The sequence below is a fragment of the Protomyctophum parallelum genome, assembly GCF_964188405.1.
Source record: "Protomyctophum parallelum genome assembly, chromosome: 4".
NCBI lineage: Eukaryota > Metazoa > Chordata > Actinopteri > Myctophiformes > Myctophidae > Protomyctophum > Protomyctophum parallelum.
In genome coordinates, this window is record NC_139700.1 from 27,804,857 (window position 1) to 27,876,945 (window position 72,089).

At 43.7% G+C, this 72,089-nt stretch overlaps 3 protein-coding genes across 7 annotated transcripts; 1 reads left to right on the plus strand and 2 right to left on the minus strand.

Moving 5' to 3' along the window:
- The first annotated feature begins 5,115 nt into the window (after nt 1–5,115).
- pdcd2l (programmed cell death 2-like) lies at nt 5,116–7,993 on the plus strand. 2 transcript variants are annotated; one of them, XM_083763555.1, is made up of 5 exons: nt 5,116–5,707; nt 6,184–6,300; nt 6,472–6,624; nt 7,046–7,199; nt 7,293–7,993. In XM_083763555.1, exons 1-5 carry the CDS (start codon nt 5,293–5,295, stop codon nt 7,639–7,641), a joined length of 1,188 nt encoding a protein of 395 aa, XP_083619681.1. In that variant the 5' UTR covers nt 5,116–5,292; the 3' UTR covers nt 7,642–7,993. The 2 variants fall into 2 exon arrangements, with proteins under 2 accessions (XP_083619681.1, XP_083619682.1); XM_083763556.1 differs by having other exon boundaries at nt 6,187–6,300; nt 7,293–7,991.
- Nucleotides 7,994–9,413: 1,420 nt separating this feature from the next.
- LOC310857718 (nuclear factor of activated T-cells, cytoplasmic 3-like) lies at nt 9,414–36,781 on the minus strand. Of its 4 annotated transcripts, XR_014569172.1 has the most exons (16): nt 36,315–36,781; nt 31,455–31,680; nt 30,458–30,692; nt 30,054–30,163; nt 29,517–29,620; nt 27,964–28,294; nt 27,525–27,687; nt 26,848–27,047; nt 25,602–25,774; nt 24,929–25,069; nt 23,997–24,052; nt 22,447–22,801; nt 20,882–21,246; nt 18,797–19,010; nt 10,999–13,436; nt 9,414–10,556 (listed from the first exon to the last, which is right to left on the minus strand). XR_014569172.1 is itself a non-coding variant. In XM_083763551.1 (15 exons), exons 1-15 carry the CDS (start codon nt 36,424–36,426, stop codon nt 13,303–13,305), a joined length of 2,901 nt encoding a protein of 966 aa, XP_083619677.1. In that variant the 5' UTR covers nt 36,427–36,781; the 3' UTR covers nt 9,414–13,302. The 4 variants fall into 4 exon arrangements, 3 of the variants coding, with proteins under 3 accessions (XP_083619677.1, XP_083619676.1, XP_083619675.1); XM_083763551.1 differs by having other exon boundaries at nt 9,414–13,436; nt 30,054–30,145; XM_083763550.1 differs by having other exon boundaries at nt 9,414–13,436; nt 27,964–28,282.
- Nucleotides 36,782–36,998: 217 nt separating this feature from the next.
- Nucleotides 36,999–52,027, minus strand: dus2 (dihydrouridine synthase 2). Its single transcript, XM_083763005.1, has 16 exons — nt 51,931–52,027; nt 50,177–50,320; nt 49,650–49,695; nt 49,452–49,543; nt 49,314–49,357; nt 47,602–47,662; nt 47,323–47,370; nt 46,675–46,740; nt 46,489–46,559; nt 46,004–46,090; nt 45,390–45,558; nt 43,877–43,998; nt 41,312–41,452; nt 40,921–41,008; nt 39,231–39,304; nt 36,999–38,062 (listed from the first exon to the last, which is right to left on the minus strand). The coding sequence occupies exons 1-16, from the start codon at nt 51,934–51,936 to the stop codon at nt 37,774–37,776; spliced, it is 1,548 nt and encodes a 515-aa protein (XP_083619131.1). The 5' UTR covers nt 51,937–52,027; the 3' UTR covers nt 36,999–37,773.
- Nucleotides 52,028–72,089: the final 20,062 nt, after the last annotated feature.

Sequence of the window (72,089 nt, forward strand, 5' to 3'; positions counted from 1 at the left end):
TTTGTTCTTATGTTTCAGGTGTTGATCACCTGAGAGCTATTACCATGTCAGCACAATATCTGCAGTTTCTGTTCAGTAATGTGTGGCTTTTGTTGTGTCAGCTGTTGATCACTTGTCAGCAAACATTTACATCTGCATTACATATGCCGGCCTACTTTCAGCAAATCAAACTCAGACAATCAACTCAGTTTTGTGTTTTTATTGAAGTGAAAAATAATGACACTCAATGCTTCATGCATGCATAATCAATTAAAAAGTAAGGAAAAAAACCCAAACCGAAAAGGTTCAGCTCAAAACATACAAAAATATGTTTTACTTCATGCCTGAAATACTCAAAAAATAATGACACTCAATGCTTCATGCATGCATATTGCATAATCAATTAAAAAGTAAGGGAAAAAACCCAAACAGAAAAAGTTCAGCTCAAAAAATACAAATAATTGTTTTACTTCATGCCTGACACCTGGGTTATTTTTGCTTTAACCAACTTGTCAACATCAGGGACCAGCTTCTGAGTAGTTGAAACTTTCATAATGTCATTTAGATGTCTGTCAACTGTGAGCGCAGTTTGGATTTATTGATATTCATCACAGAGAAAGCCTGCTCACAGAGATATGTTGTGCCAAACATACTGAGGATCTTTGAGGCAAACATTTGAAATGCAGGATATTGCGGTCCCAGTTTTGTATAGAACTCCTCCACAGTGCTATTCCTAAATTCTATTTTCAATGTTTCATCATGCTGCATATCAATTTATTCCATCTGGAGTTGACCATTCTGGTCCATCTCAATAACTGATTCAACATCGGTCTCAAATGGGTATCTGAATACAGAGAATTCTGCCTTTAGCTGAGCAAAGATCTGAAAACGATTCTGAAACTGGTCTGGATTCAGAGCGTGGATTTTTTCTCGTAGTTTCACGACAACACCTGCCTTTTTTTCAATCATTGATGGTGCTCCGTCTGTTGCAATGCTCACAGCGCGACTCCAGTCGACCTCAAGTCTGTCCAGTGCAGCGACCAGGCTGTTGAACACGTCAGTCGCTGTTGTAGTGTCTGTCATAGCGACCAACTCCACAAATTCCTCTGTGACGGTCAAAGATGCATCAACACCACGAATAACTAGAAAGCAGTTCCCTGCAGAAACTGCGTGGGCTCGCCAAAAGACGCAATGTATATAATGTACAGTAGAAAATGTATTAAAGCTGAAAGAAAAGTTTAAAAAAGAATGTATAAAAATTGGTAAAAAGAATAAGCATAAATAACTGCATAAAGCGGAATAAAGTATGTGGAAGTAGTACGATGCCCAAAAAGTGGCAGAATAAAGTAAGTAAAGTATTACTGTCTACTAATGATTTGTAATGTATGAATAATGCTTTACAATGTATTCTTGATGAATTAAGAAAAGGTAAAAAAGAAAAAGAAAAAAAAGAGTAAATCCAATGGAGTATACATATAAAAGCATTCATGAGCTTAACAGAAATAGCATACTTTTACATGTAAAAAGAAGGTTCAAATAGCATATAGGCCTATCTTTAAAAGCATAAACACAATGATTATTGATAATGGTCTAAGATTTTTCTTTAAATGTTACAAAAATAATAATATTAAGTTCTTTATTAAAAGTTTTTTCTTTTTAAGTTTAAAAAAAAAGTTAAAGTTTTAAATTTTTAAATGTTTTTAATTATTATTATTTTTTTTAATTTTTCCCAAATTTTCCCCAAACTTTTCATTTTTTTGCTTGTTTTTCCTTTTTTTTTTTTTTTATGAAAGTATTTTTTTTATAAACGTGTGTGCGTGTGTGCGGGCGTGCGCTTGCGAGAGCTGTGTAAAGGCCAGCCAATAGGAAGACAGGGTGTGTGTGTGCGTGCGTGCGTGCTCTTGCGAGAGCTGTGTAAAGGCCATCCAATTGCACAAATAGCAGACCTACAAGCCCACAAGGTATCGCAGAGCAACTCATTGAGATCTTGTAACTTTAATTTCAGCCCTGTAATTAAGCCCTTATATGTCTCAGCTGTGGAAGTGTAAAAGACTGGGAGTGGCGCGCAACTTGAAGGTCTGCTATTTTACAATGGTCCTGAATGGGGGGAAACTATGCCCGAACAAATTGCTCTATCGCAAAAAGTAAAAGTCGAATGCAAATATTTTTTTCGCTGAAAATGTGGTTATAAGAGCGAGTTAAGAATTGTCATCGCGATAATTTCCTCGTAAGAATTTTACAATGGAGGTCAATGAGCAGCTTGACTGTATTTGTGTCACTTAAAAGGCCGTAGTTCACATTCTGTATGTCTCTGTGCTTTGTGTGACAATGAATTTAGACAGACAGCAGCGCAGGGATGTGACCCTGATTCTAGCTATGTAGAATGTACCAACTACCACTGCTTGTTTCCTGACATCATCCGTACTTCATGTCAATACAGAAAATATTAAAATAGGGAGGAGTAAACCTGTGTTGCAATTAAATAATGAACCGCAATACTATAAAATCATAACTCTAAGAGTATACAAATGGAACCAAATTGATCTGCCCTATCTTCTACAGAGCATAGGAGCAATAAATAAATAAATCAGGTACAGTAAACATATCTGCAAAGCCTACATCAGAGCTATGTGAAAATAACCAATCTACAAGCTCACAGTGTTGGGTGAACTATTACAGGCAGGGTGGAACAAAAAATGTTAATAGACAAAATCTGCTATGTGAAAATAGCCAATCTACAAGTTTCTAGATTTGATTATTATAGGCTATTTGTCTGGTGCCGTGTCATTAGTCAGAAGGTTCATTGTTCCGAAATTACTATCCCTATCTCTAACCCTAACCTAAACCTAACCGCAAGCACGGGAGCAAACCTAAACCTAACCGCAAGCACGGGAGCAGTGCATGTTCGGACTAACGGGACTTCGGATCTATGGGCAGTTTCCATTTGTCTAGCATGGACAATCTGTTAGAGATAGCACACAATTTATAGCCTATTATAAAATCCCAGGTTGATATAATACACAATCCTCTGTGATCACCAACTCACCAGAACATCTCACATTAAAAACGTTTGGATTGTCATGTTTGAAGGTGTTCTAGTCATGCAACACTGAGCCTGTAAGCTGTGTGATGCTAACACGCTAACACCATTAGCATGGTCTGCCTTGGTCAAATAAAAAACGGGCAATCTAGACACACAAGGTTACATGAGTTTATAATGTTATATCGTGTGTTTCTGTGGTAAACAACTCACGTTAGGTCGTTTATTTGCATTAAATTTCCACTCGCCCATATAAATAAAAAGCAAGATGGCTGCCGTCAACTTGCGTCAAGTCATGCCATTGGCCAGTTAAAGAAGCCGGGATCTTCCCCAGCTTCCGTCATTGCTCAGTTAATGAAGCCTGGAGCGCCGTCAATGGTGGATTAATGAAGCCCCCTCCTGTGATTCGTCAGTTAATGAAGCTCGAAGCCCCGTGAATGGTTAGTTAATGAAGCTCCTTGCAGTCTTTCAGGGGCTGGGTAGCGCTATTTCGGCTTGTAAGTGTCACATCCAGAATATATTTTTCAATGTATTGTTAGTTCTTAAACAAATAAACTCATACAGTTTTCCCCCAGTGAGATCAGCCTGGGAGTCATACGGTTTTCTGTACCTCATTTGACCTGCTGAAAACCGGTTCCATTTGTACACTGTCAAAGTCACTAACTTAATACTATCAACATCTATCTATTCTATAGATCCTCTACAACAGTGGTTCCCAAACCTTTTCTTGTCAAGGACCCCCGAATTTACACTTTATTAGCCTGTGGAACCTAACCCTAACCCGGCTATAATCCATGGTCAAAAACGATTAAAAACGAGGATTTGAAAAAAGACAAAATCACTTCCAGACCATGGGCTATAGTCCATGGTGTCGGAGTGATTTTCGTCCTCAAAAATGATGAAAAACGGCATGCTACAGTACCCTAACCCTAACCCTTGATCGTATGAGATAGTAATGTAGGACTCTACAGATCGAGTGCTATCCAGTCATAAAAGTTGAACACTTGAAGAAACTACTACAGAAAACTGGAAACACCGCCAATGTGGCGCACTGCATCCTATCCGTAGGAATGAACAATCGACAGCAGGTGACAACAGAGACAGGACGGAAGACAATGAGGGCGGACACAAGTGTGGCCTACATGGGTCACATATAATTCGCCCAGCTGGTACCCACTTAAGGCCCAATCAGATCCCAGTTCAAACCCATATAGGCAAACACAGGTGGCGCTCACATGGTTCTGAAATAAAATGGCCCATTTGGATACCACCTAAGATCCAGTTAGAAACCCACGTAAGCCCATATGGGCTAACACGGGTGGGCCCTTTGTGAAAACTGGGTGCATGACTGCACGGCCCACTTGGAACCCATGCCCATAGCCCATGTCAAAACCCTATTGGGCCCAGATGGACATGTTAGCTGGGTGGTCTCTGAGTGATGTTCGTCTTTTTTTCAAATCCTAAAAAAATATGAAAAACGGCATGCTACAGTACCATAACCCTAACCCGGCTATAATCCATGGTCAAAAATGATTTTGTCTTTTTTTCAAATCCTCGTTTTTCCAGACCATGGGCTATAGTCCATGGTCTCGGAGTCTCGGAGCCTAACAAATAAATAACCTACAAATTAAATGGTGGTCTATGGTACCAGACACCATTTGTTTTTCAAACAGTACAGTACGTATTATACATGCAAAGTACTATTACTACTTACTAGCAGTTTTTCACACGATTTAAGGAAACGGATGACAGAAAGATACAAAAAAGAGAGAAAAGCATGACTATAAAGTTAAAATAAAATGTTGATATTTTTTTGTCCAGTAGTTTCAAGTGGGGAGAAAAAAGTAATCATCCATAGTAATAGGCTAAATAACAAAATAATAAAACAATGCAAGAAACCAATTTAAGCTTAAAGTTGTTGCTTGTGCAAAATAACTGGAAACAAAAGTAGGCCTGGTTTCCAGCCCATAGACCCCGCCCTATAACAAATCGTCGTTGTAGTCACGGAAACAGTTGACAGCGTGACGTCAGATTAATGTATATAGGAGAATAGAACAGAGAATCGCATTTGTACATCATAGAATTATAAGTAAGGAGTTATCTAAAGGTAGCTTTTGGACTCAAGCAGTGACCAGCAGCTTCCTCCCCAGCCCTATACAGTCAGTTCCCACAAGCTATTTATGCTATTTCCTCAAATAGGACAGTGAACAGGATTAGTGAAGCTACGGTTGCACCCTTTTTACCGGCAATATTTAGGTGACGGACCTGGAAAAATGACTTCCTTCCGGTGGCCACTGTCAACATGTGAAACAAACAACATGGCTGCATCACCTTCCTCAAACGAGGAGATCATATTATTATCAACTCTGATCGGCTTGTGCGACGGGGAGCTGCTGGACACCAGGCATCATCATCACTCGTCTTCTTTCTCCACCAACAAGATTGGGGACTTGCCGGACACCGTGCCCGCGGTGTGCTGGCAGCATCCCCGCTGCAGTGTGTGCGAGGCGGCGCTGGTGCATGTGGTCCAGATCTACTGTCCGCTGCACTCGTCTCCATATCATAGATGCATACATGTGTTTGCGTGCTGCAGTCCCTCCTGCAACGGGAGACAAGACACCTGGAAGGCTGTGCGATCTCAGTGCCTAGAGACCGACTTGAAAGCTACAAAAACCCCAGTGGTGGAAGGTAATGTACTGTTACAATTTCAAATCGGATATATTTTTTTGAATATACCCAGTACTAGTAGCCTACTTTTAAGTAGAAATGTAACTTTTACTTTAGTAACATTTGACCTAGCCTAAGACTTAGGCTCTCATAGATGTATTTATCGATTCATGTCAGAATCGATAAATACATCTACGAGAGTCTAAAGTTTAGCCCTGGTGGCACAAAATAGCAGATTGTAGATCTATTTATGTGTGACAAAGTGATTTGGTGTAGACTGAAAAGCCTACGCAAGTCCAGTATATGATGGAGGACAATTTTACAATGAATTCACATCTCCACGATATCATTATTTTGGTGGCATAATTGTATAATACATGCATCCCTATGTTTGTGCCGAATCTGGGGGAATCAGAATCAAAAGTGGCGCTCCCTCTGTGTTGTGCCCATGGGCATGTAATGATTATGGTCCCATCCCTCCAACCAACCCATGGCAGCAGTGAATGGTCTTCCAGTGAGCAGCAGCACAGACTGGTGTGAAGATGCTGATGACTGGGGCATGGGCGATGAAGACCCCCCAACACACCCCCACAATGCAGCACCAATACACACAGGTATATCCATCATATCGATATATGCCATAACACCAATTAATTTAAAATCACTGCATATGGAGCCAGGCTGCCAGAGTGTATGGCATTTTTTAAATGATTATACAAAATAAATGCTTTTGGACATACAAAGGTTAATTCCAATTGTGTTGTGTTCTTGTTCATATTATCCAGCTGCAGAGTTGGAGATCAAGGCCCCTATAGCCGTTGAGTGTGATGTCAGCGAGCAGCTAGAGGATCTGAGAGTGACTGAGCAGCAGAGTGTTCCTGTCCTTCGTCCATTCTACATCAGTGTGACGGAGGAAGATGACCTGCATGCACAGCAAGGTTTTGTTTTGACTTTGTTTTCAATTTCGTTATTAATTGAATTTATTTTAAAAGAAATACAACACAATAGAACTTAAGCCCAGGATATCGTCTTTGTTGGGAGGGAGCATCATTATCTCAAAGTTACCTTTCAGGATTCAAATGAAAAAATGGCAAAAGCATATCTACAAGCTCAAAACGTGTCGATTCGCTCTGCTTTTCGAGCTTGTGGATCTGCTACTTTTTATGTTTTTGTCGGACGCTGCTGTTAGCATGATCAAGTAGGGCATTAACTTACTAAATACTAATATATTTATATAAAAAGATGTTTCTGCCCTACAGAAACGATATACACAGTACACACAAGTGTAATGAAACACTTTCCTGAAAATATATTAAATAAATAGTCCAATAATGAACATAATAATGACCCTGGGTGCAGAGGATGTCTTGGAGCATCATGTACGGCAGCTGTTGAAGGAGTACGAGCGAAGAGAAGGAGTGAGAGTGGGGGAACTGGACGACTGCGACGCTGGTGGAGACGGAGAGAAGTATGAGAAGGCCAAAGCCAGACACGGTGATGCCGTCTTCTCTAGGTCAGTAGTTCTCAAACCATTTTGGGCAAACAAACATTTTGATAAAACACAATTTAATTGTTAATCAGTTTTCATGATGTCGTTCTTCTCCAGGTTCATGAAGAAGATCTCCATCTGTCCGGAACAAATCCTACGCTACAGCTGGAACGGCAAACCTCTCTTCATCTCGGAGCCTCCTTCTAACATGAGCCAGATGGTTCCTCCCTGTAGCTCCTGTGGAAGCCCCAGGACCTTTGAGTTCCAGCTAATGCCTGCTCTGGTGAGCCTGTTGCGGGCTAAAGACTCTACCACCACAAACTGTGACCCGGCAGCGGTGCTGGAGTTTGGAACCGTGCTGGTGTATACGTGTAGGAACAGCTGCTGGCCCTCTGGCTCCAGCAACACGCCTCGAGAAGAGTTCCTTTTTGTCCAAGCAGACCCTGACCAGAAATTCTTTAAGTGACTCAATGTCAGGTCCGGGAAGACCACCATGGTTCTAAATTAGCCTGAAAACCAGACGAATCTGCTGCTACAGAAGAATGAATAAATAAATATATCTCTCTAATGATATTAGTCTGACCATGCTAGGCTAGTTCCAAATCAGTGCAACGTTACCCATTTGGTCTGCTGCAGACAGATTAATACCCTTGTTTTTAATATTTAAGTAATTCATGAAATAGGATTTTTTTTCTACTTCAACTGGACAGAGCTGCCTTGGACCCTCTTTTAAGTTCGCCACCTTATATCTCCTTCCACAGTGACATTGACTCAAGGTATAGAACTTTTTAAGAACTCTTGTGCTTTGCCAGATTAAAACCGGTGTTTCCCACACTGGACAAATGTTTTATGAATCCTGAGTAAATGATGCCCTTTTCAGTTTTCACCTTTGTCAAACTGGGTCACATCCACTGCACTTATGTTATGCTTGGAGCAACACCACAGAATGTCATATTTGGCGGACATTTTGACCACATTTTTCCTTTTATTGTCGATGGCAAATATGAGACGTGTGGGGACAAGATGACGTAATTCTTTCCCTTCCTTGTCAATGGCATTTAATGTTTGTGTTGCGGACATTTTGTGGGGACAAAAGCTGTATATAGGAGGGGCTAGCGCCCCTCAAAGAGATTTACATATCATGCAGTGTTGTCAAATGAAGGGTGCACATCAGGGTTAATGTTACTTTGAGGTTCAGGTAAAGGGAATACTACCGGTTAGCCCTGATGAAGGCTGCTATAGGTGGAAACATGTTGGTTTAATAAAGAGTCTTCTCTTAAATATTTGGAATGCTCTGGATCTCTCTTTTTTTTGAGTGGTGCAACCACTCCCTTACGGAGCTGTGTGTGGCTGGCTGGCTGCCTGGGTGGGTATGAGCACGAAAATAGCTTGGTTGTTTTTCACCACCTGTGGATGTTCCGGAGACCCCCACATGGTAACTGTCATTTCTCTACCGTTTTGGACGTGGGGTGGCTCGCCGGAACCCTGGCCGTGGTCCTGTGGGTCTGGAACTTCCGGGGTCCCCCACACGGAGTTGCTGCACCACTCACTTCACACGGGTGTGATTTTTTTTGTTGACAATCGTTGTCCAGGAGCAGCACCTTAATACTTTTACATCTTTTATACCTGCACGGCTCCGTTGAGCACCTGGTTGTTTGCTTGCCTCTAAAGGGAATACTAGTTGAACTTTAGGAGTGGCGTCTGTTAACACAGTGGTTCCCAAATGTTTTCATGTCAAGGACCCCCAAATCGACATTCATTAGGCCGCGTTCCAATTGTATACTCTGAGTTACAAGTTACATAAGGGTCCATTTGGTTCCTAATTTAGCTAGGGACCCCCTGGAACTCCCTCAAGTACCCCTAGGGGTCTCTGGACCCCACTTTGGGAGCCCATGTGTTAACAGACGTGGGGTACTGGGCAGCGGCTGGAAGGAACTGTGAGAGACAGACAATACTTTCCTTGATTAGTTTAAATGACCTTACCACTGCCAGTACAAATAAAAGATCAAAGTGGTGTTCTCCACACCTTCCTTTTTGTGCACAAACTTTGTCCTACACAAACATTAAATACCTTTGACACTGAATGGACAATTGAGTGTTTGTAAAAAAAACAAACATTGAAGGTGAGGACGCAAATTCTGATTGGCCGGAATGAGATGATGTATGATTTCTGTTTAATATCTCAACATAGGCCATAATGGTGAGGTAATTCTTCTTTCTCACAGAAGCCTAAAGAGCAGATTTTCTACATCTTTTATTTTTGATTTGAACCTCAAGATACACATTTAAAAAGTTTAAGTAGCTTTAGCTTCACTCAAAAACATACAAGTTACACTTGATGGGGAAATGTTCTTTTGAAAGCAAAATAGAAAAATGTACAGAAAATATACAGGAAAAAAACAAACCTACAAAAAGCATATTCCAAAGCACGTTTGTTTTTAAATCTGCAATATCCAGAGTATCAAAAATAGATTCATCATTAAATGAATTAGTCAATAAATAACACATTGTCCTCATTTTGGGGCAAACCTCAGCCTCTGTACCTACATCACAAATTGGTTCTTATAAATTATGTAACATTTAGCCTATTGCTTAAATTAGACTAATTTAATTTACAGATTTGTGCTATTCTTTAATTTAAATTAAAGGTGAATTGTCAGGTAAAATCTTTGGTTATGTAAATGAGGTATTATAACCATCTTTGCTACAAAAAGGCTTTTTATAAATGTTTCAATCCAACTAAAACTCCTGAGATGCATGAAGCAAACACAATTTGGCCTAATAACCAGTGGTGGACATTTTGGATGATTCTTTTAATGCTTTATACTTCCACTCCCACACCTCAGAGGCACATATCGTAGTTGTTTACTACAATTATTTGAAAACCTTTATAGTTACTGTAGATTCAAATTATTACAAAACTTACATTAACCAATTAATCTATCAATTTATTTTGGAGCCATCAAGTATGTTGAAGCGATTTGGACATTTGCTTTATTATTTGCTATGAAATGTTTTATGTTGGCCTTATTTTGTTTATTGCTGCCAGCTATTATTAATGATGATCATCTGATTATGGCGATGTGATGTCCCAGAAGGTGACATCTGGGTGTCACAAGTTTACATTTGGGTGTCACACTGTGATGAGACAGGTGACTGCAGGTGATCCAAAACGGAAACCAGAGCGGCAGGGCAAACATTTTCAACCACATACCTGTACGTATTTATAAATAGAATAAGCCTTCTACGAATTCCTTTATTTATTTTACTTGAATCTTAAGTCAGGCTGTTCATATTTATGTTTAATAAATTACCTGAAATGACAGAAAATTTTATGTGCGTTTTTAATCCGAAGCCGCTCTAACAAAGGTTAAAGGACCACTTCACCACTTTTCAACCTATCTTCATATAATAGGTCCTCACTAATAATTATGAAAAAATGGCACGATTTCTTTCTACTCAGTCTGTGTCTCATAGGATGGCTGTGGGCAGTTTAGAAACCGTCTTCCAGTGACATCATCATGAGGCAGATATTTTCTTAAACAAGATTTATTTACAAAAATATTTAGATTTTCATTATCGTGAGAACGATGGCTTCCATTTTCGCTTTGCAACTTTTCAGGACTAGAAAGCCTGCAGTTTCTATTAGCTTGTATTCCCCATCGATGATGTCACTGGAAGACTGTTTCTGAACTGCCCACAGCCCTCCTATGAGACACAGACCGAGTAGAAAAAAACTGCGCAATTCTTTTCATGATTATTAGTGAGGACCTATTATATGAAGATAGGTTGAAAAGTGGTGAAGTGGTCCTTTAACAGGTACGGTCACCGCTTTTCCATCTCGCCCCACTACTTTTCCTAGCTGTAAATAACAAACATAATTCATGTTGGTGATTATATAAAAAGGTATTATCATACTATAATTCACCGAATGTCTGTGTGTCTGTCTGTCTGTCAGAAACAAACACTTATCTCCTCAATGCCTGCACCAATCGCTCCCACTTTTCACACAGGCATTGACCATATGAATATGGAGGGCGTAACGGAGCCCTTTTTTCGATTTGACACATTAATTATTAATGAATTTATTAGTGAATTAAAAACGCACCGGGCGCAGTACCCCCCGCGGCCACCAGGGGGGGGGGGTAAATATCTCACAACGGGTAAGGGCTATCATATTAATTTATCATTGTTAAATCGCTCTGTATATCCACAGGCATAATAGCATGATGCCATTACAAAACATGAAATTACACGAAATGAACTGCTAGAAGGTCCTAAATTAACTTAATTAAGCAGTCGCCGTCTGTCTCATGTTATTCTTTCTTAATCTTACAGAGTACAGAGATCGACTACTATACAATCAAATAAATCTATATACAAGAAAATTTCAGAGGGGGAGGGAAATACTAAATTAACTGTTAACTACATTAACACAGTTCGCGGGGCGAGTTGGTAAAGGGGCGAGTCGTTTGGTATTCTAACAAAGTATGCTTTCCTGCCAATACTTTGTATAAAAGCCTTTTGCTTGTAAGAAGAGAATGTTGTAGGTAAATTGTTTTATTGTATTGCTACTTCTGATCTACTACTCTGTAAAATAATGGGAGTACTTGTTCCACCACTGGTAATAACCTCATAAAACTAAACTGCAGACATGCTGCGTCTAGAAGAGGCACTGTAGTTTAGCCACCCATGATACGTAAAGTACAAAAACCCTTAGTTCAGTCAGTGGTTCTCAAGTTGCGGGCCGCAAGGGTTCTGCATATCATTGCTGACAGGGCAGAAACCTCTCATCTCCATAGTCTTAACCTTTTGGGTTTTTTCGTAAATTAACTCCCTACTTGTACTATTACTACAGTGTCACAGAAAAGTATCACAAGTATCAGATGTGCAAGCTCAAAACGAAATCAGCTGCAGCTGTTCTAGTCTAGTAGGGGTGAGATAGGTCCCCCTGCATCCGAATGAATGTAACCATTTTTAGACCCATTTAAGTGATCGATGGGTGAGTCGCAAATAGTTTCTTAGTTAACTCATTCTGCAGGGCGGGAACCCCTTTTGGTGTTTTAAGGATTATGTTATACTGTACTTTAGAAAAATCGTGATAATGTGGTGCAAATCTTTGAATATATATTATTTCAGAGCGCACATTTTAACTCAAATCTTTGCTTCTGTGGGTCTCTGGAACTACATATTTTCAGATGGGGTCGGCGACGAATTTCATATTTCTGGGGTCCTTGACATGAAAAACCTTGAGAACCACTGACATGTTTTCTTTTTAGAAGACATTTGTAGAATCGTCCTCAGGTCTAAATGGGTTAAATGCATAAAAATAGCACCGGCATCGACACGTGAAGATGCCTTTATACGCCATCACACAACTCCGTCGTGAAGATGCCTTTATACGCCATCACACAACTCCGCCGTGAAGATGCCTTTATACGCCATCACACAACTCCGTCGCTTGCAGACAGCGACTGACATTCAAGCTAACTTGTTTTACTTCAGGTTTTGTCGGCAAGTGACACCTTGGAGCAGTGGCGTATAATCGTCGCTGTCGGGGCGGACACATTGTATGTCCAGAACAGTTACTTTTGAGGAAATCGGGTTGAGTTAAATATTTACTCACAAGCTCTTGTGAATACATTGGTTCAATATTTATAAAAACTTCACAGATATAACCACTAATCACTTTCAAAATGTTTGCGATGCCTTGTGAGCTTGTAGATCGGTTATTTTAGCCACTTTTGCACCGCGCACTTGTACGATGAAGTAGTAGGGTGTTAAAATGTACGAAAACAAACCATAAGAGCTTGAAATATGGAGATAGATGGTTTTGTGCCTCGACAGCGACGATATTAAAGGTATATTCAGTGATTTCACTCAAAAAAACGTAAGTTTCGTTTTTGGCTGTGGGACCCAGCCTTTCGTCCAATCAGGATAGAGAGTCAAAAACGAAACCTAAGGTTTTTTGACCCCCAGGGGTTAACTGGGGACAGGGAGGAACTCCTTATATGGCCAGCACACTCTATAGTAGGGAGGATTATCACAACAAAACAAAAAAATTAGTGATATTTGAATTAAGTGAAATCACTGAATATACCTTTAAGCTTGAGCAATGAGAACAAAATTACTGGAGGCTTCCGCAGTATTGCAGTGCTGTGTCAGCAGAGTTCTGGTCCCAGCCATATGGGTCCTGGGCTCCCAGGACCATGTCATCACTGCTGCTCAGCTGGAAGGTGTCTCTGTCGATGATTTCGTTCACTGTGAGAAGGAAACACAGTAACAAAATGGTGTAAGTGATCTTATAATTCACCCTTTGTCAGACATCTGATTGGTCCCTGACTAACCAGCAGGCCCTGGTTCAGCCTTGTTTATGTTAAATTTGCCAAAACATCATTTTGGAAAAAACTAAAAACAAACATGATATGCCCAGTCACCATGCTGCACCTGTAAGGCTGTACCCTAGCCCTGTTTTTAGGACTCGAACTTCAGGAAGGAAAGAGCAGGAAGAGCATGCAGTGAGCTTACTGTAGGTAGCCCACCCAACTGGTCAGCTGACAGCTGCCACATCAGCGAATGACGTGTGGGACTTGCACACACGTATACACCCACATAGTAAAGTAATGCAGCATATTAACCCCTTGAGTATATGTATGTGCCAACTGTTCAACTGTAGATTTAGTTATATTTATTTCTCCTAAGCTCTTTAGTGAACACAAAATATATATTTTTTACGTCAGGATACCACCAATTGCATCCAATTAGGAGAGAGCACTCCTATAGGATGCAAGGAAAGTGAGGACAAAAATATTATAAATAATATTTTCGGTTCATTAAGAGCTGGAGAGACATAAATGTCCCTATGTTTGGGTCATGCCATAGGCCAAAGCAGGTAATGTTTTTCAAGAATAGCCAAATTGTTATCAAAATGTTCTAGATCAGCAATTTTCTGAATACAAATTTGAATGTATAAAATAGGGCTTAAGTGGTAAATACAGCTAATAAAATAGATCTATCTACCTGTCCTGAAAGGAAAGTCTGGTGGATTTGAAACTTCGGAGTCAGTGCACTGACCTTTAACACATAAACATTTAACTTATTTAACACTTAAACACTACATTTAACTCTGTTTAAGACATGAGACCTGGACTTTTTTTTCTCTTTCTTTCTTTCCATCTTTTAAGTTTCTAGGATCTGCAGGTATTGTGGTTCAGCCACAGGGGGGTAGCAGAGTGCCTTTAGGGCGGCTGTGGCCCAGGAGGTCCAATGATCCCTGGGTCGGCGGTTCGAATCCCGGCTCCTCCTGTCCACATGTCGAAGTGTCCTTGGGCAAGACACTGAACCCTACATTGCCTCCAATAAGTCGGACGGTGTGAGCTTGCCACCATTGGGAAGTGAGGACGCTGGCGTCGACTGTTCGCCGCCTCACCTCCCAATGTATGAATGAATGAACCATTGTAAAGCGCTTTGAGCACTTGGAAAAGTGCTATGAAAATGCAATTCATTATATATTGATTATTTTAATGTATTGCTTTTCAGACTCACAACCACTTAAATTATTTTGTATTAGCAAAATATAGGCTATTTGTATTGTTGCAACATTTATGTGGTAGTGTGTATAACAAAGTAGGGCGTTAATTTAAGGAAAAATTGTTGAAATATGGAGATACAAGGTTTCTGCCTCGTATCTCGTATTCTGACAACTAAAAGAATGGCTCCAAACAAATTAGCGTGTGTATTTATACTCCCCCAGTGCTGCTAAAAACAAGATGGAATGGTTCTAGATAGAACCTCTATACATAGCACTCGCCACTCTCACAAAGGTGCTGTGGTTTTCTGAAACCCGAGCTTATGTGTGACAGCAGATGAAAGAAAGCCAGCGCACATCAACATGCACTCAGGCTGTGTGTTTATTTTTGAAGTTTTCTAAATTTGTAAATTGTATGAAACAGATGCCGGGCACAATTATGCTAAACAATTTGACTTGTTCAATTACAAATAGTGATATATTCAAGAGTAAGAGTTTTTGTTGTGCGGTGATCTCACTCAATTGGTTTCTCAATCAACTGTAACGTAAGCTACATCCCTCCATCTTCCATTTATTTTAAGCTCAGTCCACACCAATGATTTGGACTTGTCATTTGATTTGATTTGATTTATTTTGAAAATAATATAGGTATAACGAAAACTGCCTTGTTGAATTAAGTTTTTGTTAGATTTTTTACTTGAAAATACTTCATCTCATAGTCAACTACGGAGCCCTGGAGTGGCCATTGAGAGTCAGATGTACAGTAGAGTTGCTGGCCGGCTCCTATGCAGATCTAGGTGATGATCCAGTCTTCTCCATGTATGCTTATCCAGGGTTAGAAGAGGTCAGTGTTGTGATCTTCATATATGGAGATGGTCATAATGGTGGCGTAACGTGTCACAAGGCGTGATGTCATGGAGATCTAAGGGTCTCCATGATGTCACGTGATGTCACGAGGTGTGACCATATATGGAGATGTGATGTCACGAGGCGTGACCATATATGGAGGTGGGTGACTAACGAACGGACAGACGGACGGGAGATGCAAGTTTTCAAAGTAAATGCGACCTATGGAGGCTATGGTCACAATAAATATGTATTACTTGAGAGGGGAGAGGGGGTGGAGTTAGCTACTTTAGCAGACAGTTTGGGGGTCCAATGGAGTTAGCTGGATTTGTCAGAAGCACTTTTCAATACTTTTCATTGGTTCAATATATTTTTAACCAACACACAGACATAAGGGCATTCATTGATTTATGGAAAACCTGAAAATGGAGTTAGCTGGTTTCTGCCGGACAGGAACGAATATTATATATATATATAGCCCTATTTTATACTTTGGGGTTCTAGGGCAACTGCCTATCCAGTCGACTCAACGCTATCCACTGCACTGACTGAGTTTGAAGTCAGTCGGTCGAGTTCTCGAGATACGTGAACTACAGACCTACAGAGATGCTGTGCATTTATTGTAAAGATGAAAACAGGTGAGGCGGACCTTTAAGTTGAAAAATAAACATTGGAGTAACTTCTTCCATCACTGCAAACGAAGCAAAGAGAGACAGGACTAAATAAAGCGGGTGAATGTCAAGTTCAAAGCCACAGCCCGTCGCACGTGGCTCTTATTTCCATCGCCTCGTAGGGCGGGAGTGGCCATGGTGTCTTTTTGGAGTTACCGTCATGGTTGCCCTATGCTAGGACAGCTGGCATATTGTCACTGTTGGGTGGAAACCTTGTATGTCCAAAACTGTTACTTTTCAGGAAAAAAAGAAAAAAAATAAAGAAAATTATCCAATGGATCCATCCATTGTAGTTATTATTTAGTCACGCTCTTGTTAATACTTTAACTTTCACATTGAATAATAGCTAAAGTAATGCAATGCGACACGTTGTGAGCTTGATCAATACTGTTTTGCAATTTGCGAACAAACATAAAATGTTGAAACATGGAGATAAGAGGTTTTTGCCTGACAGCTGGCATTCGGGGCGGTAAGTGTAAGTGTAAGGGGGTAAGTGTAGCAGATTAAAATGGGAGGTATCTTTAGCACGCCTCCATCAGCGGCACACACACACGCGCACACACACCCACACTTTAGGCATTTGGCACACACACACACACACACACACACACACACACCCACAATTTAGGCATTTACCACACACACTTTAAAATGTAAGCATTTAGCACGTGCGCACACACAGTCATCGCACACACAGTCATCACACACACAGTCATCTCATCAGCCAAGCAACCAGTGCTGGAAGAACTACTTTGATTATTATTATTATTATTAGTGGCTGTTATAAATGGGCTAGTGGGGCTCAGTCCCCCTATCATATGAAAGAAAGATGAGAAATTAAATTGTTATTAAAATGTTTTAGAAGAGTTTATTTTATATGCTGGTATAACCTAGAGCAGCAACAGCTGCTTGAGTTAGGGTTATTAATGTTGGGGAAAGTCAATATGGAGACTCAATTGATGGGGGCCACTGAATTGCACAGAGGCACACTGAGCCGGTGAAGAAAAACAGGCATGCATTATCACATTCTTGTAGGACACATGAGCTCGTCACATGAGGGTCAGACGAAACAGCGACTTCCCTCCATAGAGGCGTGTTTCTGGACCTAGTGGATCAGTTCCAATTTTTAGACAGCCATTTAGCTGATCACCTGTCCAGCACAAATATTGTGACGTACACGTCTAAGACCAGTCAAAATGAGTTGCTTGATTGTATGCTATCTGTTTATGAACAACAACTGGCTCATGATATCTCTACGGCACCATTGGAGCCACAAATGGTGCCGTGGAGATATCATCAGTGCAAGCCGACGAGACAACTGATGTGGCCTGCACATGCAGGCTTACAGGTCAGGCTGAAAGAAACCTATCCACGACACACACTTTCTAACTGAGAACAATCTTCGTAACACCTTTTCTGAAACCTTGAAATTGACCCAAATAGTCCTCACAACCCCCATGGCAAGTGCTGATTCAGTGGAGTAGAAGTATAACATAACAAACAAAAAAGGAAATACTCAAGTAATAGTACCTAAAAATTGTACCGAGGTACAGTACCCGAGTAAACGTAGGCTACTTATAGTTACTTTGCACCACTGCCCTCAAAACTATAATTAACCCAGATCAGTTGGCAATAGGGGGTTGGTCAGGCCAACATGTCTCTCAGTAGGAGAGCAAACACACGGCTCAGTGCTGTGGGCATATGGTGACAAGCAGACTGTTTCACAACTGTGTGTTCTGGGCAAACACACAGCTTGTGTGACGAGAGGTGATTAATTAAATCTGCTAGGCGTGGGGAGAGCAGCCTGAGGGCCTCATGGTCCACTTGGAATCACAGCCAAACCGTTACTGGGAACAACAACAGCACCCCTGCTGTGCGTGCGTGTGTGTGTGTGTGTGTGTGTGTGTGCTGTGCTGTGCAATGGCATCTTTTTTGGTTTCTCTGCCTTCCATAATCAGGCGATAACGTCGCTATCAGAATCTCCACTTTTTGTGTTTTTCTCGTAAATTAATACCCTACTTTGTCATACTACAGTAAAAAAAAAATGGATTTTTAAAAGGCAAACAGAAATGTAATTTTCTGAATTAAATGTACTTGAATTTGCTATGTTTCAAAGTTGAGTGCCAAAAACACAATAAAATTGTTAATCACACCGTTTCTATGACAATTCACCCTTTGTCAAGTCCCGCCCGTGGTTGTGTCCCTCTTCACACCCATTGGTTGCCGTTTTGTGGTTGGACAAAAATCCTCTCTCTCCATCCACTACCATTGAAATAAGGTGTTTTTCAGTTGCTTCGTATTGATATTCTGTGCACTCAATTCTTATTTGAAACTTGGTGTCAGTAAAAAGGAACATCACAGGTGCAGCATGGTGACTGGGCATATCATTTGTTTTTAGTTTTTTCCAAAAAAGATGCTTTAGCAAATTCAACATAAACAAGGCGGAACCAGGGCGGCACAAGGCAGAAAGAGACTGCTAGCTGGTCAGTCAGGGACCAATCAGAAGGCTGACACAGGGTGAATTATTTGGCAAGTATAAAATATCAGGATCGTGACACCAATGCCTACAAACGTACCGTCATCCAGCGTAATCTCCTGGAGGCCCATACAGGCCTGGTGTGGCAGCTCGTCTGGTTCCTGCTTGATGCCGACCACATCTCCAGAGCTGGAGAACAGGGAGTGGGGTGCCGACGCATGCTGCTTCTGGGGGTCCACACAGCTGAGGAGGAGGACTCTCCTTGGAGATCCAGGAGAGGAGACCTGAGGCTTCTGGGGGGAGGAGGCGGCGGCCTGGGTCGGGATAATTATGAAACAAAAAGGCTGGTAAACGAGGCTAGCGTCAAGAGGAGGCTTGGTTCTTATAGTGAACTAATAGGCCTACTTAACCAAATAACGGAAACATTTAGTTAACTGAAATAAAAATGTAAATGAGGCTTTACAAAATAAATTATCATAATAATAATAATAACTAACTGAAACTGTATTGTGCGTTTACAAAACAAAACAAAATCCCTGTTATCCCTGTCAATATCTTCAAAAATAGTGAAAACTAAACCATACCATCTTCGACTGTTTCTCCAGAGTCGGGGGATGAGGGCTACGAGTGTTCCCCTACTAAAGTGGCTATTTTGGTCACCCGTCTAAAAACATAAAACACCTCCGCTACCGGTTACATTATGCATAGGTGTGGTTTGGGCATTACAATAATGAAACCAATCACCGTGCCACGCTGCCACATGCCATTTCCTTTAAGAGATCCCTTATCCGTTGCCTGTTGTGCCCAGTGCTATATTACTTCATAGCTTTAGCTTACGGTCTATGCTCATAGCCCATGGAATAGTGATGCTTTGCTGCCTTGAAGTCTCACTTGTGCTGCACCCCACCTCCCGTGCAGTTTTCTTTTTCTTCCCACCGCGCAGAGCCAAGAACACTCATCTTTTCATTGAGTCACAACTCGCTCAGATCTAATTTTAAAAATGTCAACGTGCTGTGTAATCTCCGAAATTCAAGCTTTCATTTGGTATATAGATTGTGCGTGTATGCCGTCTCTACGAAACGGTATCAAGCGAAAAATAAAGTTCGGGAAATCGGATTAAACCCCATTTGTTGCGCTATGCTTGGGGTGATGAAACTGAACGAGCAAATGGAATCGCGCACAATGCCTGGCACAAGTTAAATAACTTCTTTGACTAGACTCACTTTCCTACTGCTGATTATAGGAAAATTACAAAGAGATCCGTATGAGAATAAGCAGAGATGAAGCAGCCTGACTCCGCGGACATCTCCAATGCAGGCGCGCAGCACACGCCGCTCTATACCAATCTAATTTGGCATTACGTTTACGGGTGCTTTTAAACTCCACTATGTGCCTTCCCAAATGTGGCGACCAAAATAGCCATTTAGGGGAAAGCGTGCCAACACACCCATGACCACACCTCTAGGCGCAAATACCGGTGTCTGCATAATGGATTGCAGGTGACGCTGGACCACCATAATACCATTTAGGGACAGAGCAAGCTCCTATACTCGTAATTTTCAGACAGCGGCTGACTTGCGGGCAGCGTCGCGAAAACAGAGCCCCTTATCCGTAAACTACTTTGCTTTCTCTTTTTACTATTTTGAAAAACATTTTTTTATATTTCAAATAGCCAATCTACAAGCTCACAACGTGTTGATGTAGATCGGCTAGTTGAACTATTAAATATATATATATAAAAAATAATACATTTAAAAAAAAGCTTTAGTTTAGGGATAAGGGGTTTTGCATGGACGAAAATAGACCATAATCCCCCATCTGGTCCCTGGTCTGCCTGGGGGCCTCCCCCCAGGACCTCCCTAGGGACACTCAGGAGGCATCCTTACTAGATGCCCAAACCACTGGCTCCCTGCCAGGTGAAGGAGCAGCGCCTCTACTCTGGGACTCTCCCGGGTGACTGAACTGAAAGGGAGATCATTTCAGCCACTTTGTATCCACAATCTTATTCTTTAACCCCAGCATCTGTATTCTGGGAAAACCCAGAACTTTAGGACTATAGGTTTTAAAAACTAAACTAGCGAACTCGCTTTAAATACTAATGTAAAATAAACTGCCATTGATAACACAAACTCAAAACGATAAAGAAAACATAATAATAATGAAACAAAGACAAAACTATAATAACCTTGGTTTGAGGAGCTGAGAGGTGCAAGCTGGTTGCCCCCGAGGTGGAGAGGGACTCGGGGCGGCCCGTTGAGGGGAAGCGTGCTATGGGATGGCTGGTGACGGAACAGACCGGGGCAGGGTGGTGGTGCTGGTGCTGATCAGGCCTGAGGGGACGACTCTGGTGTTCAGACCGAGCGGCCGGGACGACAGGCGATCTTACGGGAGAACTGGACTGGTGGCTGTAAGGCACGGTTTTGGGCGAGGGCATGGTCTGTGAGGCCAGTCCAGGGTCTACGGTTTGCATAGTGTTTATCCGCGGCTGTCCCGCCACGTCAGGACCAAAGCCACGCTGAAGGTGAGAGGGGTACGCAAGTGGAGAAGGACCTAAAAGAGAAATCAGAACATTGTCATGTCACAGGTTTATAGGTGTAACAAATAATCTTGCCCCATGAAGTCCGTATTAGGGCATTAAGCAACTAGTCGACTAGTTTACTAGTCGACTAGTAAATCCACTAGTCGACCTTGTTGGTACTAGTTGACTACCGGTAGTTTTTTGTAGGCCTCAACATCAGGTAGATTATAGTTATAGTCACCAATGTACACAGTTTTTAAATGTACAAATATTTATTTCCAAAAAAAATTACATAATAGGTAGTTAAACAACTAGTCGACTAGTAAACTAGGTAAATGACTAGAAGTGAATGCCCTAGTCCGTATGCGTACGTATATTGAATCTGTAAATAGTTATATGCGTATAACATTCGGAACATCTCGCAGTCAGGACATAACAGAATAGTCATGAAGATGATTAGGTGGTTAACACAAAAAATGTCTGAGATTGTTATGAGCGAGGAGAATTTCACCTGCTGATAATTATTTCATTGGCCCAGTTTGAAGCTTTGCTATATTGCTGCCATATAAAGACAACACACTCTCGATCCTCGATTGTCCCATTGATAAAGTGTGTTTCTGTTGCTGCCTCAAAAACACTGCAATATACAGAAAAGATGATCAAACCTTGTCTGAAAACAAAACAAAACATGAATAACAGACAAAACGTTCAGAGGCAGTGGGTAAAAGTGATTGACAAAGTGAGGTCGAATCTTTTAGATAAAAAAGATCAAAACGTGTCACACCGCAGTTCAAGCTTGCAGATCTGCTACTTTTGATGCTTTTGCGTGACGCTGTAGTATGATTAGTGCAGGGCAGCAGTGTCTCAGGGGTAGAGTGGCCGGTAGAGCGGTCGGAAGGGAAAGCGGGCTCCTCCCGAGTTAGTGTCGACTCTGAACCCCTAATTGTTCCCGATGTGAAGATTGGTGCCTTGCATGGTTTCCCCCGCCATCTGTGTATGAATGTGTGTGTGTGAATGGGTGAATGTAATTCACAATCTATGTAAAGCACTTTGGATAAAATAAAGCGTTTTATTATAAATGCACCATTTAGCTTATAAAGCAGGGTGTTAACTTACGAAAAAAACTCAAAGATATGGCGGTTTCTACCCGACAGCGATGATAAGCTACATAAGATGCAGCAGCAAACATGTGGCACACAGGGCCTTTGTGCGGAAAAAGGAAAAGTTCTCACGTGCAGGTGAATATGCCGGCTGCGGCGGAGCCGGGTAATCGTAGAGCGGCCTGTCAGGACAGAAGGCTCGGTCGGGGGAGGGCAGCTGAGCCACCATCATTGAATAGACGCCAGGTGGATTATGGGCCGGCATGTAGTCCAATTCACAGCGCTCCTGCTTTATCAGTGGAGCTCCGGCGGCGCCGCGGCCACCGGCAGGGACGAAGCAGAACGGTGCCGCAGTGGCGCCCGCCAAGTACGTGAAGCTCTGAGTTAGGCTCCTTTTCCTTCTGCCGTTGGACACGTAGAAGTGGACCTGTGCTGCGCTGGTGCTCTTATTGTTGTGGTACGGGGGGATCTCCACCACGATGCTGCACTGAAACACACAAAGGAGGATGTTGCCATTATGGCCTGTCACAATTTTACATAATATCTCCATATTTATTGTAACGAAGTGGTCGAAGTATTTATATTTGCACAGCATATGCACTTTAGTCAGTTGTATTTGCACACAAAGGAAAAGTCATGAGTTGAACTGGTTTATTGAAAGTATTATGAACATGGGAGTTGTTTCTTATCTGGCAGGATAGGTAATATGTAATATGAGACTGTGTTATGGGTAATTGAATACTCTGTCTGTTCCAGTGTGTTCGGGCAAAAGAGTCCCCAGGCTACCAGAGCACCATATATTGGTCTGGACTGGACCACAGTGAAATGGCCAGGGGTGTTTGAGTTATGCATTGGAGCTGCTAATGATAATGGGATATGTGATTTATCTTGTAATAGTGGGCATAATTGATATTTACTTACCTGTGTAGTGATATAGATTTATAGGCTCATGTGATGTGGGTTATGTGGGGTTCGGAAGTGTTGCATGTTTGACCGGTAATATGGTAGTCTGCACTGATTGTTTCAGCTGCCTATAAAAGGCTGCCAGGAAGTACCTACCCCCTTTTTTGAAACTCCTCGCCACTCGTCCTACACACTTCCACTTGGTTTGAGCATAGATATATAAATAATTGAGACGGCACCAGAATTCCCCTCCCATCCACTTGCATTGCGTCTCTATTATTTATATATCTATGCTCAAACCGAGTGGAAGTGTGTAGGGCGAGGGGTGAGGAGCTAGTTTAAAAAATGGCCTCAGTGTTAGATCAGTGAGAGGACATGGTGGAGCTGCACCAACATGTCCTATGTCTTTGCTGCTTGTGTCATGCCATTTCCCATGCTGTAACCTTTCTTTTCTGAATAAATCATGGTGTGGCTGCATTTTACCTTCTGACTCTGTGCTCATTTCCAGCCGCTTATTGGGCCGACACTACATTTATATCCAACAGTTTTAGTTTTTCCCCCATAAATGAATGCCCTACTCCTACTTGATCATACTACATCATCACACAAAACTCAAGTTGAAATAGCAGATCTACAAGTTCACAATGCAATTTGGAAAGTATATTAAATATGTCAGTCATGACTTTTTATTATATATATTTTAGGTTAATTGTCTGGCCTTGTTTACAAAGCCTAAAGGGAATTCATTCAACATGCATTAGTTATGTTGGTAAACTTACACTTTTGCTCTTTTCAGGAATAGCTTTCACATCTACTTCCCACTGCGTTCTTCCATCTGAGGGACAAGAAAACAGTTACTCACAGCTCCCTCTCAGCTAAATTCTTACACTGTCATGCTTAAATTAAAGCAATACTTCACCCTCAAAATGACTAGAACTTGAATACAAGATTTGGTTGGGCCCGATGCTGATCTCGAAATTATTGAGGTTTTGACCAAAAGATAATCAAACATGTTTTAATCTATTTGAAAATCTTTGTGGGTCCTTGGCAAGAAGAGTTTGAGAACCACTAACAAATAACAATATCGTCTAGACAGTTTCAAACCCCCCAAATTATTATACTGTATATATATATATATATATATATATATATATTTTTTTTTTTTTTTTGCGGCTTACGCCTTTTATTGATTTTTGAAGGGACAGACAGTAGGCTGACAGGAAACGGGAGAGAGATGGGGGGATGACATGCAGTAAAGGCCGTGTCGGGTCCGGGAGTCGAACCCGCGGCACACTGCGACTGGATTACCAGTCCGGTGCCCAGACCGTTACACTACGGCCTGGGCCTATATATTTTAACTAAAACAAATACATTGCATGGATGCACCTGGGACGTATCCTCAGTGATGTTTCCTGAGGTCAACAGGGTTTCAGGTCTACCAACATCATACCCCTCACTCAGGCGACCCAGCCGGGGTTGATCAAATCCCGACTTACGTCCCAGTAGCTACCCTCGATCAGTCCATCAGGGAATGAGCAAGGCCACACAATCCGTTGCTCCGGAACTACTCTGGAGCAACGGATTGCGTGGCCTTGCTCATTCCCTGATGGACTGATCGAGGGTAGCTTCATCACAAAATCTAAATATCCACCAGTTAAAAAGTACTCATTTTAAAAGTCAGTGTACTGTAAATGCATGCACTCAGTCTTACCGGGACCCTTCTCCACAAAGATGACCCTGGATTCAGGGGACAGGTTGGAGCCAGTGATGACCATCTCCAGCCCCCCGTCAACAGCACAGCTAGATGGGCTGAAGCCATCTACCTGGGGAAGCTCCAGAGCTGAACGCTGGGCTGAAAGGGAAAATCATTTAGTACACAATACTTTGTCTAAACACTCATTGTCCAGATCTGGGCTACAGCAGAGGAAGACCACACTGGGTGATACTCCTGTCAGCTAGAACAGGAAGCTGAAGCTATATTACGCAGAAACAAAGATTGTTGATTAGAATATTGGAAAAAACATTGCCATACATACATTCTTGGATGAAATTGGAAACCCACCTGTAAATGTATTTCCCGTTGATAAAAGAGCTTGATAGACAGGGAGACCCATTACTGAACAGTCTATGGGCTCTATAGCAATGGTTACTATCACAATATAGTACTTTGTAACAAAGAACTATTTATTTTAACAAAAGAATACCCCTTACAGCACTTTTAATCACCTCGTTAACCAGTGTACCCCAGGGGTCTACTTGGCCCCCTCATTGTCTTCCTAGTCTACACCAACTCTCTTCACCGAGCCGATCTGCAAGCTCACAACGTGTCACTTTGTGAAGCGGTATGAGCTTGTAGATCGCCTATTGCCGCCAAATGAACTCACAGCATTCTATGGGGACAGAAGCTGCCTGCAGACACAGGGCTCTGCCGTCGGGCTGAGGGATGTAGACCCGAAACACCACACGTGCGCGTGTGTTCTTCCGCCCAATGTCTGTCTCTCCTTTCCGCAGCTCGATGTCCGAGTTCCGCAGCTTCAGGATGCCTGCGCAGTCAATGCTGAAGATCAAGAAATACATTTCATTTAGTTGACATGCTTTCTTTCCTAAAAGCATCATTGTCTCCACCAGGCCGAAGGCATGGGGAGAGTATGTTTTGCACTCCGTCCGTGTATCCGAACCTCTGCCCCAAATTATCCAGAACGGCCTGTTATAGCACCACCACGAGGCCGATTTTCACATTTTTACATAACTGCACTGATCTGCGTAAAAGGTGGATTTTGGAACGAAATCAAAGCCGTAAGAATAAATGGCGCCCTTTTCCATTGTCCTATCTATACATTTTTGAGTGGTGCAGACAGCAATGTGTGTTCCTATGTGTACGTGTCTGTCCGTGTATTTGTCCATGTGTATGTCCAAGCACGGAAATAACGTTTGTTGACCACCAAGTGTCACTGTTGTGCAGACAGACACACACACACACACACTTGAAATGTTTATTAATGTCCACATAATGAGAAGTACAGGAATACCTTGCACAAAGGACAAACACTGCGAGTGCAGTTTGACAGTGGGAGAGCAGCCAGTTATACACACACACACACACGTACAGTACAGTACAGTACAGTACAGTACAGTACAGTACAGTACAGTACAGTACAGTACAGTACAGTACAGTACAGTACAGTACAGTACAGTACAGTACAGTACAGTACAGTACAGTACAGTACAGTAACACGCAGTTCAGACGGGTCTGTTTTTTCTTTCACATTTAGTCATTAACATTGATAACGAGGTTATATATTGTTAGAATCAGCTTTGTTTGTGTTCTTTTATGTGATTAATTACCCTCCACACAGCAGACCGGGGTTCGACACCCGGCCGCCGCCAGGTCATACCAAAGACTGTAAAAATGGGACCCAATGCCTCCCTGCTTGGCACTCAGCATCAAAGGGTTGGATTGGGGGGTCAAATCAACTAATCAAATGATTCCCGAGTGTGGGAACGGCTTCAGCTCACCGCTCCTTGGCTGTGGCTCACCGCTCCAAGAGATGGGTAAAATGCGGAGAACAAATTTCACTGTGGTAACGTGTGTGACAAATCGTACGGCAACAAAAATAAAAGAAACATTACCTGATCGTCATGCCATTTTCTGGCAGAAGAGGTATCTCTAGAGCCTTTGTGATGCCTACAGTCTTCTCCAGGCACAGAGTCGACACGGTTTTCCCAGTGACTCTGTGTACTTGGTAGAAGGCGTGAGGTCTCAGATATCTCTCGTCAGCTGTTCCTATGAACACCTGCAGGTTGACTGGCTGAGCACTGTAGCCACTCAACTGTAAACAAGCACAAGCATTGCATTGCATTAAGGCAGGCAGTGCCATAATTATTTTTCAAAAATAACAGACCTACAAGCTCATAGCGTGCCACTCGGTGGCGCGCTATGAGCTTTTAGATCTGCTATTTTTCAATAGCTAAATTATAACATAATGTTTAAAACACCAAAAGGGGTTCCCGCCCAAAATGGGTTAAATGGTATCATATTACTTTTAGTGATGTGGCACACATACAGCACGACGACGTGCTAAGAGCTCTTAACAAGTCTTCTCTAATGTGGTCAACGAGTTGACAACTTACATTTAAGTTGTTTATGTTCGGATATGGGCCAAAATGTCAATATTGTGCTCGTTTTTCCTTTTCATACAATTAATATCAACATCAGTAAATGTCGGTCATCGACCATAACAGCAATGTTTCACATCGGTGATCAATTTGGGGGGTCCTTGACATAAAAATGTTTGAGAACCGCTGACCTTGACGACAGGGTGGCCTCCAGAAGCTGCCTTGACAGACCCCCGGCTCCCCTCTGTCTCATAGTGGGCCCTGTGGTGGGCTCTTGGCTGCACCTCAATCTTCAGCTCACAGTGGCCATACTTGCTGGGCAGGGGCCAGTCCAGAGGGGGCAGCGATGAGCTCCTGGAGACGGGAAACAAGACATAAGGCTTAGACCAGCTTTTTGCAGAGCGCGAATTCTGTACCCAAGATCTGTCTGTCTCCCATTTGTGCCTATGCATAATGTTATCAACAACAACAGCAGTCGATGCATCGTTTCTGACGTGTGTCGTCCCGGAGTAAACCGGTCTAGTGGAAATATTAAGGAACCAAAATGAAGATAGTGTTATACTAAACACGATAGCTACTTCTACAACTACAACCTCTGCTTCTGCCAATGATGATGAAAGAAGCACCAACCTGAACAGGGGAGTGGTGCCAGGTGTGGGCTTGTTCCAGCTGAAGGAGGGGACCGGGAGAAACAGCTCAGCCAGACCGGCATCCTGTTGGACACACGCCTCTCCTCCTCCTCCTCCTCCTCCTCCCGGTGAGTCCAGGAAAGGCAGCGACGCTCCCAGCTCCTCTCCCTGGCCACACAACGCAGACAGTTGAGGAGTACTAGTGGTCCTCCTGGTTTTGGAGGGAACGTCCAGCTCAGGATAGCAGCCATAGAGAACGGGGCCCAGGGTGGGGCTTCCGATCCAGGAGTCCTCGGTCACGCTGCCTCTGGGAGAGTGACCTGGAGACAGGCCTGTCCTCATTATGACGGATTTATATATATATTAGCCCATTTAGACCTGGGAACGATTCTACAAATGTCTTCTAAATCCTGAAAGTTTTCTGAAAAACGTGTGTTTCCATGTCAAGGACCCCCAAGATCATATGTAATTGGCTGCCGACCCCCATCTGAAAATATGTTGTTCCAGGGACAATTTACAATTTAGGCATTTAGCAGACGCTCTTAATCCGGAGCGATTTACATTAAGCAAGAACAAAAAAGCATGGGAATACATCACATCATCACATCAAAAAGCATTTATCATGAAACGTGCATAAGCTAAGAACGTAACAGTGGAATATCTATATAATGAAACTATACATATAAACTATACAATATACTATACAAATGTACTATGACGTGCTATGACTACATACAATGCAATTATAGTGTTGTCTACATAACATGCTATAAGTCTGTATCAAATGCTATCTAAGTCTACAAAGATGCTATCTAAGGGGGTAGGATAAGTGCTATGGGCCATGATGGAGTCTGAAAAGGTGGGTTTTCAGACTACGGCGGAAGATTGGGAGTGATGCTGCAGTTCTGACTGCAACGGGAAGTGCATTCCACAGTTTTGGAGCCAGAAGGGAGAAGAGTTTAGGACGTGTGGAGCGTTGTCCCGGCGTTTTTAGTGAGGGTACTTCCAGCTTCCCTGTGTTGGCTGATCTGAGTGCGCGGGAGGGTTTGTAGGGTTCAATCATACTTGCAAGATATGGGGGAGCCATACCTTTGGTTGCTTTGAATGCCAGCATCAGAGTTTTGTATTCTGTGCGGGCAGCGACCGGGAGCCAGTGGAGGGAGCGGAGCAGGGGGGAGACATGTGAGAATTTTGGGACGCCCCAGAAGCAAAGATTTGAGTTAAAAACGTTGGCTCTGAAATATATATTTATTATATATATAAATATATATTCGAGGATTTGTGCCACATTTTCATGATTTTTCAAAAATAGCAGACCTACAAGCTCGTTCCCGCCCAGAATGGGTTAAAAAATTAAAAGTAGCAGATCTACACGCTCAAAATTGCATCATGACTTTTGATGCTTTCGTGTAGTAGGTGTAGGTGTTTCGAAAAAACACAATATAATTGACGATAAAATACAGATTAATGGAAATGATTCTGACTAATAAATCAACAATAATAGTGATTACGTCAAATAATAGCCATATGTATAATAATAGTGCCGGTGCTCACCTGGAGTAGGGCTGGGTGAGTGGTGAGGGGAGGGGGAGCGTGCTCGTCCGTCAGCGCTGGAATGCCGTCTCTTACCACAAGGGGACGTGGGCCTGGAGTTGGACCTGGACCAGTGGTGGAAAGTAACTGGACTTTAGATTTTTAACTTCCTTTACCTTTATAAAGCGCTTTGGAAATCAAGCGCTATATAAATGCACCATTTACCATTACGACTCGATCTATCATAACCACTATAAAATATCAATTGCCGTACATCTACAGCAATGGCAGGGGGCCGTATTAATTCCATTTGCCGTACATCTACGGCGATGGCGCTAAAAGCAATATAAATGGAATGGGCACTATAGGTATCGATATCGAATATCGGGAGGTAAGTCAATCGTCCCACCCCTATCAGTTATACATACATGTACTGTTACTGTATGTACTGTATACTCTCTACCATACAGATTGGTCAAAATGACATTTTGTTCACTAAAACAAGTTATATGATGCAACTTTAAGAAGAGAAATCAGAGTACTCCTTCCACCACTGACCTGGATGTGGGCCGTGGGTTGAGCCAGTTGTCTTCGGTGACACTGTTGCGTGGCGAGTGGCGTGGGGACGGGCAGGGCGACTGGCGGGGAGACTGGTGGGGGGAGAGGGCCTAGGTAAAGGCCAGGGTTATTACACTTACGGTAACTAAATCTAACAAAATAACCAAAACTAGAACTGGCTAAAAAGAATGGAGGGAAAAAATATAAATAAACAGGGCTTTACAAAAAAGACAAACTATAACTACAGTAACTGAAACTATATAGTGTTTACAAAACTACCTCAAACTGACTGAAATCATAGAGAAAATATCCATAGTTTTTCTTCATACATAATATTTAGCTATGCTACTTTTATTATCAAAAAAGTTATCAAACTAATTTCCCAAATTGAAAACTATAATAACCTGGGTGAAAGCCAGTGTGTGCTGGTACTGCTGCTGCCAGATCTCCACGCCAAACGCCCCTCCGCCGCAGCCCGGCGAGGGCAGAGGAGAGGGGGTGGTCCCGTGCGGGGAGCACAGTGTGAAGCGAGCCGCCGCCTCGTTCAGCTCCCCGTCAACATCGTCGTACACGTGGGAGAAGGACTCGCAGGACGAGATGTCCGACAGCCAGCTACGCGACGACAGGCTGCTGCCCGGGCTGTGGGTTGAGACGGGGATATTAACTCAAACTAATGAAATAAGGAAAGAATAAATAGGTTTTTACAAAACGACGATAAAAACGACGAGATGTCCGACAGCCAGCTACGCGACGACAGGCTGCTGCCCGGGCTATGGGTTGAGACGGGGATATTAACTCAAACTAATGAAATAAGGAAAGAATAACTAGGTTTTTACAAAACGACGATAACTCACTGATACTGTATTATGTATAATTCACAAGAGTAACTACAACTAAAATCTTCGCCGAATCTCGCCCCTGACCATATTACAATTAAAACAACTAAATCCAACACTAAAAGTAATACAAACTAAACTAAAAACACCTTTTTTCTCCCCAACACATTTGTGTGTCGTCACTGCTTTTGTATCCTACTATACCTGCCAGTGAGGAGCCCCCACCGAGAGGACATAAAGCCTTAGTCCTGCTGATAGGCGCGGCCCAAGCCCGTAGGAGTACGTGCAGTGACAAATATCACCCCTCCCCCGAACACTGGCCAATTGTGTTCGTAATAGACGCTCAAACCCACAGCCTCTGCGGTGGTGGGCAGTGGACACTGGACAGACATTTAGGCTAGAACTGCGCCAACTGAGCGCCTAAAACCACCTTTTCAAAAGATTAAAAAAATGTATCTGCATAAAAAGCTAAAAATAATAATAATAATAAAAATGAAAACAAGATTAAATAAAAGAATAATAAAAAAGGAAAAATTAAATTAAATTAAAAATAAACTATGCTAACCTTGGGTTGAGATTAGCGTCCCTGTAGTAGGGATCCAGAGACAGATAGAGGTTATCTCTGTTCCAGGTCTGCTGCTCGGTGCCCTGGCTCTCCGCCCCGCCGGACCCCTTGGCATCCTGGCAGCTGCCCGTGTCTGGATGGCTGTTGGTGATCTGAATACTGGGGCAATCAAATGATCTGAGGTTCCCCACAGAGGCGTACCGGGGCCCTTGTACTTCGCCATATCCTGGATGCAGAGAGAAGTCACGATCATGTCATTTCAGTTAGGTGATTAATGTCATACAAATAATTGGGATTAATCGTGCTTTGGGCATTGAATGTTGGAGCATATTGATCAGAGTTACATTTCTGTTTGCCTTATTGGTTTTGTAGAACAGAAATTCCACTAAACTGATAACATAACAAATCATCTATGGCCAAAACAGGACATCCATTTAATAATCTTAAACTTTCAAACAGTAGTGGAAATCGCTGACCTACAAACTCACAACGCAGTTACAACAACACATTGCATTCATTGTGAGCTTGTAGATTGGCTATTTCCGCTGTTGTTCAACAGATTAATTGATACGGTTGAGAGATGATACTGACGACGAGTCGACCATAACTGATTATGTCACATAGTTGCGATCATTGCGATGATGCAATAATTGGGACAGGCCTACTACCTGGGTGGGGGTAGTTAATGCGGTTTGGGACAGGCCTACTACCTGGGTGGGGGTAGTTATTGCGGTTTGGGAAAGGCCTACTACCTGGGTGGGGGTAGTTATTGTGGTTTGGGACAGGCCTACTACCTGGGTGGGGGTAGTTATTGTGGTTTGGGACAGGCCTACTACCTGGGTGGGGGTAGTTATTGTGGTTTGGGACAGGCCTACTACCTGGGTGGGGGTAGTTATTGCGGTTTGGGACAGGCCTACTACCTGGGTGGGGGTAGTTATTGCGGTTTGGGACAGGCCTACTACCTGGGTGGGGGTAGTTATTGCGGTTTGGGACAGGCCTACTACCTGGGTGGGGGTAGTTAATGCTGTTTGGGACAGGCCTACTACCTGGGTGGGGGTAGTTATTGCGGTTTGGGAAAGGCCTACTACCTGGGTGGGGGTAGTTATTGCGGTTTGGGACAGGCCTACTACCTGGGTGGGGGTAGTTAATGCTGTTTGGGACAGGCCTACTACCTGGGTGGGGGTAGTTATTGCGGTTTGGGACAGGCCTACTACCTGGGTGGGGGTAGTTATCAGGGTTTGGGAGCAGAGCTGGAGTGACATGCTGACCTTGTTGTAGTAAGGAAGGACCTGGCTAATGGGCTTACTGATCAGGAAGTAGAACTCGTCAAATGTTATGACTTCTTAACCATCTTGTGCTTTGTGAGAAGAGTTCAGGCGTGCAACAGTTAATAAAACATACTGATTTAATCGCCTATGATTAAAAAATAATTGATTTAAATCACGAATCTATAATCAAAATGTTCAAATGTTTAAAAATAGTGAAAATAGAAGGTTCACAACACAAGTGTGTAGATTGGCTATTTTCGCAGTTGGTGTAGTTTTCCTAGTTTTGAGGGGCGCTAGCCCCTTTCTATGTATCAGTTATTAAAAAAGTATATCTCATTGGCCGCTGCAACGGGAGAAGGAAGTCAAGCGGAATCTTGAAGGCACGCTCTACTGATTGGTCTACCGAACGTCCCCTACCGTTCTTCCGTTTTGCTTCCGCTATGCTTCGCAAGGAATCTTGGGAAAGCTTGCCAATTAATCACACATCGCTATCGCCTCCCGTTTCTCACAACATTATAAGTATAAAATAGGGCTAGTGGTTTATCATGCCAATATATTTAGCCGATTGTGCAGTAAATCCATTCCATTTAATTTGCGTTGATTCGTTTGACAAAAGCAAAGGAGTCCGCAGAAAGTTTAATGATACATTTCGGTCGCTCAGAACTTGGGATGAATGTCTGATGGAATAAAAGTATCATTCAATTTCTGCTCAAAGTGAAGACAGTGTGCATTGAGCTCCATTGCTTTTCTCATGTTGACTACTCCTACGCACCTGTCCCTTGACCGTGACGTAGGTGTGCAAAAGGACTTTTTTTACTGTGTCGAAGAGAAAAAGAAAAGACGCTTCACAATCATTAAATTAATCTTGCAGTAGTAGAAGTGAACCATTAAACAACATATGAGGGCCGAACATTTGCAATGCAAACTTTCATTTGTGGTTACACAGGTTGCAGCAGCTTTATGAGCAGGGGTGTAAACTGTAAAGTAACTAAGTACATTTACTTAAGTACTGCACGTAAAGGCATAGCACAGTGTAACTTTCCCCCATGTTCACATAACATTCAATATTGTTTTTACACCTCATTTCCCTGTATGCCAGCAGTTATCAGCCAGTGGAGTAGTGAGGTGGTCTGGTGGTGTTTAGCTTGCAGAAACACACCGCCTTCTTGCTGTATTTTGGTGTTTTATTGTAGTCAAGTCGAAAAACATTCCCGTCTACCAAAATAAACAGTGAAAACACCAAAATAGAGCAAGTGGGCAGTGTGTTTCTACAGCTAAACACCACTATTCTGCTGGAAACCCCCTTGGACCCCCTGGGGTTCCTGCATGGCCTGGACCTCACTCTGGGAACCACTGATCTAAAGTTCCATTAGCCAACAGACAGCTGAGACAGTAGTAAAATGAAAACAAATAGGCACGACATCAATGCCATCTATTGTCCTCAGTCATTTGTTTTGTGTGCCAACATATGCCACAAGAATCCATCAGTATATTCTGTACTGGGGATCGGCTTGCCTTCGTAACAGAATATCTACAACTATTCAGCAAGCTCACTATCGCTGCTGCAGCCCTGTGGTTTGTCAAAATGAGTTCCGGGGAGTACCCAGGGGGGTCCAAGTGGTTCAGAGGGTCCGCCCAACAACACCACCCTAACAAAATCACTTCAGCTATTTGAAAATAGCACGTACAAGCACATTGGCCATTTAAAAAAGATATACCCTGGACAAAACACGTGGCATTTTTGGAAAATCTTTGAGACATTTTTAACACATTGTATCTTGTACGAGGGTCCCTGCACTGCCTGGCACAACATATAACCATTCCACAAGGCCAAATTCATATACATTTGGGCCTTTTGGGGGTCCTTGATGATATGAAGGATGCCATGGTCAGATAGGTGGGCATTTTCAGAGCATGTTTACTTTAATGATCAATCGTGTTCTAGCTTGTAAAAAAATATCAGTAAATCTTAGTGTTTCACCCATTATTTGGGGGCCAACTGGCAATGTTCTCACAGGAGTGACAGGACCTACGTGTGAGCCCCAACCCACAGGTTGAGAAACTGTGTAGCCAACATGCTGGCCGTGTCCGCAGAGCTACCCCACTATGAATACCACAGTTCACATAACACAGACACCCACGCACCTGCTCTGAATGCCAAATGCAAAAAGGCCCAGAGAGACGGCTGATTGTGCCTTGATACGGGAACATGAAATGGGTCTCTTTACTTGTATGCAAAAACCCATGAATGTAATGAATGTCAATGTGTTATCTGATGCAACAGTGTGTCCCTGGGGGGCAGTGCCACTAGTGCGGCCGTGCCAGCTGCCAGGGTAACTATCAGGAATAGCGGGCACCTGAGCACAAGGAGGGGATACATACATAATTGTAATAACATTTAAATGAAGGTCTTCAATTGTTGCAAAACCTGTGGATAGCTAGCCATTATGGACATACCGGTAAACAAGATAATGATGCAACTGTGCACGTTCAAATCATGTACATACCTTTATATGATTTTATAATAATTTCTGACCTGCAATTTCCAAAGCATACATTTAATTATTATATTCATTCTTTGAGGTCAGGTGCCCATTCGACCTGTATTCGCCCTGGCTGGGGAGCTGTCAGAGCCAGAGTGCACTGTAGTTAGTGCCACAGTGCCAGTTGTCTGTCGGCACTGTGTCTGTTCTGTTAGGGCGGGTACAAAACAAGGAAGCAACACTTGTAAAAGCCACACTTCCCTGCTTTGACAGGCTGGGTGTCAACTTTCATTCGGTTTGTTTCTCATTTTGTGCAACAACCACCCAGCTAGCCTTAGCCTACTAGAGCCGCTGGACCATGCAGAAGACATTTCTGCAATCTATAATGCAACACGTATTCACCTGAACACTCACCCCATTTAAACTTAACTTGAAGTTTAACTATGATTTAGGAATTTAGTTTAGTTCAAAGGCGGTAGACCCGCTTGTAAACAAAACAAGTGTAATGCTTTATGGTATCGTCCACCCACAGTTAAGTTTTTGTATCGAGTTGTGCTTGAAATGTACTGTAATTCTGTAAACTGTTAATAAATACTTCAATCAATGGATATGGCAATTGTATAAGACGTATTTAGTTCAGTTTATGGCACTTTAACCGCTGAAGAAAATAACTTTAGTAGGAGAGAAACGCAATTAATCTGATGGCGACCTCGTCAGAAGGGATATAACTAGTCTATAAATAAAACAGATTAATAATCCAGATCTGTCTCCAGTGGTGTAAAGTAACTAGTAGTCTACGGTTCTTCGAATTTGAGGCATTTTAATGTCTTACTTTGCTGGATCGCATTTCAAATGTTCAGTACTTTTACTTCTACTCCACTACATCTCAGGCACTTGCACATCTATTTTGATGCGAATACTTTTGTACTTTGGCTCAAGTAACATTTGGAACACAAGCCTTTTAATAACTTGTAAGTGTTTGTGGTATTGCTACCTTTACTTAAAGCAAAACATCTGAGTACCACCACTGCTAATAATGAACAGTGTATAAAATACAACAGATGAATAATAAGTAATAACCCATACATAAACAGATCTGTCTCCCTCACCTGCAGCATTGGGGCCTGGCGCAGCCTCAACTAGCGGCTGTCGAGCCGCGTCTTCTCCAAAAATGAGTCTGAAGTCCAGCTCCTCGTTGCCGCTACAGTTTACAGTAGTCATGGGACTATATAGTGGCTGCTAGGACGACAGCACCGGGACAGCCGCGCGTCTCAAGCCGGCCAACACAAAACCCATACGGGACACTTTTGTCTCGATCACGGACGCAACAAGTCCGATCTGGCGGCCATCCACCGGAGCAAAGTTGTTAAATGACACCCAACACACAACACGACGGCTTCGAGACCGATCTGGTAGCCTTACACGTGCGACATCAGCCTTTCTATGATGTTGAATGTAATCGATGCGTTATGCGTTGTTATTATTAATTAATGACGGGTTATTAAGTTGATTAAAAGTAATCCGCGGAGAGGATATACACTGTAACTTCCACGTTACAAACAAAGCAGCGGCAGTCCTCCTGTCCGTGACGTCAGCAAACTAGACAGACTGCCTGTGGCTGGGAGGGAGTGGGGAGGATCATAAAGTATTATTTAATTACCAAAACTACGCATTCATAATTAAATACTTTAATTAAAGTCGATATTTGTTTTTATCCAACACCAAACTTATAATGCAAATTAAGTTTCATTTTCTTTAATTTCTTGAAACAAACAAAACAAATAGATGAGGGGGTTTGAATTATTAACGTGGAGAATTTGCGCCGATATAAAAAATAAAATAAAACACATTCTCCTGTAAGGCCCCAACTTCCCCCAAGTGATGTTTGCTACATGAAAACTTTAAAGAATAAAAAAAAACAATGAAAAAAATAAAAAAAATAAAAACATTGTAGGCCCCCTATATCCCTTCGGCATTGCCCTCTAGTGGTTGGGGGAAGTTACCACTGCTTTTATGGCGCTAATAAACATTGTAACTGACCCGTCTGTTAAAAAAATTTAAATAAGACTTGGTTACTGTGGGCGTGAACAGATCGAGCCTCATGACCACATCCTCTGGAGAAAAGAACACAAACTGTGAAACTGATGCCAAACACATGTGATCTGTGTCCAGAGTTTAAACAAACTTTAACCACTTGTATTTTATGCTTGGGGTATTTCTGGAAGCTGGTTCTGATTTGATAATGGCTCATCTACAAGCTCACAACGCATCGCAAAGCACCATGAGCTTGCATTTAGTCTAATAAAAAAAAAATCATTTGAAAACGTTTTAACACAACTCTTCTCGTATGGGGGTCCCTGGAACAAAATCTTTTCAGATGGGTGTTCAGTGGCTAAATACACATCGATCTGAAGGTCCTAGAAGTGAAAATGTTTAAGTACATTTTCCTTGTCAATAGCAGTCGGGGCATCTCATGCCCACCTCCGTTGGAAACCAAAGCAGCATGTCATCTTGTGGTCTTTCATCCACATTTATGAGGTTTTTTTTTAAACGTTTTATTCTATTCTGTCAGTCATGTTGATCCAAAGTTGTTCCCGTGTCCGGCTTGCGATGGTTCCCATTGTGTGCTACTGCAGCGGTCCCCCTGGCCTCTTCGCGTACCTGTGGCTGTGACTCAGAATCAGACAAGTGTCTTTTCTTGGTCACATCGTCCTCCGTGGTGCCGTTGGTCTTGGCCTCCCTCTTCCTCTTACAGACCAGGCCAGAGTTCTCTTCGCCAATTTTTCCCTCTGGAACTCCCAGAATACGGAGGCACACTATAGCTGCTGCCTGCTCCGCAAACTTCTTCGACTTCTCCCTGTGTGCAATGAAATCAAGACTTTTTGTTTGCCGGTTTTACGTGCAACACTAATGGGGATGGCAGAGTGCAAACACTGCCCGGGGTTGGGGGGGCTGCAGGGGAGGGTTAGATTGCAACGGTAACTCTGAAAATATACATATGTACTGTATAACGGGTCAATGCAACTGAATAAATGAATTTTGCCTAATCGCTTCAAAGTTTTGCTTCACTGTTGTCATCTCGACAGCTATATTTATTTATTTTGCCACACGAATAATGAAACTGCAACTCACATGGGAAAAACACACTCGCTGTGTGTCTTTGACACCCTGATTGTAAAAGGTCGATACATTTTAGACATGAAATGTAGTATGTAGTAGCTCACTGCTCAGCCATTCTTATTTTTATTTTAGGTGCTAGATTAAAACGTTATTGGTACAGTGATTGACAACGTGCATGCATAGGAAAATGGGTGAAGACACGAAAGAATACAGCAACCAAAAAAATCACACTAAAGAAGTGACTAAAAAAATATTTCCGTCTCTAGTTTGAACACACATAATCTCGTTGCTGTCGGGAGGAAACCTCATAACTACAGTTATTTTTTATTTTCTTTAGCATAAATCAGTGCTATTGAACACCTTACGTCTGTGTGTTGTTTCGAAAATATAATTGGGAAGTGGGAAGTAGTAAAAAGTGCTTTGGACAAAATCTATTAACTCCTGCTAAAGCAACTAACTCCACCACTATATAAATATACGGTTTTCTTAATTTCCTGAAAAATGTATATTTTTCATTTCCTGAAAAATGAACATTTTGGAGTTAGGTGGTTTCCTCCCGACAGCAGAGATATGCTTTGTAGAGACAACTGTCAGGTGGAAACATCATATGTTAAAAACTGTTACTTTTCAGGATTCAAATTCAAAAGCAGCCGATCTACAAGCTGAAAATGTGTCGCTTCACGCCGTGTTTAATGCTTGTGGATCTGCTCCTTTTGATGCTTTCGTGTGACGCTGTAGTATGATCACGTCGTAGGGCATTAATTTATGAAAAAACACAAGAAAATGGAAATATGGAGATGGTAGGTTTCTGCCCGTTAAATCTGGCCGTTGTGAAAAAGAAAAGAAACACAAGAAAAACATGACAAAAACATTGGCATATTTGCAGTGATGTTCTATTTCCTTACCACAAGGTCGATCTGTATTTCTTATCTGCTATCGTTACCGTTGATTGGAAACCTCTGTCTTGTGAGCGTTGTACCTGAACACAAGAATGGGAATGAACCCATATACATCAGTGAAGTTGATGCATTTCAATGAATTAGAAAGCAAAGAAAGGAAAACTAGAAAAAGTGCCCCTCGCGGCACAGGTCTCAACCAGGCAAGGTCAGGTGTGGCCTCCTGGTGGCGCTATAATAGGCCAATGTGAAAAGGGTGCCACTTCTTCTTATGCCTTTGATGGCAATTGGATGATTTGAGGCATTTTGTTCCAAAAATGTGTTTTGCTAAAATCCACCTGTTGGTAGCGCTATAACAGGCCAATGTGAAAAGGTTGGGATATATTCCTCAACCTAGTAAAAGAGGTGCAAAAGATTGCACATAAATTGCATGCTGCGAGGCTTTTTGTTCAAAACGGGCCAATCATGCAAACTTTGAAAGCCAATGTTAGCCAATTACGATGGAATATGAAATATCGGACAGATCCGTCTTGAACACATGACTATAAAGATACTGTGTAACGATTTGCGGGATTTTATATTATAATAACAAAAATGGTGTTTTACTAAAGTCGGAGGTCAAAGGTTTGTCCTTGGCCTCTAGGGAGTGTGCATGCAATGTTTCACGCAGATCGGTGCAGTTATGGTAAAAAGCTGCCTCATGGTGGCGCTATAACAGGCTGTTCTGGAGAATTTGGGGCCGAGGTTCATCGTTGGCATCCAGGGAGTGTGTGTGCAAAGTTTGGCATCGACCGTGTTAACGGTGCCGGAGATTAGCTGTTAACGGACTGACGGACACACACATACACGGACGGAGGGCAAAACATATGCCTTCGGCCTGGTGGAGACAACTATAACTCTAAACAATAGAGGTTATGGATATGTGAGTAAATAAATGATTGCGCTTCAGAGTACCCAGTGCATCTCAACCACTTTATCCACTTAAACCCTACCAGCTGTTAAAAACAATTTATATTTAACAATGATTCTATATTGATGAGACCATCTAAATTGTACTGCACATATTATGTACACTATCCTAACTACAGCCGTGTTGTATGAGAGGCAGTGTGCAATTTGTAGGCAGCCTGTGTATAATGTACTCTAGGCACTGTGTGTGTGTGTGTGTGTGTGTGTGTGTGTGTGTGTGTGTGTGTGTGTGTGTGTGTGTGTGTGCGTGCGTGCGTGCGTTGACTGATTACAGTCCGTGTATGCACTGTAATTGCTCAACAGCAAATAACGTTGCGTCCAAGACATATTTTCATCAGGACAATAAAGTCTATCTTATCTTATCCTTTATTTCTTGCTGCATGTACACAGAAGGTGTAGTCTAGTCTCTATATTCTTCATTACACTAATTATGTACACATGGGTATTTGAAATTAAACTGGTTGATTATCACTGCTAGAGGCGTAAAATCTTCTCTTATGGGGGTCCTTGGCATATACTTTTCTAATGGGGTCCGCAGGCTAATTGGTGTCCATTTGGGGGACCTTGACATAAAATAGTTTGGGAATACTTCCTGTCTCCCATAGAATATATTACGTTATGCTGGCTTGTATTGCGCAACATGCTTCAATTGAAGACATGCTTGCTTCTTTGGCATCTAAATGAAATCAGTCGTGGCGACGGCAAACTTGAATCCATGAATCCATCTTACAGTTTCATATAATGGCTGCTCCAGCTTCTCCTTGCGGGTCCATTCCAGCAGATACATCTTAGGAGTGATCTGCGGCGGGTACTCCCTCCTAGAAAACACACAGTGGTAGAAGTAGTACTCAAGATTTTGTAACTTCAATTTGCAATATCACAATTTAAATACTGTTACAATAGACTACAATTCCTTTTTTTATTGTCTCGGACAGACTGAAGCCGTGGCCGAGACAATGTTTTTGCATGTGTCTGTCCGTGTGTGAGCAGCTAATCCCCGGCACCATTGGACAGATCGGCGTGAAACTTTGCATGCAGACTCCCTGGAGGCCAAGGAAAATGTTCCACATCAGTGCCACCAGGAGGCAGACTGTAACTAACCAAACAACCAACCAACGTACCTTTCAAACCTGACGTACATGGTAGTTACATCTCCATCCATGACGGGGTGCTCAGGGTGGCTATGGACCTGGATGGCCTCTCTCTTGGTTTGCATTTGGGTCTCCATCTTCTCATAAAACTCCTGCATCCCGTAGGCGTCACTGCAACACACATGGTTTCACTTACAGGGTGGTTTAGGTATTTTTTTGTTGGTTTACAGTCTGTACACATAAAAGCCATGATATGTTCCTTCTAATGCGCATAGGACTTACTTTTAAAAATCGACTTAATTTAATGAATGTGATGTGTGTATTTATTCATTAAATAATCTACAAGCCGATCTACAGGCTTACAAATAGTGAGCTTGTAGACCGGCTATTTTTGATTAGAATAGACAGAGTATTTCAGTACCTCAAAATTATACTTAAGAGTAGGCAAGTAAATCAGAGTAAAGGGCCTTGCAAACGTGAAGCGAGGAACGCAGGCGTTGTTGCCTGGATCAACAACGCAAGCGGTAAAAAAAAGCGAAACAGAATCCAGGTCTGGTGAGTCGCGGGCGTGTGCACGTAACAAGCACACACGCAACAAGTGACTTCCCTGAGCAAAAACGCAGGTCTCATTGAAAATGAACTGTAGGCGCGTTTTATCGCTCCCCGTTTGCAAGGCCCTTGAGTCAGAGAGGCTTATTGTCTGTATCAGCCAGGTTGTGGGAGTCTATCCCAGTTTCAATGCGCTAGACCTCTGGGAGAAGGATGGCTGAGATGTACCTACCATCAGCTCCCAGTACAAGTACCGCACAACATCAAGCCGTGCTCCTCATACACTGAGTTGGTGGTGCCTGGGATCGAACCCATGACCTTGCGGTCTACCGACACTTAAGAGTAAAGCCTGCCAAATATTCAGCATCTGCAAACACCTCCCCCCATAATGTATAATGTCTCGACTATTGTAACTCCCTCCTTACTGGCCTACCAGCATGTGCACTTAAGCCTCTCCAGCTGATCCAAAATGCAGCAGCTCGCTTGGTCTTCAACCAGCCAAAATTCTCCCCCCTGCTCCGCTCCCTCCACTGGCTCCCGGTCGCTGCCCGCACAGAATACAAAACTCTGATGCTGGCATTCAAAGCAACCAAAGGTATGGCTCCCCCATATCTTGCAAGTATGATTGAATCATTGAACCCTACAAACCCTCCCGCGCACTCAGATCAGCCAACGCAGGGAAACTGGAAGTCCCCTCACTAAAAACGCCGGGACAACGCTCCACACGTCCCAAACTCTTCTCCCTTCTGGCTCCAAAACTGTGGAATGCACTTCCCATTGCAGTCAGAACTGCAGCATCACTCCCAATCTTCCGCCGTAGCCTGAAAACCCACCTTTTCAGACTCCATCATGGCCCATAGCACTTACCCTAACCCCTTAGATAGCATTTCTGTTGGCTTAGATAGCATTTGATTTGACACAGACTTATAGCATGTTATGTAGACAGCACTATAATTGTATTGTATATAGTCATAGCACGCCATAGTACATAATGTATAGCATAGTAGTAAATATGTATAGTTTATATGTATAGTGTATGTATAGTTTCATTATATAGATATTCCACTGTTACTTTCTTAGCTTACGCATGTTTCATGATAAATGCTTTTATGTGATGTATTCCCATGCTTTTGTTCTTGCTTAAATGTAAGTCGCTCTGGATTAAGAGCGTCTGCTAAATGCCTAAATTGTAAATTGTAAATTGTATACCTAAACCATAGACTGTAAAAAAAATATGGACAAAGCGTTCCCCGGGTCTAACATGGACGTAAAATGAAGCCTGTAATTCCTTGCACTGTAAGTCGCCATATTTCTAGATCCGTTTGGGCCCAGCTGGCCATTGGCTGGCTCCGTTTGGGCCCAGCTGGCCATTGGCTGGCCCAGACAACGAGGCGGGACTTCACCCCTTACTCTTAGTTGGTTTTTATTTTGACTGAACGGGGGGTGGCTCCCGTTCATAGACTGTAACGGTAGCCACGCCCCTCAGAACATACGCGACTTTATTCGCGTATAAATGGGACCATAATTTTCCAAAAAGAATATTATGACATGAGAAATGAGACTTTAAACTAGTGACTGGAAGCAGAAAGTATTCATGACCATGTTTATTAAGGTAATACAGTCTAGGTGAAGTTGGGCCCAAATACATGGGCCTCTATGGAGCTATGGGTTTTTTTTGGGCCCAATGACATCGCCACAACAGGCCATTATATGAACTTTCAGGAAGTCCCGATTTCTTTAGTGGCTTCACGAAATATCTGTCTGACTGCCCCCCTGACCTAAACACCATATCCAAGGTGGCACAAAGCAGGTCTTCCAGAAAATGTTGCCCAATCCTGCCCTCTAGTGGATGAAAGGGTTGAACCTCCACTTGCCAATCTTGGTTTAATATGAACTCTCTGCATCCTCAAACTTTGGTACTTGGGCTATGGGCCTTATGGCTCGACAAGGCTTACGCATGTGCATGTGCATGCGCATGTGCAAACTCACAACACGTCACAATTAGCAAATGACTGAGTAAGAAAGTATAAATGAAGCAGGACTCACCAGAGCTCTTTATTGGTCTGGGATGATTGGACTTGTTTTCCCATTGGAGATTCCACTTTGTCCCTCAGCATCTGACACAGACAGTACTTGCTGTTGAACACATTGTTGTCGTATTGTATTGCCTGAGAAAAGGAGAACATATTACTAGTCTTACTCTTAACCACTGAATAGTCAGTGGGCCACAACTGAAAAGCACTTCAGAAAAGATTTTTGCTAACATCTTTGGGTACAAGCTGACAACCTATTTGTTCGGTTAGAAGGTACCCATAGTACAGTGGTTCTCAAAGTGGGGTCCGGGGACCCCCAGGGGTCCTTGAAGGAGTTCCAGGGGGTCCCCAGCTAAATGATAGTTTGTAACCAAATGGACCCCTATGGGTCTGTAACTCTGAGTGTACACATGGAACAAAATGGACCCCAACGGGTTTATTTGGTGTGTGTACACTCTCACTCTCTGTGTACACTCTCAGAGTTAAATTAACATTGATTTTACAATATAAATTGGGGCTCTCAGAAATAGAAATGCCATTAAATGGGGATCCGTAGTCTAATTCAGGTCAAACCTGGGGGACCTTGAAACTAAAACGGGTTGAGAATCACTGCTAGACTCAAACTCTTCTTTTCAAATGGGGGTCCGCGGGCTAATTAGTGTAAATTTGGGGGTCCTTGACATGAAAATGTTTGGGAACAAATGCCATAGAAGATGTTTTCTGGTGGTTTTCGAAGTCCCTTAACTTTTTCTGTGCCGCTAGGTGGCAGCATACACACACCTAAGGAATGCCACCCGTCCACTCTAACTCTACTATCCTCGTGTCCTTTCCGGGTTATTCAGGAAGGTGGGGGCTTTTGTTATGAGCAGTAATCACTCGCATTAACTCAGACCCCTTAGCTATCATTACAACCAGTTACATGTGCTCAGCGATGTGGTACAAACTCACTAATGATTCACGATCGGCGGGTGCGCGCCGGCTCACCATGGACAGCGCTCGAACCTTTTGAGATACAGCGCTTTGAAAATCCTGTCATAATGTAGGCTCAATGGAGTCGAAAAAGTCCCATAGCTGGAGGGGACGGAGGCTCGCCATACTAACCGGAGCACTGCTAAAAAGGGTAAACTGAAGGTCGCTGCTTTCATATAGACAAATCCACAGAGGGTTGCCTGGGTGCGGCCATTACTGAGGTGTACCATTAAGCACAGCAGCACTGATTAGCCACACCTGGCCTACGGAGCACCTGCTCCATGGATTACACCTCAGTAATGGCCGCGCCCAGGACACCCCTCTGTGGATTTGTGATAGCAGCGGAAAAGTTATTTGAATGCTCATCTCATGCTATAGTCAAATAATCTGATTAAACATCATGCATGTGCTAAATTCTTTACCTTGAAATGTATTTCATATTAAAGGACATAGATAAAAAACACACATACATATATATACACAATGCTGGTATGCTCAAAATATATACGAGCGTAAATTGCTTAGGGAATCATGCCCAGAAGACATTGTGTGCTCACATATTTGAGGTACTCCTCCATCACTTCTTCCACAGGCTGCAGGCCGTGGCTGCGGAACACAGAGGCGTTCCACATGGCGGCCCGGGCCAGCATGACCGACGACGCCCCCGTGGCCCGACGGAACTCCTCGATGTCACACTGACTCTTCACCAGGTCCAAAGAGCCTCCACTGTTAACACACAGCCATGGACACAGACACGGTTTAGGGCTGCTGATGGACAGTCAAATATATAGAGGGTATGTGCATGCATAAAGTGAATCCGTTTGGATGTATGGGCTGTCAAGGCCAGAAAAGTAACTCCCGGGTATGATGATGTCACGTGCATACCCTCTATTGTTATCACCATCGTCATCATCTGTTTAACCGCTTGATTGGTATCCAGAAATATCCATATATTTCATAGCTCTGACTAAAACGGTTCCGACAGCCCTTTATTTCATGACTGGATATGAAGATTTTGACAGCCTGACTGAACAAATTAACCTATATACCTTGTCATAATAGTGAAAATACTCTCTCACAGCCATTGTGATGTGATGCGTTGTAAGCATGGAGATCTGCTATTTTAAAATATGGCAACTTTTTCTGCCAGGAGAACGGTAAGGAGTCTTACTTAGCGATGACGGGGACAGACACACTGTGAGCCACAGCCTGTATGAAGTCACAGTGAACAGGGTGCCTCGGACGCTCATCTTTAAACCTAAACACCAGTGAGAAATTTGACAATTTTGACAATATCATGCACATAGACAAAATGTATATAGACATATCATATAGAAAGATTACAAATAGTAGATGGACATGTAGCCATAGAGTGGATAGAATATATATCGTTGCTGACAGGTGGAAACCATAACATGTCTAAAACAATATCAGGACCTGTGTTCCAAAGACCATGTAGTTATTAGTCACAAGCTCATACAGTAATACTTTTAACTGGTTGAATCTATAAAACCCACAGCCAGACTCTGATTAAATAACAAAATTTTACCCATTTCCTGAAAATGTATGCTTTTGGACATAAAAAGATTCCACCTGACAGATTATCTGATAAATGCTCTAAAATGGGGATGTAGAATGCTTCCATGAAAGCGTTACCTGCCATGAACCGCAATAGCAGCTACTCCCGTCTTCTCAATCCTTTTGACCAAAGTCACCGTCTCCTCCACCTAAAATCATTCACGTCAGCTTTCATTAGTGGCCCAAGGACGCCCACAGGTTCTGGATTTCATTATTTTTTATTTTTATTTAACTATAATAACACTGTCACCATCCAGCACTTACAGTAGATAGGATTCTGATTTTACATGTCACTGGTTTGGACACTCCTTTGACAAGTTTCCTGAGGATCTACAGTTGAGAAAAGGAATACTGATCAATGTTCTTTCTATTCAACTCAGTTACATAGATTGGATAGCTCTGAACAAACTATTGAATAATCCAGTAGTTCCCAAATGACTTTCAAATCATGTTTTAATAATTGATTAAAGTGATTAGCCTGATTAACCACATAATCCTGTCTTATAATTTGTTGCGCAATCGAGGCAAAAGTCTGAAATAATAATGGGCCCTATTTTCACCAGTGCCTTACCCCTTAAATCCCTAGACGTCTTTGCCTTTTTTACCATTTTGAAAAACATTTTTTAATTGTTCAAATGGCCGATCTACAAGCTCACGTGTTGATATAGATTGGCTAGTTGAACAATTTTAAAATGTTTTTCAAAATAAAGGAAAATAAGTTTAGGGATACAGGTATGGGAAACTGACAAAAAATAGGGCTACAAGCTTGTAGGTCAGCTATTTTAGATATTTGTGAAACATTAAGTGGATGGAAGGAAGGATATTGAACTATCTCCAAATAGACATGGCATCACGCAATCCCCTATGCCCTCATAGGTTGGGAACCAATCAGTGGAAAGAAGAGATACTCACAGCCTCAATCTTATCAGGTTCTGAAAGAAGTGCAGCCCCCATTCCTCCCTACAAAGCAGAGAGAAGCAGAGCCCACCGATAGATCAAATCTACTCTGACGTTGTGCCATTTTATCAGCTGGTATTGGCCTATCACAGGTATATATGTATGTTTTCCAAACTTTTTATATGGTAGAAAAATATGCTAAAAAGATGATCCTATTTGTGTTTGTACAATAAAGTTTATTGTTAAACTTAAATATGTTATATCACAGGTATTAACTGCAAGAGCTCAACTCACCTTAGTGGAGTATTCTTTTGGACAACCCATATTCACATCAATAGCAGCTACATCCTTCTCCCTGCACATAAAACGAAATACACAAAACCTTTCTAGTAAAATACTGAAATATCATGCTCATGAATTTAAGCAATCAGAAGTTGCTATACATTCGGTGACATTGCTGTAGTCGCAGTGAGTGATTGATGGAGTTGATGTCTGCTGATACATTTGGCTATCATTTTGATTTATAGTCTTTTGCACAGCTCGTATAGTTAGTTATAACTTATAACTTAAGACATGATTTTACGGTTTTGGGGGTTACAATTAACCCCTGGGCTACAATTAACGGAAAAAACTGATTATTGCTAAAAATACAAACCTCCCGTTCACGGAATTAACGGAATGTCAATAAATGTCAGTTATATAGGGTTCAACGGAGCAAAAATTAGTATTTTTTCGCTAAAATCCCTAATGTTGGATGTAATTTACCAAAAAACTGCCGAAATCTGCGTGATCGTGCGCTATCGTGCACGCGCGTCGCTGTAAAAAATGTGATATTTTGCGATGTTTTGGGGTTGATTTGAGGTTAATTTGACTTAGTTATGAAAAATATAGCATTAGCTTAGCAATCCGGACCAGCCAAGCTAGTGACTAGGGTCAAAATACTACCGGATGTTGTCGATCGTTGAAGTGACTTAGGAAGATTCGTCTATTTTGGCCAAAATCAGCATAATGGTGCGTTCCCGCCATCTGGTGGCAATTCGAGAGAATACACTAGCAATGAAAAAAAAAAAAAAAAAACATCTGTTCAAACCACCAGATCTTTCTATTAATGTGAAAATGATGAATTAAAAATATGCCAATTTGTTACCCAAACAAAAAAATTGGGATTGGTAGTCCAAGGGTTAAAGGAGAATTCCATGCTAGAAGGCTATCTTACCTTTATTTGTAGTTGTTACATCCCCATCAAAGAGGTCCAGGTGTTATTTTGTGCATTATTGGCCATTTCCCCTACCATAAGCCCTCAATTAATTGAATTGCATTGAATGGGGCATTGGGGTGTTGTGCTAATTCGCTTATTTCCATCGCTCAAAAATCTTTTATATATATATATATATCAAAAAAGAGAAAAACCTTCCAAGGAAGGGACTGCACACTCCAGGGAACAGAGACGGACAACTTACTGCATCAAACTTATTTATTAGCACGACGCGTTTCGCCGTGAGCTTCGTCAGGTGCTATATATATATATATATCCTCTCTTCATAATGTGAATAGTACCCCAAGCGGCACACTTTACTACTTATTTCGATGGAAAAACCCAACCCCTATTGAGGGCTTATATTAGGGGAAATAGCCAATAATGCACTTTTGCACAAAATAACACCTGGACCTCTTTGGTGGGGACGTAACAACTACAAATAAAGGTAAGAAAGCCTTCTAGCATGGAATTCTCTTTTAAGAGCTTGAGGAATGAGGTTGAGGGTTCAAGGAAATGCATCCAAGCAATTGAGGAAAAATGTACTGTCAAGCCAAGGGATCTGGGTGCAAAATACTGTACCACATGATCACATTGCCCTAGGTTCCAGACCAGGTCATTCTGTCTCTGCCCGACTCTATTCTGTCATTCCTTACAAAAGTGGTTCTCAAAGTGGGGTCCGGGTACCCCCAGGGGTCCTTGAGCGGGTAAAGTGAAGCAGAGCGATTAAAGTCTAATAACGTGGACTCACACAAGCTGTGCCACAACTAGCGCTCTCTCTGGATCAGCAGTTCCCTGCAAAAACATAAAAGAAATAACTTATTGCAGAAAACCTGTCAACTCTGAACCAACATAGAAGCTAAAGCACAATGGATCAGGACTCTCTCACCATTTGAAAGACAACTCTGTCCCTCTCCCTCTCACAGGTCCTAAACATGACTCTGTCATCTGGAGCTACAAAATCCACCGTGTCCAGCAGCTCTGTCAAAGACACAGACAAAGACACAGACAGACACACGTCACTGGGAATAAATGGGCAGCCTTATAGATTCAAAAGATAAAATAAAGGAGAGAATAATATACTAACCATTTACCACCCTGTGACACTGAGCCATTTTTATATCAATGAGTTCCTGCAATGACATGGATGACAATTAATTTAGCACTGTTCTCAAACAACAACTCTGTAGTAACTCGCAGTACTCTACTCACATTTCCCTATTTGGGACACAGTTTCAACCCAGTCGGAACGGGAACCCCTTTTGGTGTTTTGAGCATTATTTTACACTTTAGCTGTTGAAAAATAGCAGATCTACAAGCTCATAGCGCATGGGTTTTTCAGAAAACTGTCATGATTTAGAAGACATTTGTAGAATCGTCCTCAGGTCTAAATGGGTTAAAGAGGAAAGCTGTCTTCTTATTATTTTGAAATTAACCAAAGCTAAGATTGGGCCATAACGAGTTATTAAATAGACCCACGACACAACAGCAGTAAAAACATCCAGCATGTACGCGGTCGGCCAATCAGAAGCAGTAACTGGGGAGACCAATGTTTGAATTAAGACATAAAATGTTCAGCTTCACTCATTATTATTATAGCCTTGTGCTACTCACCTCACAGTAGACTATGTCGGCCCCATAATCCAGAGCAAGCAACCTCATGGGCAGGGTCCCGACTCGAACCATCGGAGCCAGGGCTGTGATGTTTCTGAAACACAGTCTCCCTACTGTACCTGATGTCATGGTTGGTTCTTTCTCCTAAAAAAAATGCAACAATCAGCAGTTGGATATAAATGTAATTGCATGAGTTAAAATCAACATCAACAAATTGGATATTGACGGGTTGTAGATGTGCAATGGCTACTTTTGAAAAATTATTTCATCAATGAGCATGGCATGGAGGCGATCAGCCTGTGGCACTGTTGAGGTGTTATGGAAGCCCAGGTTCTTTGTTAACAGCCGTAAGCTCATTTGTATTGTTGAGTGACCACCGGTGGGCTGCTATTTCTGTTTTTACTTTTACTATGAAAACCTGCATCTCACGTAATTTGGTCAGTCGGTCAGTCACTCCATATTTGGTCACACCTTGTGTCATCACGCCTCATGACATCACGCCTCGTGACACGTCATGCCACCATATATGGCCATCTACATATTATATGGAGATCACAACACTGACCTCATCAAACCCTGGATAGACATACATGTAGAAGACTCGATCATCACCTAGATCTGCATACCGGTATATGGATTGTAGCCGGCCAGCAAGTCTACATCTGACCTCAAACCCTTAGATCTCCATATATGGAGCTGACCTGTTCTGATATTCCATATGTTGATCCTTTCCCACCCTTCCTTCCTCTTCTATGTCTCCCTTTTGACTGATACCTGTCCATTCAAACTCTAGACGGACCCGCCCCAAAGTTATTAGTGCAGCCGCACTAACTAGAATTCTCAACAGGCCCAAAAATTAAGGCCCTCATCAAACCCTGTACACTCTGTACACTATGCCTTTAGGGCGAGGTCGCTTCTCACCCTCAGGGCATCTTACTGGTTGTATATCTATCTCCCTGCTCTTGGTTGTATAATAATGTGCAGAGCAGAGAGAAGAATGTAGCAGAGCAGAACGCAAAAATGTAATGGTATATGCACTGTTGCACACTTATCACACAGCTGCCAAATCTAGTGGAAAGAAAAATCAGCATCTCCAAAGCAAGCTTGTCAACATAGTTTTTCGTTACCATTGTCGCAATATTGCTTGCTCTGGATGGATCTTTGTTGGTTGTAAAGTGTCTTGAGACAACTTGTTGTGATTTGACACTATAATAAAATTGAATTGAATTGAATTGAAAAGTTACTGAATCACAAAGTGCTCTAAAATATCCAGATAGATGGCTGTGTTGACTCTGGACTTGACACAGTGGACCAACACCAGCAGATGACATGCCAGACATGGCACCCCAAATAATCACGACAGTGAAAACTTCACACAGCCGCATTTACCAGATTCTTTCCAACTGGATTTGGCACCTGCCTAGTGCCTAGTGCCTACAGTACCAAAATGATAGCCTTACAGTACCAAAACTATAGCCTAGGCTATCAAAACTACTAGTAATTGGTGTACTGACCATGGGATTACTGTGCTTAACTGGCCAGCCAACTGGCCTGACAAGTGTGACAAGTTGCACCACTGCAAGTATACATACTTCAAATGAACAAGTCTGAGAACCATCACTGTGCTATGCTAACGTTAGCTTACTTCACAGTCGTTGACTGAGATGACCGAATAGAAATACTACTAGTACCACATCTTCCTTAAATGTGGGGATATCATATATCTGGTGTACCTGGCAGTAAATAAAACTCACCGCCATGTAGTAAACGGTGTGTGGTTAATAATGGACAATAAGAAGCTGTTTTCATGTGGAACTCCACGCGTGTTCACTTCACAACCACCACTACGACACACACACTGAGCCGGATCATGTGGCAGCGTCTAGTGAGCTAATCTAGTGAGCTAATTTAAGACTTCCGGTGGACGATCTCTTCAAAATAAGAGTACCCTCTAGAGTATTGAAAAAAAGTTTAATTTGCACATTAAAACTACAAATTGGCCCAGGCCGTAGCGTAACGGTCTGGGCACCGGACTGGTGATCCAGTCGCGGTGTGCCGCGGGTTCGACTCCCGAACCCGACACGGCCTTTACCGCATGTCATCCCCCCATCTCTCTCCCGTTTCCTGTCAGCCTACTATCTGTCCCTTAAAAAATCAATAAAAGGCGTAAGCCGCAAAAAAAAATATCTTAAAAAAAAAAAAAACTACAAATTAAGCATTTAAATGATGCTATATGATGCTATAAGACACACATTATGTTTCTGTGTAAGAATAAGTAATTAAATCCTTATAATAATAATAATAAAGTTATCTAAATGGATAAATGCTATTCACTGGAGTGCATGGACTTTATAAAGTGGACACTGGACAAAAGACGGCTCCGCAAGGCAACTATCTGGACATACCCACGCGTTCGGGGAGATGTCCTATACCACACCCCACTCTCCGCTAAGCGGGAGAGGTGTAAAATTCACAGTAACAGACCTTCTACTGGGGTCAAGGCTGACAAAAAGTACCGTTTCCAGGCCCAGAATGGACACTGGACAAAAGACGGCTCTGCGAGGCAACTATCTGGACATACCCACGCGTTCGGGGAGATGTCCTGTACCACACCCCACTCTCCGCTAAGCGGGAGAGGTGTAAAATTCACAGCAGCAGACCTTCTACTGTGGTCAACGCTGAAAAAAGTACCGTTTCCGGACCCAGAATGGACACTGGACAAAGAGGCCTCCGCGAGGCAACTATCTGGACATACCCACACGTTCGGGGAGATGTCCTCTACCACACCACACTCTCCGCTAAGCGGGAGAGGTGTAAAATTCACAGCAGCAGACCTTCTACTGGGGTCAATGCTGACAAAAAGTACCGTTTCCGGACCCAGAATGGACACTGGACAAAGAGGCCTCCGCGAGGCAACTATCTGGACATACCCACACGTTCGGGGAGATGTCCTCTACCACACCACACTCTCCGCTAAGCGGGAGAGGTGTAAAATTCACAGCAGCAGACCTTCTACTGGGGTCAAGGCTGACAAAAAGTACCGTTTCCGGACCCAGAATGGACACTGGACAAAAGACGGCTCCGCGAGGCAACTATCTGGACATACCCACGCGTTCGGGGAGATGTCCTGTACCACACCCCACTCTCCGCTAAGCGGGAGAGGTGTAAAATTCACAGCAGCAGACCTTCTACTGGGGTCAATGCTGACAAAAAGTACCGTTTCCGGACCCAGAATGGACACTGGACAAAGAGGCCTCCGCGAGGCAACTATCTGGACATACCCACACGTTCGGGGAGATGTCCTCTACCACACCACACTCTCCGCTAAGCGGGAGAGGTGTAAAATTCACAGCAGCAGACCTTCTACTGGGGTCAAGGCTGACAAAAAGTACCGTTTCCGGACCCAGAATGGACACTGGACAAAAGACGGCTCCGCGAGGCAACTATCTGGACATACCCACGCGTTCGGGGAGATGTCCTGTACCACACCCCACTCTCCGCTAAGCGGGAGAGGTGTAAAATTCACAGCAGCAGACCTTCTACTGTGGTCAACGCTGAAAAAAGTACCGTTTCCGGACCCAGAATGGACACTGGACAAAGAGGCCTCCGCGAGGCAACTATCTGGACATACCCACGCGTTCGGGGAGATGTCCTCTACCACACCACACTCTCCGCTAAGCGGGAGAGGTGTAAAATTCACAGCAGCAGACCTTCTACTGGGGTCAATGCTGACAAAAAGTACCGTTTCCGGACCCAGAATGGACACTGGACAAAGAGGCCTCCGCGAGGCAACTATCTGGACATACCCACGTGTTCGGGGAGATGTCCTCTACCACACCCCACTCTCCGCTAAGAGAGAGAGGTGTAAAATTCACAGCAGCAGACCTTCTACTGGGGTCAACGCTCAAAAAAGTGCTGTGCCTTGGGGCATTGACATGAAATCACTTTCTCTACGCAAGCTAAGTCAGGTCAAGGAGTTACCTCTAGCTTTGGAATGGGTGTCACTTGTGTGCGTTGATTGCATCTGTCTGTGCATTTATGCATTTGTTTGTCCTGACGAAACTTGATTATTTCTCGACTGTTTATTTTCTCGTATGACACGACATAGAAACTACTTGTGACTACTGTCTTTGTGTGCTGTCGAGCGGATGTTCTTTGCATCAGCTCAAAGGTATAGCCTGCTGTGTCATTCGATTCATTTGTCCAGATATGCCATTTATGATCTTTAAGGATGTACAATGACGCATATGGTGGCCTGTCGAAAAATACACACATACTGGTCAAAGCATACTCATTTTGGTGGTACAGACAGGATAAATTGAACGTTTTTGGAATTTTTGTGCCAGCTCTTAACAGGAGAAGTAAGGTCTGTGGGCTGTTAATTACTTCATATGTTGATAAGCTCTTTTCCTGCTGACATGTTTCACATTGTTCAGATTGAGCAGGTAATATTTGTGCAATAGTGTCTAAGATGCCTTTTTGTGACACGTCAAGTGGCTGCACTATGAATTGTGACATGTTCTTTGTAGATGGTAAGGCCTTGTCACCACATTGAGTACAACTATACAGACTAAGACTTTTCAGGCAAAGCAGGTCATCTCCGAGGAAAGGAGACCGAAGTGTGTATTCTACAAATCTATTTAATATGGTGCATACTTCTGTCCTAGAACATTTCTGAGACACTAATGACACTGATGTGTTGGCTAGATTGAATTTCTCAAGTTTCCGTCTAAATGTTGAGTCCTGCGCTGCTGCTTCTTCAAGCCGTGTGTGACATTTTTTGATAGCAGATGTCTGTTGTAGAAATGTTAGAATTGGTAATGGTATAGCTTCACACATATTGTCATTTAGACTTTCATTGCATAAAACCACATCATCATCATCTTCTTCCAAATTGTCCTCCGTTATTGTTCTGTTAATTGCTTTCAACTGTCCAGGCACAGAATGTACAGATGTCTGTATGTTTTGCTTGAACAACTGTGTGGACACCACACATACTCAACCAAACTACTAGTTTGTGTATAAAATCTAATGGGTCATTGTGCATTCCTAAGGCCAAGTAAGATGCTATTCACTAGTTGTTGAGTGACACCACAGATTGTTTTGCAATCAAATGTGTGACCTGGATTTTGAAAAAACGCTTGAATGAGAGCTGCTAAATTCCCCGGCATAGATGACAACTGAACCATCGAAGTAGGTGTCAATGGTTTCAATTTATCTTGTACTACTTGTAGATGCAGTATACCCACGCGTTCGGGGAGATGTCCTGTACCACACCCCACTCTCCGCTAAGTGGGAGAGGTGTAAAATTCACGGCAGCAGACCTTCTACTGAGGTCAACGCTCAAAAACGTGCTGTGCCTTGGGGCATTGACAATTATTTAATTAACGAATTAAATAACCTTATTTTATTCTGAAGGCAACCGGATGTCTTAAATTAGCTAGCTCTCAGACAGGAAGTGGAGGACAGGAAGTGGAGCCTGCCTGGCAAATGACATGGGGGGTCCTTTTTGTGGGCTTGGCCGAAAGTGGGCGTTACCAAAAGGTGGGCGTGGCCATGGCCGCCAGAAGTCTGTCAGATTTTGACAGCTTCAAATTAGTGTTAAACATAATATAACCCAATTGACTCCAGTCCTCTCTGTTTAATATATCTATAATGAAACTATATAAACTATGCATATACCATGAAGTGCTATGACTACTAGCTCTGGTCCATAGCTCTAATGCGTTTCATTTAGAGCTATGTTACTCTAAACTTCCCCGCTCGCATGAATGCAGACCAGCCTCTACTCTTTGGCGTAAATAAAAAGAACGTTTTTGCTACACATAAAAACAAAGGCGAGTTGTGTCATTAGAAAGCCTACTTTGGTAATTGGTTCTAGTTCTAGTGAACAGAAATAATAAATAAATAGACTTGGTAACCTAACTGTAGGGAGTGCAAACACATTAAAGAACCTGGGGGTTATCATCTATGAAAAGGCAACACAATGAGCAGAAAATAAAAATGAACCATGTAAATACAACAAATTGAGCAGAGCACTGCACGTTGTTGAACCCCATTCCGGTAAACCAGAAGTACCACAACCAGTGCCTTGGTTTTTGTTTTGTTTTACGAGGTCCATTCGTTGAAATGTAAATTTTGCATTGCAACGGTAAAGTAATTTCACAATTGACATTGTAGGCAATAATTAATAACGGTATGGCACCAGGCCAAAGCCATGGGGATAGAGTATGTTTTGCACTCTGAGTGAGTGTGTGTGTGTGTGTGTGTCCGTCAGTTTGTTAACAGCTAATCTCCAGCACCATTAACCCGGTCGATGCCAAATCTTGCACACACACTCCCTGGATGCCAACGATGAACCTCTGTCCCAAATTTTCCAGAACGGCCTGTATAGCACCACACATTTTTGTATGCCCTCCGAGACTATGGACTATAGCCTTTCGCTTTTCCGCAATTTAACCTTTTTTCAAATCGTGAACAATGATGAAGAATCGCGCACTATAGCATGCCACTTAATGACCTTGGGGTCATCAAGGTCATTGATATTGATCAATAACCTTGAGCAGTATAAATGACCTTCAATAAGACTAGTAAATGACCTTGACCAGTATAAATGACCTTGACAAGTACAAATGACCTTGACCAGTATAAATGACCGTGACCAGTATATGACTGACCAGTATAAATTACCTTCATGAGACTAGTAAATGACCTTGACCAGTATAAATGACCTTTAGAAGACTAGTAAATGATCTTCACCAGTATAAATGACCTTTAGAAGACTAGTAAATGATCTTCACCAGTATAAATGACCTTGACCAGTATGCGGTCCGTGACCATGGACTATAGCCTTTTGCTTTTCCTTGATTTTCACCTTTAAAAAATCCTCAACAATGATGAAGAATCGCACACTATAGCGTGCCGCTCAATGACCTGAGACCATGGACCAATGAATGAAATACAACACATTGAGCAGGGCACTGCAGGGAGTTGAACCCCGTTCCGGTAAACCAGAAGTCCGACACCAGTGCCTTAGTTTTTGTGTTGTTGTTCATTTAAAGGTCCAGGTGTGCATACGCATGTGCCCCTGTGTGTGTAGGTGCATGTGTGCATGTGTGTGCACGCTTCAATGACCACTGTTGGACCCAATGGCGATCAAGGACCTCAGGGAGCCACCCATAATTCACAACGGTCACAGCGAACTCTGTTGCATCACAACTGGTGGCCAACAGTCGTAACCAACACCGCCACGACCCACAGGAGAATACCATCGCACAGTGGTATCAGACCAACCACAATCAGCCAGCCCTCAAACCAAACCCTTCGACCTAGAAGAACTCAAAACTGCAATGGGAAAGTTGAAACCCGGAAAAGCAGCAGGGATTGATGACATACTGGCAGAAATTATACAGCACCTGGAACCTAACGCAAAGACCTGGCTCGTGGGGATGCTGAACACATGCATGGCACAGAAACCATCCCTTCTGTCTGGAGAAAAGCCAAAGTGGTTGCAATCCCCAAACCTGGCAAAGACCCATCATCCTCAAAGAGCTACCGACCCATTTCCCTCCTCTGCATCACCTACAAGAGAGGCTGCTACTCCAACGCCTCATACCACTCATAGACACCAAGCTGACTAAAGACCAAGCTGGTTTCCGTCCCGTCCTGTGCTGGACAGAGCTCAACCTCACCCAACACATTGAGGATGGGTTTGAGGGAAAACAAATAACTGGAGCAGCAACTGGAGGGCGAAGCAAGCACGCAGGCAGCTTGTGCCTGCCTGCGTGCCTGCCTGCCTTCCTCATGTGGAAGCTGCATAGTTGAGTTTGTGTGTGTGTTTCTTTTTCTGTCTTTCTTTCTTAGGACGAAGATCAAGGTAGACGCCGTTGGAAGGCTCAACACAAGCCGATGCCCCTAGAGATCCATCCCAAAGCTTCCCTCAGGGAGTCCAGCAAGCCAGCTAGCCAGCAAGCCCGCCCAGTCAGCCAACGCAGCCAGCCAGCTCCGCCAGTCAGCCAGTGTAGAAAGTCAGGCTGCCAAGCCAGCGCACATCAGCCCTTGCAGTCAACCATTGTAGCCATACCAGCCTTGCTCAGTCAGCTCAGCCAGGCCTCTCTCGAGGCCTGGCTCTCTGTCTGCCTGGCCCGGTCTGCCCCGCCCTGCCTTGCAGCAACAGAACCAGCCTTGCTGGCAAGCCAGCCAGCTCAGAATACGAGCTCAGCAAGCCAGCGCAGCTGGCAAGCACGCAGTTAGTCTAAACCAGTTTCAGACTGGCAGGCCAAGGCAGACAGACAGGAAGACCGAGGCGCCTAGGCAGGCAGACAGGCCAGGAAGGCAACAAAGTGCAGGCAGGGGGACTGTCCGGCCTAAGGCTGCGCTGCAAGGGTTGGAGCCTGGCCAGCTCCTGCTGGTCTAGACTGAGTGGCTGTGGCTGCACAGTAAGGCTGCGGTAACCTAGTCTGGGCTTGCTGCTGCACTGGCTTGCTCAGCTCGCATTCTGAGCTGGCTGGCTTTCCAGAAAGGCTGGTTCTGTTGCTGCAAGGCAGGGCAGGGCAGACCGGGCCAGGCAGACAGAGAGCCAGGCCTCAAGAGAGGCCTGGCTGAGCTGACTGAGCAAGGCTGGTATGGCTGCAATGGCTGACTGCAAGGGCTGATATGCTCTGGCTTGGCAGCCTGACTTTCTACACTGGCTGACTGGCGGAGCTGACTGGCTGCGTTGGCTGACTGGGCAGGCTTGCTGGCTAGCTGGCTTGCTGTGCTCCCCGAGGGAAGCTTTGGGATGGATCTCTAGGGGCATCGGCTAGTGTTGAGCCTTCCTATGGCGTCTACCTTGATCTCCGTCCTAAGAAAGAAAGACAGAAAAAGAAAGACACACAAACCCAACTATGCAGCTTCCACCTGAGGAACCGAGACGCGAGAAAAGAACTGAGCGTCACTTGGGATGGTCACAAACTCTCCAACCATACCCACCCCATGTATCTTGGAGTTACACTGGACAGGACACTCTTCTTCAAAAAACACCTGGAGAACACAAAAGCCACGGTCAACACCCACAATAACATCCTGTGAAAACTAGTGAACTCCCAAGTGGGGCGCAGACCCACAAACAATCCGTGCAACTGCCATGGCCCTGTCTTTCTCTACAGCAGAGTATTCCTGCTCAAGCTGGAGCCGATCACGTCACACCAAATTGGTCGACACAGCCCTAAATGACACCTGTCGCATCATCACGGGATGGGTCAAGAAAACACCTGTCCCGTCCGTGCCTTTATGCGCTAGCCGGCACCTCCCCCCGCACATCAGACGACTGTGTAACGCTCAAGATGAATGGAAAACACAGGAGATAGACAGTGAAGTCTGGAATGAAATGATAGAGAACACCTCACACACACAGTTTCCTTTCGTGGCTGTTTACATTCGAGGGTCGCCGGTCCTCTCAAACGGAACAGTTTAACGTCATGCCCAGGACGAAAAGATATAGAGAACACCATAATGACAAATGACAAATAACAGCAGGAAGGCATGGGCCACAATCCACCGTCTTGGCAAAGACCACACCACCCATAATTCACAACGGTCACAGCAAATTCTGTTGCATCACAACTAGTGTAGGTATTGGATGGAGCCCGCACACCACAGGTATAAGAAAGACGTGATGCAGAGGAGGGAAATGGGTCGGTAGCTCTTCGGGGATAATGGGTCTTTGCCAGGTTTAGGGATTGCAACCACTTTGGCCTTTTTCCAGACAGAAGGGGTGGTTTTCTGTGCTGTGCATGTGTTCAGCATCCCCACAAGCCAGGGCCTTGAGTTAGGTCCCAGGTGCTGTATCATTTCTGCCAGTAGGTCATCAATCCCTGCTGCTTTTCCGGGTTTCAACTTTCCCATTGCAGTTTCAAGTTCTTCTAGGTCGAAGGGTTTGGTTTGAGTGATGGCTGATTATGGTTGGTCTGATACCACTGTGCGATGGTATTCTATGTGGGTCGGTGGCGGTGTTGGTTACAACTGTTGGCCACCAGTTGTGACCAAGACCGCCACCAACCCACAGGAGAATACCATCGCACAGTGGTATCAGACCAACCACAATCAGCCAGCCTTCAAACCAAACCCTTCGACCTAGAAGAACGTGAAACTGCAATGGGAAAGTTGAAACCCGGAAAAGCAGCAGGGATTGATGACCTACTAGCAGAAATGATACAGCACCTGGGACCTAACGGAAAGACCTGGCTTGTGGGGATGCTGAACACATGCATAGCACAGAAAACCATCCCTTCTGTCTGGAAAAAGGCCAAAGTGGTTGCAATCCCTAAACCTGGCAAAGACCCATTATCCCCAAAGAGCTACCGACCCATTTCCCTCCTCTGCATCACCTACAAGCCTATCCCGTCACACCAAATTGGTTGACACAGCCCTAAATGACACCTGTGGCATCATCATAGGATGCATCAAGACAACACCTGACCCTGTCCCAACACCTGTTTACATTCGAGGGTCGCCGGTCCTCTCGAACGGAACAGTTTAACGTCATGCCCAGGACGAAAAGATATAGAGAACACCAACATGACAAATAACAGCAGGAAGGCATGGGCCACAATCCACCGTCTTGGCAAAGACCACACCACCCATAATTCACAACGGTCACAGCAAACTCTATTGCATCACAACTGGTGTAGTTATTGGATGGAGCCCGCACACCACCAAAAAAAAGAAAAACAACATACTATAGTATGCCCTCCGTGACCATGGACTTTAGCCTTTCGCTTTTCTGCAATTTAACCTTTTTTCAAATCCTCAACAATGATGAAGAATCGCGCACTATAGCCTGCCACTTAATGACCTTGACCAATATCAATGACCTTGAGCAGTATAAATTACCTTCAATAAGACTAGTAAATGACCTTGACCAGTATAAATGACCTTGACAAGTACAAATGACCTTGACCAGTATAAATGACCTTCACCAGTAGAAATGACCGTGACCAGTATATGACTGTGACCAGTATAAACTACCTTCAGAAGACTAGTAAATGATCTTCACCAGTATAAATGACCTTTAGAAGACTAGTAAATGATCTTCACCAGTATAAATGACCTTGACCAGTATGCGGTCCGTGACCATGGACTATAGCCTTTTGCTTTTCCTTGATTTTCACCTTTAAAAAATCCTCAACAATGATGAAGAATCGCACACTATAGCGCGCCGCTCAATGACCTGAGACCATGGACCAATGAATGAAATACAACACATTGAGCAGGGCACTGCAGGGAGTTGAACCCCGTTCCGGTAAACCAGAAGTCCGACACCAGTGCCTTAGTTTTTGTGTTGTTGTTCATTTAAAGGTCCAGGTGTGCATACGCATGTGCCCCTGTGTGTGTAGGTGCATGTGTGCATGTGTGTGCACGCTTCAATGACCACTGTTGGACCCAATGGCGATCAAGGACCTCAGGGAGCCACCCATAATTCACAATGGTCACAGCGTACTCTGTTGCATCACAACTGGTGGCCAACAGTCGTAACCAACACCGCCACGACCCACAGGAGAATACCATCGCACAGTGGTATCAGACCAACCACAATCAGCCAGCCCTCAAACCAAACCCTTCGACCTAGAAGAACTCAAAACTGCAATGGGAAAGTTGAAACCCGGAAAAGCAGCAGGGATTGATGACATACTGGCAGAAATTATACAGCACCTGGAACCTAACGCAAAGACCTGGCTCGTGGGGATGCTGAACACATGCATGGCACAGAAAACCATCCCTTCTGTCTGGAGAAAAGCCAAAGTGGTTGCAATCCCCAAACCTGGCAAAGACCCATCATCCTCAAAGAGCTACCGACCCATTTCCCTCCTCTGCATCACCTACAAGAGAGGCTGCTACTCCAACGCCTCATACCACTCATAGACACCAAGCTGACTAAAGACCAAGCTGGTTTCCGTCCCGTCCTGTGCTGGACAGAGCTCAACCTCACCCAACACATTGAGGATGGGTTTGAGGGAAAACAAATAACTGGAGCAGCAACTGGAGGGCGAAGCAAGCACGCAGGCAGCTTGTGCCTGCCTGCGTGCCTGCCTGCCTTCCTCATGTGGAAGCTGCATAGTTGAGTTTGTGTGTGTGTTTCTTTTTCTGTCTTTCTTTCTTAGGACGAAGATCAAGGTAGACGCCGTTGGAAGGCTCAACACAAGCCGATGCCCCTAGAGATCCATCCCAAAGCTTCCCTCAGGGAGTCCAGCAAGCCAGCTAGCCAGCAAGCCCGCCCAGTCAGCCAACGCAGCCAGCCAGCTCCGCCAGTCAGCCAGTGTAGAAAGTCAGGCTGCCAAGCCAGCGCACATCAGCCCTTGCAGTCAACCATTGTAGCCATACCAGCCTTGCTCAGTCAGCTCAGCCAGGCCTCTCTCGAGGCCTGGCTCTCTGTCTGCCTGGCCCGGTCTGCCCCGCCCTGCCTTGCAGCAACAGAACCAGCCTTGCTGGCAAGCCAGCCAGCTCAGAATACGAGCTCAGCAAGCCAGCGCAGCTGGCAAGCACGCAGTTAGTCTAAACCAGTTTCAGACTGGCAGGCCAAGGCAGACAGACAGGAAGACCGAGGCGCCTAGGCAGGCAGACAGGCCAGGAAGGCAACAAAGTGCAGGCAGGGGGACTGTCCGGCCTAAGGCTGCGCTGCAAGGGTTGGAGCCTGGCCAGCTCCTGCTGGTCTAGACTGAGTGGCTGTGGCTGCACAGTAAGGCTGCGGTAACCTAGTCTGGGCTTGCTGCTGCACTGGCTTGCTCAGCTCGCATTCTGAGCTGGCTGGCTTTCCAGAAAGGCTGGTTCTGTTGCTGCAAGGCAGGGCAGGGCAGACCGGGCCAGGCAGACAGAGAGCCAGGCCTCAAGAGAGGCCTGGCTGAGCTGACTGAGCAAGGCTGGTATGGCTGCAATGGCTGACTGCAAGGGCTGATATGCTCTGGCTTGGCAGCCTGACTTTCTACACTGGCTGACTGGCGGAGCTGACTGGCTGCGTTGACTGACTGGGCAGGCTTGCTGGCTAGCTGGCTTGCTGTGCTCCCTGAGGGAAGCTTTGGGATGGATCTCTAGGGGCATCGGCTAGTGTTGAGCCTTCCTATGGCGTCTACCTTGATCTCCGTCCTAAGAAAGAAAGACAGAAAAAGAAAGACACACAAACCCAACTATGCAGCTTCCACCTGAGGAACCGAGACGCGAGAAAAGAACTGAGCGTCACTTGGGATGGTCACAAACTCTCCAACCATACCCACCCCATGTATCTTGGAGTTACACTGGACAGGACACTCTTCTTCAAAAAAACACCTGGAGAACACAAAAGCCACGGTCAACACCCACAATAACATCCTGTGAAAACTAGTGAACTCCCAAGTGGGGCGCAGACCCACAAACAATCCGTGCAACTGCCATGGCCCTGTCTTTCTCTACAGCAGAGTATGCCTGCTCAAGCTGGAGCCGATCACGTCACACCAAATTGGTCGACACAGCCCTAAATGACACCTGTCGCATCATCACGGGATGGGTCAAGACAACACCTGTCCCGTCCGTGCCTTTATGCGCTAGCCGGCACCTCCCCCCGCACATCAGACGACTGTGTAACGCTCAAGATGAATGGAAAACACAGGAGATGGACAGTGAAGTCTGGAATGAAATGATAGAGAACACCTCACACACACAGTTTCCTTTCGTGGCCGTTTACATTCGAGGGTCGCCGGTCCTTTCGAACGGAACAGTTTAACGTCATGCCCAGGACGAAGAGATATAGAGAACACCATAATGACAAATAACAGCAGGAAGGCATGGGCCACAATCCACCGTCTTGGCAAAGACCACACCACCCATAATTCACAACGGTCACAGCAAACTCTGTTGCATCACAACTGGTGTAGGTATTGGATGGAGCCCGCACACCACAGGTATAAGAAAGACGTGATGCAGAGGAGGGAAATGGGTCGGTAGCTCTTCGGGGATAATGGGTCTTTGCCAGGTTTAGGGATTGCAACTACTCCAGCCTTTTTCCAAACAGAAGGGATGGTTTTCTGTGCTATGCATGTGTTCAGCATCCCCACAAGCCAGGTCCTTGCGATAGGTCCCAGGTGCTGTATCATTTCTGCAAGTATGCCATCAATCCCTGCTGCTTTTCCGGGTTTCAACTTTCCCATTGCAGTTTCACGTTCTTCTAAGTCGAAGGGTTTGGTTTGAGGGCTGGCTGATTGTGGTTGGTCTGATACCACTGTGCGATGGTATTCTATGTGGGTCGGTGGCGGTGTTGGTTACAACTGTTGGCCACCAGTTGTGACCAAGACCGCCACCGACCCACAGGAGAATACCATCGCACAGTGGTATCAGACCAACCACAATCAGCCAGCCCTCAAACCAAACCCTTCGACCTAGAAGAACTTGAAACTGCAATGGGAAAGTTGAAACCCGGAAAAGCAGCAGGGATTGATGACCTACTGGCAGAAATGTTACAGCACCTGGGACCCAACGCAAAGACTTGGCTTGTGGGGATGCTGAACACATGCATAGCACAGAAAACCATCCCTTCTGTCTGGGAAAAGGCCAAAGTGGTTGCAATCCCTAAACCTGGCAAAGACCCATTATCCACAAAGAGCTACCGACCCATTTCCCTCTGCATCACCTACAAGGCTATATGAGAAGCTGCTACTCCAACGCCTTGTTGCCACTCATAGATACCAAGCTGACTAAAGACCAAGCTGGTTTCCGTCCCAGCCGCTCCTGTGCTGGACAGAGCTCAACCTCACCCAACACATTGAGGATGGGTTTGAGGGGAAACAAATAACTGGAGCAGCATTCAGAGATCTCTCTGCTGCCTACGACACTGTCCAACACCGCACAATGGTCAGGAAAAGCCTCCTCAACAACAGGCGCTTCTATGTCCAGTTAAATGACCAGAGGAGTAAATGGAAAGCCCAAAAGAACGGCCTCCAACAAGGTAGCGTGCTCGCCCCCCTCCTTTTCAATATCTACACAAACGACCAGCCACTACCCAATGCCTAATGCCAGCGTTTCATCTACGCCGACAACCTCTGCATTACGACCCAACAAGCAGACTTCCAGAAGATTGAGTCTGTCCTTGAAAGTGCCCTCCAAGAAATGTCAAGCTACTACAATACAACCACCTGAAACCCAACCTATAGAGAACACCTCACACACACATAATTTCCTTTCGTGGCCGTTTACATTCGAGGGTCGCTGGTCCTCTCGAACGGAACAGTTTAACGTCATGCCCAGGACGAAAAGATATAGAGAACACCAACATGTCAAATAACAGCAGGAAGGCATGGGCCACAATCCACCGTCTTGGCAAAAACCACACCACCCATAATTCACAACGGTCACAGCAAACTCTGTTGCATCACAACTGGTGTAGGTATTGGATGGAGCCCGCACACCACAGGTATAAGAAAGACGTTCTTTGTTGAAATACTGACAGCGTTTCGATCCATTTGATCTTCATCAGGTCATGTGTACACAAAACATACACTTTTATACTAAGGGAGTGCCCCCATTAAACAATCAAAATACCACATTTTGGTGCCCCTCCCATCACTGCAGGTGTGACACGTCAACCCTGAGTGAGTAGGTGGGGACCCAGACATATTGATGTAAATATAGTCTGTTCAGAAATTGTAGTGCCTCTCATAGAGCTTGTAGGTGATGCAGAGGAGGGAAATGGGTCGGTAGCTCTTCGGGGATAATGGGTCTTTGCCAGGTTTAGGGATTGCAACTACTCCAGCCTTTTTCCAAACAGAAGGGATGGTTTTCTGTGCTATGCATGTGTTCAGCATCCCCACAAGCCAGGTCCTTGCGATAGGTCCCAGGTGCTGTATCATTTCTGCCAGTATGCCATCAATCCCTGCTGCTTTTCCGGGTTTCAACTTTCCCATTGCAGTTTCACGTTCTTCTAAGTCGAAGGGTTTGGTTTGAGGGCTGGCTGATTGTGGTTGGTCTGATACCACTGTGCGATGGTATTCTATGTGGGTCGGTGGCAGTGTTGGTTACAACTGTTGGCCACCAGTTGTGACCAAGACCGCCACCGACCCACAGGAGAATACCATCGCACAGTGGTATCAGACCAACCACAATCAGCCAGCCCTCAAACCAAACCCTTCGACCTAGAAGAACTTGAAACTGCAATGGGAAAGTTGAAACCCGGAAAAGCAGCAGGGATTGATGACCTACTGGCAGAAATGTTACAGCACCTGGGACCCAACGCAAAGACCTGGCTTGTGGGGATGCTGAACACATGCATAGCACAGAAAACCATCCCTTCTGTCTGGGAAAAGGCCAAAGTGGTTGCAATCCCTAAACCTGGCAAAGACCCATTATCCACAAAGAGCTACCGACCCATTTCCCTCTGCATCACCTACAAGGCTATATGAGAAGCTGCTACTCCAACGCCTTGTTGCCACTCATAGATACCAAGCTGACTAAAGACCAAGCTGGTTTCCGTCCCAGCCGCTCCTGTGCTGGACAGAGCTCAACCTCACCCAACACATTGAGGATGGGTTTGAGGGGAAACAAATAACTGGAGCAGCATTCAGAGATCTCTCTGCTGCCTACGACACTGTCCAACACCGCACAATGGTCAGGAAAAGCCTCCTCAACAACAGGCGCTTCTATGTCCAGTTAAATGACCAGAGGAGTAAATGGAAAGCCCAAAAGAACGGCCTCCAACAAGGTAGCGTGCTCGCCCCCCTCCTTTTCAATATCTACACAAACGACCAGCCACTACCCAATGCCTAATGCCAGCGTTTCATCTACGCCGACAACCTCTGCATTACGACCCAACAAGCAGACTTCCAGAAGATTGAGTCTGTCCTTGAAAGTGCCCTCCAAGAAATGTCAAGCTACTACAATACAACCACCTGAAACCCAACCTATAGAGAACACCTCACACACACATAATTTCCTTTCGTGGCCGTTTACATTCGAGGGTCGCTGGTCCTCTCGAACGGAACAGTTTAACGTCATGCCCAGGACGAAAAGATATAGAGAACACCAACATGTCAAATAACAGCAGGAAGGCATGGGCCACAATCCACCGTCTTGGCAAAAACCACACCACCCATAATTCACAACAGTCACAGCAAACTCTGTTGCATCACAACTGGTGTAGGTATTGGATGGAGCCCGCACACCACAGGTATAAGAAAGACGTTCTTTGTTGAAATACTGACAGCGTTTCGATCCATTTGATCTTCATCAGGTCATGTGTACACAAAACATACACTTTTATACTAAGGGAGTGCCCCCATTAAACAATCAAAATACCACATTTTGGTGCCCCTCCCATCACTGCAGGTGTGACACGTCAACCCTGAGTGAGTAGGTGGGGACCCAGACATATTGATGTAAATATAGTCTGTTCAGAAATTGTAGTGCCTCTCATAGAGCTTGTAGGTGATGCAGAGGAGGGAAATGGGTCGGTAGCTCTTCGGGGATAATGGGTCTTTGCCAGGTTTAGGGATTGCAACTACTCCAGCCTTTTTCCAAACAGAAGGGATGGTTTTCTGTGCTATGCATGTGTTCAGCATCCCCACAAGCCAGGTCCTTGCGATAGGTCCCAGGTGCTGTATCATTTCTGCCAGTATGCCATCAATCCCTGCTGCTTTTCCGGGTTTCAACTTTCCCATTGCAGTTTCACGTTCTTCTAAGTCGAAGGGTTTGGTTTGAGGGCTGGCTGATTGTGGTTGGTCTGATACCACTGTGCGATGGTATTCTATGTGGGTCGGTGGCGGTGTTGGTTACAACTGTTGGCCACCAGTTGTGACCAAGACCGCCACCGACCCACAGGAGAATACCATCGCACAGTGGTATCAGACCAACCACAATCAGCCAGCCCTCAAACCAAACCCTTCGACCTAGAAGAACTTGAAACTGCAATGGGAAAGTTGAAACCCGGAAAAGCAGCAGGGATTGATGACCTACTGGCAGAAATGTTACAGCACCTGGGACCCAACGCAAAGACCTGGCTTGTGGGGATGCTGAACACATGCATAGCACAGAAAACCATCCCTTCTGTCTGGGAAAAGGCCAACGTGGTTGCAATCCCTAAACCTGGCATAGACCCATTATCCACAAAGAGCTACCGACCCATTTCCCTCTGCATCACCTACAAGGCTATATGAGAAGCTGCTACTCCAACGCCTTGTTGCCACTCATAGATACCAAGCTGACTAAAGACCAAGCTGGTTTCCGTCCCAGCCGCTCCTGTGCTGGACAGAGCTCAACCTCACCCAACACATTGAGGATGGGTTTGAGGGGAAACAAATAACTGGAGCAGCATTCAGAGATCTCTCTGCTGCCTACGACACTGTCCAACACCGCACAATGGTCAGGAAAAGCCTCCTCAACAACAGGCGCTTCTATGTTCAGTTAAATGACCAGAGGAGTAAATGGAAAGCCGAAAAGAACGGCCTCCCACAAGGTAGCACGCTCGCCCCCCTCCTTTTCAATATCTAAACAAACGACCAGCCACTTGAAACCCAACCCATCAAAAACCCAACTATGCAGCTTCCACCTGAGGAACCGAGACGCAAAAAAAGAACTGAGCATCACAAACTCTCAAACCATACCCACCCCATGTAACTTGGAGTTACACTGGACAGTTTAACGTCATGCCCAGGACGAAAAGTTATAGAGAACACCAACATGACAAACCCTACACTTAAACCCTCTATATTTAATAAAAAACAATTCTGGACAGGAATCCTGTATTGCAGGGGTGCCCAAAAGGTACATCGTGATCTACCAGTAATCACAAAGGCTGTGCAGGTAGACCATATGGCATGCCCCTGTATATAATCTATCACTTGAATTAAGGTGACTTGACACCAGCTCAAATGTTGCACACAAACATCAGTAGCAAAAGTACAAAGTTATTGTGACAGTAATAATTGCTATAGTGTGTGTTCAGTAACAGGAATATTCCTGTCTCTCCAGCTCTTTAATAAATAGAAAAGGGTTTAATCAGGAGTTGTAGTAGCCACAGGATAATCTAAGCGGTGGATATTGCTCTTTTCTTCATGTCTTTATGTATGTAAATTGTCTTGTTGTTTGTGTTATGTCAAATGCGTGTATATGTGTTCTGCATATACTTGGCTGCTGTGTTGCAAGTTACTGAACACACACTATAGCAATGATTACTGTCACACTATAGAGCTATTTAACACTGTTACTGAACACACACTATAGCAATGATTACTGTCACAATATAGAGCTATTTAACACTGTTACTGAACACACACACTATAGCAATGATTACTGTCACAATATAGAGCTATTTAACACTGTTACTGAACACAGACACTATAGCAATGATTACTGTCACAATATAGAGCTATTTAACACTGTTACTGAACACACACTATAGCAATGATTACTGTCACACTATAGAGCTATTTAACACTGTTACTGAACACACACTATAGCAATGATTACTGTCACAATACAGAGCAATTTAATTTAGGTAACCAAATTGACCCCAATAGTAGATCTTTACACTCTCAATAGTTCAATTGTTGTTAAGCATCTGCTTAATTTCCAAAAAAACTACACAATTAGAGAATGTAGAAGATTGCTACTTTTGATCCTTTGATTATATAATGCTGATTGTAGCATAGTGGTTAGTGACTGAGCTTTGTTAACATGAGTGCCCGGGATCGTTTCCCACCAATTTCAAAGAATGTTTGTTGCTTCGTGCCAATTTTCACAGAATGTTTGTCCTTTTACCTACCAAACAATACTATTTTCACCTCTAGTCGATTATTTATTCAGCGTTTGAGCCACGGACCACCATTTGAGGCCATCTAGTCTCTCAGACCCATTTGAGCCACTGACCACCATTGTGAGAGTCTATTAATGTGAAATGGTGGTCCGTGGCTCAAACATGTTAACACTTTTGAAGTTACTTGTTGTGTTTAGATATGTAAATACTACTCTTTAAAGCCGTGTTTCGGTAGTCGAGTGGGTACTGTCGACGGTTAGTAAACATTGAGGCCGGGCATAGTTGTTTATAAACCTTCGACACTAACCATTCGGCTACTGAAACACTGTTTTACAGTTTCGTACAAACATCATATATAAACATCATAACAAGTAACTTCAAGTGATAGACGTTTGAACACACAAACAACAACAGCGTTAAGCATTAAATAACATTTAATCACTTACTTGCTCCGAAGACGGACCCGCGATGGTGACGTGGCACGTTCCAAACAAACACTGACCAAACCTACCTCCACGCGTCTCTTCCGTATTTGAGGGCGGCGGCACTTCCTTCCGGTGTGAGGCCACGCCCGCGAGATTTAACCGCGAATCTATTGTAGTCCTCTTACGTTACATCCGGGTCCCTTGGTCCCATCCGCTTCTAATGCAAAATAGCTACATATGAACGCGTGAACCTTTTTTTTTTTTTACAATAACGTTATTTGTCAGAAAGGAAGCCATTGAGGGTTAAAATGGGTCTTAATGCTTCCAACTCATATAACTGTCACCAACAACACTTTTAATGATATTACATGAAGCAGACAGCCCTGTGATGAAACCTTTAGCATTACACTGTGGTTAATAGGTTTTTATTCACAATGGAATGTTATTGTACTCTTAATATATCATGGTGTAGCACAGCACAGTAGATTCATATTTCAATCGATCTGGGATGTTAAAATTGTGCAAAACTCTGTTCAATGAATGGCCTCTTCTGCTACATTAAACATTACTAAACATTAAACGTTACTTATACCTGTTATTGAGACTCCTATAGAGCATGTTGACATGGATAGCTTGGTTAGTAGTATCTCTGTTAGTTAATGCAGTTTGATTGATTAAATTAATAGCCTATTTTATTAGACAAAAATGTAGAACAGTAGTGTCATAGAGTGGAAAATGCCATTTGGTTTAATGTCACAGAATGCAGTGCCACGTAGAGCAGCATGATAAATGGTTAACTTTATAGTGTGTTCAAAAATGGCAGATCTGCAAGTTCAGTGTCTTGAATGAGATGTGCTGTGAGTTTGCATATCTGCTATTGTCCAGCATAGGACCGTTGCACAGTGAAGTATAAACAAGGCTTTAGGATTTATAAGTCGTTTTTAGAATATAATAGAATATTCACTCCAGTGAATAGCATTTATCCATTTAGATAACTTTTTGATGTTATTTAATTACTTATTTTTACACAGAAACATAATGTGTGTCTTTACAATAACTGTAATGTAATAATAATACTAATAATGTAATGTAATAATTATTAATTAAATAACCTTATTTTATTCTGAAGGCAACCGGATGTCTTAAATTAGCTAGCTCTCAGACAGGAAGTTCTAAATTAGCTCAAAAGACGGAGCCGGATCATGTCACATGTGTTGTTCACTTCCTGTTTTGAAAATACGTCATTAAGCCTCGCCCACTAAGACCGCCCATCGCAGCGTTTTGATTGATTGATTTAAATATTTATTAACAGTTTGTAGAATTTACAGTACATTTTAAGCACAAACTCAATACAAAGACTGTTAACTGTGAGTGGACGACCCAATTAAGCATTACACTTGCCACATACCACCGCAGGCGTCTTGTTCGCCGAAGCCACCCCAGCGGCAGTGATCATGGAGCTGAACGAGGAACACCACCCCCTCCCCCACACCCACAGTCAACCCAGGACTACAGAGGATAATAGACCACCCATTCCCACCCCAGCCACGGACCCAGACACCAGGATGGATCTGACCTGGCCTACAGACATGTCCAGACATGTTCAGACATGTTCAGACATGTTCAACGGCGCCACCCCCCACATTCCACCGCCCCTCCCCACTCACACCTCAGCCGCGGACACGCCCATCCTCGGTCACACCTCTGACTACTTCAACACAGACGAAATTAACACAATCGT

Excerpts from the sequence above, each read along its gene's own strand:
- LOC310857718 (XM_083763549.1), bottom strand. The coding sequence starts at position 36,426 with ATGACTACTGTAAACTGTAGCGGCAACGAGGAGCTGGACTTCAGACTC. Across the intron at positions 22,802-23,996 it reads TTCCTGAAAAGAGCAAAAGT|TGCAGCATCGTGGTGGAGAT; the intron begins GTAAGTTTACCA and ends TGTGTGTTTCAG. Across the intron at positions 13,437-18,796 it reads GGAGATTACGCTGGATGACG|TGAACGAAATCATCGACAGA; the intron begins GTACGTTTGTAG and ends TCCTTCTCACAG.
- pdcd2l (XM_083763555.1), top strand. The coding sequence starts at position 5,293 with ATGACTTCCTTCCGGTGGCCACTGTCAACATGTGAAACAAACAACATG. Across the intron at positions 6,301-6,471 it reads TGCAGCACCAATACACACAG|CTGCAGAGTTGGAGATCAAG; the intron begins GTATATCCATCA and ends CATATTATCCAG. Across the intron at positions 7,200-7,292 it reads GGTGATGCCGTCTTCTCTAG|GTTCATGAAGAAGATCTCCA; the intron begins GTCAGTAGTTCT and ends GTTCTTCTCCAG.
- dus2 (XM_083763005.1), bottom strand. Across the intron at positions 49,696-50,176 it reads CCGACATAGTCTACTGTGAG|GAACTCATTGATATAAAAAT; the intron begins GTGAGTAGCACA and ends ATGTCATTGCAG. Across the intron at positions 43,999-45,389 it reads TGGAGGAGTACCTCAAATAT|GCAATACAATACGACAACAA; the intron begins GTGAGCACACAA and ends TCCTTTTCTCAG.